We start from the raw sequence: 65048 nt of genomic DNA on the forward strand, positions 1-65048 counted from the left end.
GATTGTAAATTTTTTGAGTGTAAGACTCAAGGTAATTCTTGAGTAGAGCCATCCAGATTTTAACCAAACACCAGTTGTTCCGAACATAATCAAGTCTGGTGTGGAAAGAGACTTTACGTATTCTCTGCCCGTTTATATATGCCCAAGTAACCCCATCAAAATCACCTTGATGCCTCTCCATGATTTGGTACTCAAGATACACCCCGGCACGTGTCAAGCCTATGAACTTGGTGGTTAGGATGATATAAGCTAAGCTATGAGGCAGATTTTCTAGCCACTAGTTCTTACTCTTTAGAAAGGCTACAAACGCCTTTAAGAACCCAATTAAAGGTACACTTGGGTGGCTCGGTGGTTGAGCATCTGCCTTTGGCTCAGGGCATGATCCCGGGGTCCTGGGATCAAGTCTCACATTGGGCTCCCTTCAGAGAGCCTGGTTCTCCCTCTGCCTGTGTCTCTGCCTCTGTGTGTGTCTCTTATGAACAAATAAATAAATTTTAAAAAAAGAACCCAATTAAAGCTGCAGATATTGCTAAGAGTTGAATTGTGTCTCCTCTAAAAGAGATATACTGGAGGCCAAACCACCAGTACCTGTTAGTGATCTTATTTGGAAATAGGGCCTTTGTAGATGATCAAGTTTAAGATGAGGCCATTAGGTTGGGCCCTAATCTAACATAACCAATGTCCCTATATTAAGGGAAAATCTGGACCCAGAAACACATACAGAGGGAAACCGTGTGGACACAGCAAGAGCACCATCTACATATAAATCAAGAAATACCTAAGGACACCAGAATCTGGGAGAGAGGCTCGGAACAGGTTCTCCCTCATTGGCCTTAGCAGGAATCACTGCTGACACCTTGATTTTGGATTTCTATCCCCCAGAACTGCGAGGCAATAAACGTCTATTATTTACGTCACCAAGTTGGTGGTACTCAGGAAACTGGTGCAGGTCCCCTGTATTACGCAACTCTGCATGTAGTTTCAGGGTGTTCCCAGACCCACTAATGATTAGCCCAGGCGAATCATTCCTGCACAGACGCCCTAACATTCCAGCACCCAACACCCCCTACCCCAAGGATAAGGACAAAGAAAGAAGACAGAGTGGAACATTGGCTTCGGTGACTGTTTGCTACATGTTTGGCCTTAGCCGGACACTTGGCCTTTGTTTCTCCATCGAATCCTCATAACCCCTTGGTGAAGTAGGTGTTAGTATCCTCATTTCAGACAGAGGAAATCGAGACCCAGAAAGACTGAACATCTGCACAAATTCACACATCTAGAGAGTGGCTGTGCTGGGAATACAGCCTGAGTTTGTTTTACCCTGAAATCGATGCTTTTTCCATTCTTACCCAGCCTCTGAGCATGAGTGATATGTGAGATCCGAAGCACATGATGTGTGGTTTCCGGGGTTATGAGGTTACAGAGAGACCAGGGTTATACATGTGTCAGTGGCTTCGAGGGAAACAGGAGAACAGCTTTTTAAAAAAGAAGTTAAAGAGAGGCCGTTCCTTTTGACTGCTTTCCTTTCATTGTTTGCCATTATAACTCCTTTAGAACTAAGGATTTGGGTATTGAAGGATTTTTTGCTCTTGCTAGGCAAAGATAGAGATAATAAAGCTTTAATTAAGTCATACTGATGATAATTATCAATAGGGATTTTAGGATTTTTAGGGATTGGACAGTAGCATGGATGAGGACAGCAAATCAAGTCAATCTCATTCAAAGAGCTTACTGATCACCTACTTCATATCTGGCTTCATGTTCCATGAACAAAGTCTGGCCACATGGAGCCTTAAATCTAGAGGGGGAAACCAAGGCACATCAGTCCATACAATAAAGTAAAATGTTGTGTTATAGGCAAAAAAGAGTGTACTACACAGCAAATGGGGGGAGGTAAAATACCCACTTCTAGTCAAGCAGAAAACTAGATCTAAGTTTACCCCAAATTCTGAGCAGCGATTACCCTGGTACCAGTGCCTGAGAGAAACAGGTGGCTCCAGGCAGCAGAAACATGTGCAAATGTCCTGAGGCAACAGAATATAATACATTTGAAGACCTGAACACAATTTATCACATCCTGAGTATGGAATGGGAAGGGCAAGGAGGTAGACACTGGAGGGGTGTGCAGGAGCTAGACCCTGAAGGTCCCCAACTAGCTGTGTGATGGAGCTACCAGGAGCTGTGGGAGGCCATGACAGATTGGCAACAGGGGAGCCATACCGGAGAGAGGGCTACTGGCTGTGGAAATCCAGCAAGGCTGTTAATCGGGGTCTCATTTGCTTAATCATAAGAGATAATAAGGCCCATTGTGGAGACGAAATGACCACTTCCATGCACTTCTCTGGGAATAGTGCCCCACGCAGCACCAGCTCCTAGGACAGGAATACAGGCACAACCGGCAGAGGCCTGTGTTACTGGCAGATGCCCTATTCCAAACCCGTGGTGCAGAGCCCACAGCCCCCCTGGATCATACACAAGTTTCCAATGGATGTGTCCTATTGGTCAGAGAGCGAGGCCTTTCCTTGTACCATCCTCACAGATAAGGTCTGGAGCTGTCGAAGGCAGGCCCTCCACAGGCAGTGCGTGGTGGAGGGGCAGCAGGAAGAGTGCAGGGGTGTGGGGGCGGGGAGGCATTCGATGGTGAGCTGCAGGCCGGTGGCCCAGGGAGGCCCACACCCTGCGTGGGCTTGGAACTCCCCTAGGCTAATCTCATTCCGGGTTGTGGGGTGGTGGAGACTCGACGTCTGAAGGCTTCTGGATCTTTATGCCTTAATTCTGCTTCGTTTTGCAGCTTTTTACAAAGCTGAAAAGGTCTTTGATTTTGCTTCATTGAGGCCTGAGGGAGGTAAAACTTAAAATTATCACCCTGCCTCACCTGCCGTAGAAAAATTCCAGAAAATTCAGTTCGGTTGAGGACTTGCCTCTTGACTCCCTTCAGATGCAATTTTAGAGTCATAATATGTGTGGGTGTGAGTGACAGCTCTTCCAAACGTGCAGTGCCGTGGGCCCTGGGAGTTAAGGCCACCTGTATACTGCTCTCATCTCCAGCACCAGGCTTCTGACAATGGGAAGAGAACCTAGAGATGTCCGGGAACCAGAGAAAGCAGATTCTCCTTATTCTCAGGAGTTCTTTTCCTTAAAGACAGAATCTCACATATGCTGAGCACCCGCTGTGCTCGTGGAACTATTACAGGTGTTTCCCCATACAACACCTTTTAGTCTGCCAAATCAGTCAAGTGATTATTAGGATTCTCATTTTTACAGCTATGGAAAATGTGGCCCAGAGAGGTCTATAGATTGGACCAGAATTTCAAATGGGTGGTTTGACTTAAAAGCCTACTGCTTCCCCATCCCTCGTTGTAGTTCGTCTCATTGCTTAAGGCCCAAAGTTCTACACGGTGATGGGGGTGAGAGCCTGACTTCTATGAATCCCAACTGTATCGCTCCCTGGCTCCATGGCCCTGAACTAGCCACTTACTCTTGCGGTGCTTCCAGTTCCCTAACTATAAAATAGATAATAAAAAATATCCATCTAATAGGACTAAGCACTAAATCCTAAAGTGAGTTAAGTAAGTTAGTACTTGTAAAAGACTTAGGACCGGGATGCCCGGGTGGCTCAGTTGTTGAGCCTCTGCCTTTGGCTCAGGTCCCCAGGGTCCGGGGATCAAGTCCCACGTAGGGCTCCCTGCAGGGAGCCTGCTTCTCCTTCTGCCTGTGTCTCTGCCTCTCTCTGTGTCTCTCATGAATAAATAAATAAAATCTCAAAAAAAGAAAAAAAGAACTTAGGACAGTGCCTAGTGATCAGTAAGTGTTATAAACAAGTTAGCCATTACTATTATTATAACTAGAAAGAGTAGCAAAGTCTCAGCTTCATCAGGGCAAAATAGGATATTGTCTAAGGTCTCTGGGATAAAAGTAAATACATCAGTATAAATAAATAAATATATATTTTTTAAAAGACAAAGAACATTCAATACCCAACCAACCACAAAATCTCATTCCAAGAAATCATCTTCCCTTAAAAAAAAAAAAAAGGGTGAAAAAAGAACCCTCCAAGGCAGATACATGAGAACTGTTGGTTTTTAAAAATTGTTTTCCAGTAAAAGCTAATTCCATTATTTACATCTCTCACACCCCCCTCCCATTTCACCACAGCTTCATTAAGAACCGGGATGAACTGAATTATACCATCTCAGTCCCATGATTATCTACCATTATTATTGGCATCCTGAGGTAGAGTACATCCAGAGAATTTTAAAGGAGCTTTACAGTCATTAAAATCTTCAACCTCAAAGTTTATTCAGCTTATCCTCAGTTACAACTGGAATAATGGAAAGATGGAGATTCAGCGACATTCCTTGATGGGGCTAAGCACTAAATCCTAAATTGTAGCTGTGGTTATGGCCTAGAACTTTCTACAGTCTCTTTCTTCTCAGAATCTGTTGTTTTATGAATTTAGTTCAATTAGCAAATCTATATTGATCTTTTACTCGTGTGAATAGCTAAGAGAATTTAAGAAAAATTTAAAACAGGGATTACACTTGAGGAAAATGAAGTCTGGCACCCCTTTCCATTCTGTTTTCTTTTTTTTTTTTTAAGATGTTATTTATTTATCGTATGAGAGACACAGAGAGAGAGGGAGAGACACCGGCAGAGGGAGAAGCAGGCTCCATTCAGGGAGCCCAATGTGGGCCTCGATCCCAGGACGCCAGGATCACATCCTGAGCCGAAGGCAGACACTAAACCACTGAACCTCCCAGGGATCCCTTCCATTCTGTTTTCTGTAGTGACTATACCAATTTACATTCCCCCCAACAGTGCAAAAGTGTTCCCCTTTCTCCACATCTTCATCAACACTTTATTTTTTGCATGTTTAATAACAGTTATTCTGACAGGTATGAAGTGATATCAATGTGGTTTTCATTTACATTTCTCTGGTGATTAATGAGTACTTTTTCATGGGCTGGTTGGCCATCTGTATCTATTTCTTGTCTACTCTGATCCTCTACCTATTTTTCAGTTAGACTATTTGTTTCTATTATTGAATTGGAGGAGCTCTTTATATGTTCAGATATTAACCTCTTATCAGATAAGTGTTTTGCAAATATTTTCCCCCATTCAGTAGGTTTCCTTTTTATTTTGCTTGTGGTTCCTTTTGGTGTGCAGAAGCTTTGTAGCTTGATATAGTTCCACCTCATTGTTTTGTTTTTGTTTTTGTTCTTTTGCTTTTTTGCCTTTGCTTTTGGTGTCATATCCAAAAGAAAAAAAAAATCATCGCTAAGGCAATAACAAGGGGCTTACCACCTATATTTTCCTCTAGGAGTTTTATGGTTTCAGGTCTTATGTTCAGGTCCTTAGTCCTTTTTGAGTTAACTTTTGTGCATAGTATAAGAAAGTGGTCCAGTTTCATTCTCTTGGATGTGGCTGTCCACTTTGCCCAACACTTTTTATTGAAGAGACTGTCCTTTCTGCATTGTATATACTCAGCTCTTTTGTCATGTTAATTAATCAAATATGCATGGGTGTATTTCTGGGCTATCCTGTTCCATCAATCAATGTGTCTGTTTTTTGCAAATACCATACTGTTTTGATCACTATAGCTTTGTAATATAGCTTGAAATCAGGAAGCGTGATGCCTCCAGCTTTGGTCTTCTTTCTCTGAATTGTTTTGGCTATTGGGATCTTCTATGATTTTTTCCTATTTCTATAAAAGCGCTATTGAAATTTTGATAGAAATTGCATTGTATCTATAGATTGCTTTGTGTAGTATGGACACTTAAACGATATTAATTCCTCCAGTCCATGAGCATGGAATATCTTTCCATTTATTTGTCTTCAATTTCTATCATCAGTGTCTTATAGTTTTCAGTGTATGAATCTTTCACCATGATCTTACTTCTTTTAACTGAAAACTCCTTTTTTTGCTCACCTTAGAAATAATTCCTTGAGACCAGTAATTTTCCAGCAGCATCAGTATCACCTGGGAGCTTCGAAATGCAAATTGTCAGGCCTGACTCCAGATCTATTCAAATCAGAAATATGGGGCAGGAACCAGCAATCTGTTCTATCAACTCTTTCCAGCGATTTCAGTTCATGCTGCAATTTGAGAACCACTGCTCTAGGATTTCTACTTTATTCTCCCACCTCAATTTGGCCAAAGGAAGGTCTGTGGAGGACATGGGGTGTTTTTGCCTGAACATATACACTTTGAAGAAAAGAGGGTCTAAAGAAAGATCTCATGGCCAGGAAAGAGAAGACTCCAAGATTTTAATAGCCCATCAGGCTGAAATAATACCCTTTAATAACAGATAGAAAACTGATGTATAGAAGATTGCCCCAACTGTCAAAAGTAAATCAAAGGAGTGCTAAGATTTTCTTTAAAAAAATAATAATAATAATGTGGAGTCTTCTCCAAGAAATGGCCACGTGATTCATTAAAACCTGAAACTGGGAGTTGGGGGATGGCAGCATAAGACATCTTTTAGGACTGTTGATTTCATATCACCAAGATTCTTTCCAGAAACGCACGAAAGTACAGGTCAGCAGCTGCATACCAGAGTACTTATCTCATCATTAATCCTCTATATCGCTGAAGAGTATAGACTTTTTAATATTTGTAAATCAAAGAAGGTGAAAATGTTATGATATTATTGTTTAACTTGCCTGTCTTTGATTACTACTGAAGCTAGTCACTACAAAATGCTTATTAGTCATTTTTCTTTCTTTGCTAATTGTGTATCTGTGTTCTTCACTTATTTTCCTAATAAACCATAAATATTTTAATTGATCTGTAAAATCTATTATATAGGAAGTACATTGTAAAATATTTTTCTCCATCAGTTACCTTTCATCTTCTTTATATTATATACATTATGTATGTGATATTATATATCTATTACATATATTATGTATATATCACATATGTGATTTTTGTATTTTTTTATACACACAACTTTCAGTTCTATTTCTCCTATGTGCTTTCTTTCAATACATTTTTCAATCCAAGATATGTTTTCCTACATTTTATCTTAGTAGCCTTAAAAAACTTCTGAAGTGGTTTCACACAGTTTTCACATCCATTTTTTTTAAGCACTACAATTTATTTCAGTGTATGGTATGGACAAAGCTACAAGTAGATTTTGTTTCTAAAAGAAATGCATGATTTTCCAATAGTTTTTTGGCAAGAAAACCCACCCCCTCTATGGTCTTATGTTGCTTCATTATGAAATCTTAAATTTGTGTGTCTATTTCTTTGTGTGTGTGTGTGTGTGCCTATTCAAGACTATTGTACTCAATTATTTATCTGTGAATTCTAGAGTCTGTACAACTTTTTATTTAACATCATTTTATAACATCTCATTTCCCTATGAGATGTTTTCTTCCCTTCTCTAGTCCCAATAGTTTATTTTACCAGATAAACTTTAAGATTATTTTGTCAAAATGCAAAGGAAACCTTATTGGGATTGGGATTGAATTAGAATCTCTATATTAAGTGGAACAACTTGCCTCTGTAGACTAGTAGGTAAATTCCTCCTTACCTTCCACATCTAATCCATCAACCCGTCGCACTGACTCTATCTACTTCCAAATGCATCCTGATTGTTCTCCCATCTCCCCGGCCCCCTGCAGCCACCCTCATGCAAGCTGCCACCATCTCTCCACTGAGGCCACTGCAATAGCTTCCACTGTGCTTTCCTTCCCACTCTCCTACAATCCATTTCCACACAGCAGACAGAGGGATCTTTTTAAAATACAGGTCAAGTTTTGTGAGTTCTCTGCTGAAAACCTCCTGTCAGCTGTCCATTGTCCTTGAAATGAAGTCTGCACTCCTTACTCTGCCCCGCCCCCAGCATCTGGGATCTGGCCCTTGTCTGTCTCTTCAGCCTCATCTAGAATCATTCTGTTGGAAGGTCTTGCTCCCAAAGCCCCATCCACTTGGGCCTGTACATTTCCTCAAACAAGATGAACTCATTGCATACAGATGCTGGATATTTGCATGACCAGCTGCTTCTTGATGTTGAGATGTCTAGTTGAAGGGCACCTTGTCGGAGAGGACTGCCCTGACCATCTCCACCTGAAGTAACTATTAATTTGCACTCTGCTCCATCACTCTCTTTTCATTCTCTGTGTAGTTCTTGTAACTCTCTGGCTTTCTGAATGATCCATCTGTTGCCTGCCCACCCACCACCACCAGAATGAAGCTCTCTGAGGTAGGACAGTGCCTATCTTGGCCTTCACTGTATCCCAGTGCCTAGAAGGGAGAGTCTTATACACAGGACGGTCTCAGTAATGCTTAACGAATGAAGGTCTCAGAAATGCTTAATTAATGCCTAATTAATGAAGGGTCTCAGAAATGTTTAATTAATAAATGCTTAATTAATTTGGACAAGTGATAGAGCTCAAGAAATAGTTCCTTCCCAGGAGGGGAGACACCTGCTGCTTTCTGACTGATCAGGCCAGACTTTTAGCAGAAGTGGTAATCATGAGTGGGAACATTCTTCTACCTTATTCATGCTTGCACTATTGCTCTTCAAAGCCTAAGAAATGAAATACCCATAATCCTCACTCAGCCAACCCCTCTGATGCCTAGTTAGTGATAACACTTGCACACCTTGGCAAACTCCTGTTGGATTACTTCTTGTTTCCAGTACTATTATAACTTTATATCTTTTTGTTTGTTTAAATGGACACCTGACCATAAAATTGGGGGAAAGATAAGAAGATGTCACCACAACCCAGAAGTCTACAGGCCCTGCTGGCAAAACAAAGGTGATATTGACATAGTTTTATATTCAGCCTATGTTCAGACTTGGCTGTAGAGAATTGTGTTATAATGTATTCATACTTGCCTTCTCTTCATTTAGTAAGTGTGACTCTTAAGTACCATGCTAATAGCACACACCTCGTAGATAAAATAATAGTTGAAAATAGTCATCAATTATCCTTGCAAGTCAAAGGCATTGAAAGTGAACCTCAATCTTTTCATTTATAAGATGGGAATAATAATATTAATAGTATCTAGCTTAAAGGTTGTTGCAGAGATTAAATGGGATAATCAAAGATAATCAGCATAAAACTCTGAGTAGAGACCTTGACAAAAAGTAAGTACTGGTTAGTGTTCTCTAAGATTGAGGTTGATATTATTTTTATTTTCTATATCCTTAACACATTGTATGCAAAATGGCAAGAACCTTGGGAACCATATTTATTAAGAGAAAGTCACTGTTATTTTACAAACTAAGGTTATCTTATCCCTAATGGTACCTGAGTGTGACTAGGGGTAGGCACACAATGCTGTCTGTAGGCATGAAAAAATGGAGAGCAGACACTATCTCAGAGAGCAGGCTAGTTAATGGGCCAATGTGAGCCCATAGAGGGCACCATCTTTATGGGTCACCATAACCCAGGTCTAATCCTTAGCAGATTTTCAGGGTCACAAAAGTTTAATTCTGTTGGTCCACAGAGGATTGGTCAGACTCAGGCGAAAGACACCAAAGGTAGGAAATATCTAGTATTTTGTGTGCCTATTACTTGCAAAGCTATCTGCCACACGCTTTATAAATGGGATTTCTTTTAATCCTAACAAAATCCTTTAAAGAAGTTAAGTAGAGAAAACTTAGGCTAATGGATAGGTTCTAATAATTTATCCAAGGTAATGAATGGCCTAACCGGCATTTGAACTCAATTCTGTACAATTTCAAACTCTTGCCCTTCCCATTCCACCACACAGCCTTTCCCTGAAGCTGACCTATACAAAGCAACTTGACTTTGATAAGAGACGGGTGTATAAACCAGAGCAACAATGCATTATTTTCTACAATGGTGTTTTTAGCCTTTCCAGTGAGTGGAATACTGAAATCTGACCCTTATAAGGTCACCTGTGATGACAAATTCCTTAAGAAGTAAATTTCCAATCAGGAAGGAGTCCACCAAATCCTTAAGAATATGCCAGGCCACCAAGTTTATCAAATTCTTCCTGAACCATAGCCCTGGCCAATGGCCAAATCATTCCCCTGGTTGTGGATGTTTCCTTCAGACAGGTTGACAATGGCTCTGCCCTGCCAAGGTCTAGGGAAGGTAGCATTAGGCACTGAGGCCAACACTTTCCGCCTGGGTCCTTGCTCCTTTCCTCTGCTGCCAGTGGGTCTGCTCTGAGTGCCCTTTTGCTCAGCTGGAAATAATAAGATTTACCTGGGCTGGGATTTGTAGTAGAGTAGTCAGACCTCATAATTTTGTTTGCTCTGGGCTGCAGCTTCTTTGGCTTCTAAGTCCTCCAGTTAGTCCAGCCTAGTTCATTGGAGTTCTACAGAAGTACCTGGAGGCCAAAGTCCCCCGCTCAGTAATGGTGATGGTTTGGTTGGCTCTGTCTTCTGAGCTCGCTCCCCCATGGACCCTTGACGGGAAGAGGGAAGTAAAAGGGGGGTATTTCTGGATCTTGGCCAAAGTAGCAACACATGACTTTAATCTCATATTTGTCCCCAGCATTCTCCACATATCTGTTAGATCCTGTTATTTTCTTTCCTGGACGCAGTTAGATAAACACTGCCAGATTTCTTGACTAAACTCCATGTAAACCAACTTCTTTCTGCTAAGACACTTAGTCTTTAGACAAAAATGATGACATTCCAGTGTATCAACCCCTTTCTAACAGCACCTCTTTGGGGCTGCATTCCAGGGGCAATCTTGCTTTAATTGAACTTTATGATTTCTCCAGTTTTTCAGCACTGAACATGGAGATCTTCTCTTTCCATGGCGTGAATCTCTGAAGAGCTCATTTATCCATTCATTATGAGTTTGTTCTATTCTTTGAGTCACAGAGCTTAACCTCACTTCCAAGTTGGGAGTCAACTAAGTTTAACCCATTTATGTCATAGCCTCTTCCAGAGATATATGGGATTCGACTAAATGGAAAATTCATTAACAAACTTATTCTTTAACATACAGGTTATACTGAATATTATATATAGCAAGAATCTGAGAAAATCTTTATCTCCATTCCAGAAGCATCCACTGTAAATACCATAATAAACTCTATCATTCTTGTATTATCCAAGCTGTGAATTATCTGAATTGTTTCTCGCTCTGCCTAACCCTTGACGTAGGAAGTACAAAGTTCTCATGACTGAACCGGGAAGATAAGGGGTTTAAGGAAGAGAAAGATAGACAAGCGAGTTGTCAAAATCATGTGGAAACCCACTGTTATCCAAAAACTATCTGCATAATAATAAAGTTCCATAAAAGTTAAACTGAAAAGTGTCCCACTAGGTTCAATAATACACATTTGAACACACCAGAATACTAAACTTTAGTTGTTCTTAGTAGACCAAATAAAAATCACTTTATATTTATTGAATTGAAAAGCAGTATTCCCCCAATGAGTAGGTTTCCTCCTTCAGGCTATTTTTCCTTCTTCATTAAATGGTAACATCTACTATGAGGTGCATAGATCCATAAGCATAGGAACCATTCTGAATCTCTGATAGAAAGGTCCAATGGTTCATGGTTTAAGGAAGAACAGTCACTTTGGAAATGCTCCATATTAGGGTAACTTAGAGGGGAAATGTCTGATCTGAAAATCACTCAGGTGTTACTCCAGTAATGGCTCGAGCTGTTCCCATGTTTATTCAATACACATCAATAACTTTGGATTGAGAATTTATCATGATGAACCAAATGACATCTCCTCCTCTTCCTTCTCTTCTCCTCTTTCTCGTCTTCCCTCCCCCCTTCTCCTCCTCAATCTATGCTTATTCTTCAGTTCTCATTGCTGTTTGAGACATACATAGTGTGAGCTAGAATGCATAGGATTTCTGTAATCATAATATCTGATGATATTATGTAGGACATACAGAGATCTAAGCAATGTCTTTCATGCCAAACTTTCAGGAATATTGGGGTCCACCTGAAGTCTTTGCAGTGCTATCGGTTGCTTTCTACGTAGTTTGAGTTGTGGCGATTTGAAACTGTGTGTGGTTGCTGATTTGAGAGGAAATGATGAAAGACTGTAAGTGAAAGTCTGGAAGCTTAACCAGAAAGAAAGTTCTTAAAAGCATGCAGCTTTATTGGGCTTGAGAGATCACTTTTGGTTATTTCATGATGCTAATGTACACCATAGGTCATTAAAGTTTCCCAAGATTGTGTAAGACAGATCAATCCATCGTGTTCACTTTATTATTATCCCCAAGCCCTCAGGGGCTGGAGCTAGTAAGGAAAGATCACTTAACACTTTGGTATCAAAAGGTTCTGCCAAAACAAAGAGCCTTGCTAAAAAAAAAAAAAAAAAAAAAAAAAGGACAAAATTGCAACTGTTGATTACACATACCCATTAACCAGTGTGATCACAGAATGTTTCAAAAATAACTTTTATCTTAGTCTTTTTCTCATCAAAAGTTTTCAATTTCGTTTTTACACAACTTGGTTTTTCCTGAAATTCTGAATATTAAAACAGAAATTGATGAGATACTTGGCTTTGCTGAGATGTACTTTATACCATAAGGTAGGACAAATATGCCATGACTCCACAGCAAAGCGATCATTTCTACCACAAGGAGTGAAACAAAACCAAGAGACCCTGCGTTTCTATGATATATACAACTAACCACATGTCTAGCCCACAAATGTACTGTTAATCAAATAAGTTTGTATATTTAGTTAAGTGGAAAATTTTCAAGAGTTTTCTTTTTTTTTTTTTTAAGAGTTTTCAATAGGTTGGTGCATCCTTTTGGTTAGGAAACTAACACCAGTCTTTCCCCAGCCTTTCTCTAGATTGAGAAAACTAATAAATCAGACTGAGAGGTTACTAAATAAAGTACTTCAGATACGAAAAACCATCTCACATGATCGCCCTTTGATTATTTGTTTTTGATCATTTTCTTTATTGAAACTACAGAGCTCACCTGAAAATTATAATGATGGAAGTCATATTTTAGTAAAAAGAATGCTTATCTTGCTATCAAAAATTATCCTAAGAGGGACATCTGGGTGGCTCAGTGAGCATCTGCCTTTGGCTCAGGTCATGATCCCGAGGTCCTGGGATAGAGTCCTGCATTGGGGTCCCTGCATGGAGCCTGCTTCTCCCTCTGCCTGTGTCTCTGCCTATCTGTGTGTGTCTCATGAATAAATAAATAAAATCTTTTTAAAAAATTATCCTGAAGAAGGATAAAAATACTTAGCTATGTGATTTGAACAAATGTATGTCAAAGTAAATATAGTGTGCCATCAGGAATAAGAGAGCCACAGTGCAGCTTGGCCCACATATATATGCTCAGATAACTAAAATACTATGTATGTTATATTCACTGCAAATTATTCCTAAGTTATAGAATAATTATAACCTGGTTTTTGATTGCTGAGGCTATATCACATTTTCCACCTCTAAGTATGAAGTAGATAATGTAAATAATGCATGAATTTTTGCTCTAATAGAAACAATGTAGGGATCCCTGGGTGGCGCAGCGGTTTGGCGCCTGCCTTTGGCCCAGGGCGCGATCCTGGAGACCCAGGATCGAATCCCACATCGGGCTCCCGGTGCATGGAGCCTGCTTCTCCCTCTGCCTGTGTCTCTGCCTCTCTCTCTCTCTGTAACTATCATAAATAAATAAAAATTTAAAAAAAAAAAAAAAAGAAACAATGTAAATTTTTAAATTGGGATATCATAAAAGTAAGCGTCACTTCCCCTGAATAAAATATACAACAAATTATAGGCCCAATATTTTATTCTTCACATGCAGCTGAGCTAATAATTCTGCTTTAAAACAAATAAAAATTTCAATTGTTATTATCCTAGCCTAGTTCTTAGTAGAAAAGATTATTGATGCTAGAATATCCACATATAAAGCTAAGTTTGTCTTTTAAAGAGATGTTGGTCTACAGGGCTGAGGAAGCTCCTCAGCCTTTATTCATAAGACTTTGGCTGAGGAAGCTCCTTGCCTCGTCCAGCTGAAGTCCTCTTAACTCAAGAAGAACAAGAAGGACACCATTCCTACCTTTAAGGTACTTTCAACAGATGGAGGAAGACAAGATCTACATACTTTGAAAAAGAAAACCACCCTCTGTGCTACAGGTGAATATACAGGCAAAGTGGCTGAAATCACAGAGGGAACATTGGGGGAATTCGTAAAGGATATCCAGCAAGAGGTGAGTAACGAGCTTTCAAACGGCGTGGAATTTAGCCTCAGTGGGAAATTAAGAGACATGTCCTCAGAGATCTAAACCCTTTGGTCTTTTAAAAACATTTAAATAGCTTTAAAATGTGTTCCAATGTTAGGAAGCATGGCATTATCTCAAATAGCAAAACTTCCTGCAAGAAAGTCACCCTGATAAGGGGGCAACTAGGGGCGGAAAGACCAGGCCCCTTTGACCCTACATGGGCCCAGGGAGTGCGAGACATGGCTCTGACTAGGCCTGGGCCTTCAGAGTTGAGGACAAAGGGGAGAGAAGACCCCAGCACTTGTGTGGGTCCTGGTACTTTGTCTTGGGGGAGGTAGAAGTGGCTCCAGTGTGGCCTACAGGTCCAAGACGCCTGAGGAGGGGTATGCACAAAGCGGTGTTCCACCCCAGCTCGGCTCTCGGTCAGGAATGCCATGTCTGCCGATGAGTGAGACACGGGGAGCTCCTCTTTGTTCACAGAGGCAAGTCCCTGCCTAACATGAGCCGTCTTCTTTTTGACCATGATGTCCACTAGAGAATTTTTATCTAAGATTGGTGACTAAGGAAGGCCTCCTGCCAATCCAGCGGTAACCCAGGCCTTACTTCTCAGGCTCCTGCGGCAGTTGGCAAAGAGAGAGCAGTATGAGCGTGGACACTGGAAAGGATGTGGGGGGTGGGGGGGTTCTGACCTGAAGGGCCATGGGCACGGTGCTGGGGAGCCCCCCCTTCACTTTGACACAGTGAGGACCCACAGGAGCAGGACACCAGCGGAGGTGATTGAAATCCCACAAGATATAAAATCTTTCTGCAAGAGGGTCATATTTATTGTTCACATCTGCTAAATGGCTCAACTACTAAAATAGGCCAACAAAGAAGTGAAAGGACACCCACCTCCTATGTCCCTGAATGAAGTAAAAGGGGCTCCTTTCCTTTCTCCTGTGAGAAGGGATGGGCACTGGGGTGGGCAAAGACCAAATCCAGGGCTGAGGGGATCTGTGCAGTTTGGAAAGGATGGGGGTGAAGGAGCCATCCTGTGGGGGAGAGAGAGGAAGCTGGCAAACAGCATCACGAAGGCTTGCTCCGGCTGGACCGCCTCGAAGGCAGCTATGAAAGTCCCCACCCATCGGTGCATTCCAGATGCCAGCCTTGCCTGGGCTCCCCTCTGCTCTGAGACTCCAAGAACGGGCATGGGCCCTAGAGGTAATGGGCTCAGTACTGGCCTGGGACTGGCCGCGCAGAGGTTGGCTTTGAGGAGAAAAGACCAGGGCAAGAGAGAAGCTATGAAGTTCTTGCAAAGGCCAGCCATGGGAAGAGCCCAGACCCAGATGGCGGCTGAGGGGACGGACAGGGGCCACTCTGACCAGACTCGGGACATTGATTGTCTATGAGGACTGATGGAGAAAAATGGACCAAGAACACCTCAGAGGCTTCCAGACCCAGGCAACTGGGCTTTGAACAGAAGAGCAAGCCTTCGAGAGAGGGATAATGAATATGGCTTAGATCACCCGAAGCACTTTATTCATCAGAGAGGAGTTTTAACGCCCGAATTACCAAGATAACTCACCTATGGGACAAAAGTGAAAGTATCAAAGAACACTTAGAAATGCAATTAAACTTGTTTATTGAAATAAACCAGGAGTAATACAGACTGTTTTCAGCGTCATAGCCAGATGAAACACAGTAGGAGAAGAACCCAAAATAATACATTTTATTCCCAAGAGGTCAGCAAACCCAACCCTTGAATAGATGAGGAATCCAGTGACCAGACAGGCTGGCATTCTCCACTCTACACATGCTTAGGGCACTGACCATGTGCCAGGCACTTACTTGGTGCTGGGCAGAGAAAAAGTACAGAAGTACAGAACGTGGTGACCCGTATCAAGGAGCTCACAGCCAGGCTGGTGGGCGATGCTGCCCAGGAAGCAGGCGAGAAGCTACAGGGCGCACCCAACCCGGCCAGCAGCAGCTCTCTGAAGGTCAAGCGTGAGCTGACCCGGGAAGGATGAGCAGAAGTGGCGCAAAGAGGCTGCGGAAACAGGGCCCCCGTGAGGAACCCCACGAGGGCAAGCAGAGTGCATGTAGTTACTGGGAGGAGTTCAAGTACAAAGGCATTGCAGGCCCGGATTCTGAAGACATCAGTCCCCTGACCCCCAGTTCAACGCTGTTTTTAGAACACTAGCTGTCTTTCGAGGTCTCCTGACAAATATAGGATGATTCAGCACATCCATCAATACTCTTGCGTAGACAAAAGGAAGCACACGTGGCCCACGCTTACCCAGATACACACGTGAGGATTTTCAAACCCTCTTGTGTAATTGCTTTGTGTCAGAGCCTTTCATCTCCTCCCCAGATTTTTATCAATCGGGTCATGCCACAAAGCTGGAAGGGGTTTTTAAGGAATCGCTTGGTCACGGGTCAAGGGAGCAGGAAGCAGGGCAGGGGAGCGGCCGCCACCCTGATGCAGGCAAGATAGAGGCCACTGTCTGCAGAGAACTCAAAAATTTATCATAAAACGGGAGCAAAATCGTCCTGCATTTTATTATCACTACGTGGCAGCAATGCAGCAATTCTCGGCAACTCAGGTAATGAAACCCTCCACCCTGCCCCCCCCCAGCTCACGTGTGCCCCCGCTCCCAGATCCACCTGCCAGCGCAGACAGCGCATCCCCGGGTCAGCCGTCTCTTCCAGTCGCATTCCCACCGCTGTCCATCCCCTTCGTCAACATCGCTTGAGAAGCCAGGATCATATATACAAAGAACCCCGGATCACGGTTTATCTTCCTCCCATCACGATCCTTCTCTCGAGCCAAGGTGGTCACTTCTCGAAAGCCCGAACCCCGTGGGGGCGCCCACGGGCCTACTGCCAGGAGCAGTTCTCGCTCATCGGCTCCGGCTGGGCCGTCTGGCAGGTGCTGGGTGGGGTGAACACGGAGGGGTCTTTAATGCCCAGCTGGATGTCGAAGAACCGCGTGGACAGCAGCACACTGTAATTTCTGGTGAAGGTTTCCTGGACGGGGTAACAATCCTTGACTGTGTAAATGCCAATCCAGGTTTCGTCTGCAAGAGGAAGGGAAGTTGACTTTTTAACATAGAAGGTGGGCAAAATACCTGTATTTTTATCCTGGGGGTAAAATGTACATAAAATTCACCCTTTTCACTATTTTAAAGTATGTTTCAGGGGCACCTGGGTGGCTCGGTGGTCGAGCGTCTGCCTTCGGACCAGGGCACGATTCCGGAGTGCCGGGATCGAGGCCCGCATCGGGCTCCCTGCATGGAGCCTGCTTCTCCCTCTGCCTGCGTCTCTGCCTCTCTCTGTGTGTCTCTCATGAATAAATAAATAAAATCTTTAAAAATAAAAAATAAAGTAAGGTTCAGTAGCATTAAGTACGTTCACGTTGTTCTGAAACCATCGCCACGATCTGTCTCCAGAACTTGGTCATCTTCCTCAGTGGAAATTCCATGCCCTCTGACACGAACTCCCCATTCCCCTGCCTGCCCCTCCCAAGCCCCCATCCACTTTCTGTCTCTATGAACGGGACTACGCTAGGGACCTCAGATAAGTGGAATTACAGAGTATTTGTCCTTTAGTGACTGGCTTATTTCACTCAGCATAACATCCTCAAGGTTCATCCAATATTATCCATGGCTGAATACTATTCCATTGTTTGTTTACACCACATTTTGGGTATTCATTTACCAGCTGATGAACGCTTGGGTTGTTTCTACCATCTAGCTGTTATTATTAGTGCTGTTATGAACATGGGTGCACAAATATCTTTTTGAATCCTTGCTCTAAATTCTCTTGGATATACACCTGTACGCAGAACTGCTAGGTCCCATATGATAATTCTATGCTAACTTTGGGGTAACAGTTTTTACATGGGTTTGCACTATTTCCCACATTCAAATATGATGCTTAGATCCTGGAGCTAAACAACTAGCCGAGTACACGTGGGGACTTCCAAGTAGGTGCGGGGGATGCCAAACAATCTAATTAAGCTTATGCATTGCCCTAACTACCTTCCTTGATGGACTTAAACTCTTTTCCCATCATGCTTCCTGAGATGTAGCACTTGGCTATCTTATGAAGCCTTACATGATCTAGCTGACTTTCTGTCAGACCATTCTTGGACCGTGATCTGCTCCTGGGGCCCCCCTATGGAGTACTGGTCCTCAAACGTGGAATTCTGAGGAATGTCTAGAGGGTCCCAGGGATCCGTCAGGGTGATCTTGGAGCACTGCTTGGTGGCTTGTTCAATCTGAAACATCACTCCATCCTCATAGAGCAAAATATATTCAAATAATCTGAAAGACAAATATAAAGAGAGTGGATCAGGACTTCAAGTTACAACCATCGTGTCTTTTATCAGCATACAGCCCAAAGGCCTTCGATATAAATTACTCTTAGAATGGAACAAGCTGGAAAAAATAGTTTTGCTTGCTAGGCAATCATTTACTTATTTATGAGCACTAGCCACACTGAGGACCTAAACACGAAATAATTAAAAATTCAGAGTTCAAAATTGAATATTGAATAATTGAGTACCTACTATATGCCAGATCCTGTGCTTTGGCTACAAACATGAGGAAGACACGGCCCTGGGTCAATGGCTGGTGTGTGACCTTTCAGCCACAGGGACCTAAGAGGATTTGCCCCTTGGCTTGGTTGAGCTCTCCTTGCAGCACTAAATCACAAATTATTGGGGTACACTGAATGGAGCACATCGAGAAACTGCTGAGGTCAGACAACACACCTGTGCCCCGCAGCTATATGAGAATGAGGGCCCCCCTCCCATTAACTGGAGGAGGCTGAGATGAGCAAACAAAAGTGAGGGGACCCCAGAGTGACTGGTTTCCCATGTAGTTTGTCCACATGCTCTTGGCCTCGTGTCTCCTGAGTACACCCCATGTGTAGAGCAAGCCAAAGGTATTCCCAGGCTGGGCGGGGAGTCTGCAGACACCCCCCACCCATGATGCTGAACACTGAGTTGTCCCCAGTCCTGTGTGGATCTCAAAGCTAAGCAATCTTGGGTGAACAAGTTGGACTTCTGTGTGTTTGACTGTCAGTCCAAACTTCAGGTCACTGCGGCTGGCCCAGCAGAGTAAGGCTGCGACCCTGACCTCACACAGTGAAATTCGCAAGACCTGGGGTGGGTGCTTTTCTTGAGCAAACTAAGATAGCCAGCAGGTGAGACTCACTGCACCCCACATCCTCCACTTGCCTCCAGGGCAAATGTCTGCCATTCCAGGTTGAAGCTTAAAAGGACTTTTCTTCAGACAAATCTTCAGGGACACCTGGGTGGCTCAGTGGCAGAGCATCTGCTTTGGGCTCAGGGTGTGATCCTGGGGTCTGGGGACGGAGTCCTGCATCAGGCTCCCCACGGGAAGCCTGCTTCTCCCTCTGCAGGTGTCTCTGCCTCTTTCTGTGTGTGTGTCTCTCATGAATAAATAAATAACATCTTTTTTAAAAAAAGAAAAGAAAAACTTATAAATGATCACTGCCTACATGGTCATAATAACACCACCACTAGGGTTACAAGCCAGTGTGGAAACATAAACATGACCTTATTTTATACCTTTAGATAGATCTATCCTGCTTCATTCTAGGAAATAAAAATGGCTTATGAGGGTAAAACTCTCTCCTTTCAGAAGTGGGAGCAATTGCAGGAAGAAAAGGAAGAGTTCGTTTGCTGCGATAGTGCTCACAGGAGAGTGGAGCCACCTCTTCTACTGTGAGCCCTCTGCAGGAGCCGGGGTTGGCCTGTCCCCGCGGCCTTTGCCCAGTGCAGTCCCTGGCACATCACGTAGGAGTACAGACACACTCCTATCGACTTCAGAGGGCTGTCCATTCATCCATCAATACGGGACTCTGTACATTAATCCAGTTCCCTGATCCTTTCAGTGACAGCAGGTCCCACAACATCTGCACTGTGTGCCCTCGGGGGTGGCTCTCTTCTTGACTCTCCTCACCATCAGCACTGGCCGCCTGCAGCCTCCCAAGTCCCAAGTGTCTGGCCTAGATGGGCATTTGTCATTCTTGCAGAACCTCCAGCAGTGTGCTTCTCCAACCGCAGGAGATATGCACCATGGGCGGGGGGGGGGGGGGGGGGGGGGGGGGAGCTTCCTTCCCGAGAACAGCCCTCAGTCCCCCGAATCCATGGGTCACAGCAGTGGGAGCCGGGCAGCCATCCTGGCCATCCAGGAGCGGGCCACCCTCGCAGGCCTTACTGGACCCGAGGTGGACATGCGACCCAGGGCGACACAATCAGATTGATTCTGTCCCACGAGCATGTGGAGTTGCCACCCGGGGACCTCGAGGCAGTCTCCTCACGGGTCTGGACGTGTCCTGTGCACACCCACAGGCTGTGGGAGGCTGTTTGCAACATGCGACCTGAGCACGAGGAAGAACGTGCTGGGAAGCCAACAGCAGGCATTTGCGGGATGCACTTCCTTTCCGAGGCCCGGTGTCCACAGATCCCCCTGCAGAGCCACGAGGTTGCCTTCCTTGTAATGAAGTTTCCTCTCCCGCCTGGAACATTTTGCGTGACTCATCATCACCAGGACTGGTCTCTAACACAGCCGAGGCCGCCGCCGCCCCGCCCGGAGCCCGGAGGCCAGCTGCCAGCACAGCTGTCCTGGCAGAGACACGCAGGCCCAGGGATCCACGGCGGGCGGGGGGGGGGGGGGGGGCGGCCACCAGCGGGGCACAGGGAGGGCCACCTGGCTGCTGCCCTGAGGCCGCCTCTGCCCGCACCCAGAGGGACAGTCTCATCAAGACGAGAATGCTGGCCTTGCAAGCGTCCTCACCAAACGTCACCCTTTACTCCTGCGCAGGTGTTCGCTGCAGCCTTCTCTGTACTTGCCTGTTTTCACGATATTTCACTCTTGAACACGAGGCCATAACCTGAAACTGGGCTTATGGTGACAGGGCCTCGGGTGCAAGAGAAAACAGTAACCTGACGGGAAACCAAAGATGACCGGATGATTGTTTGCTTTCCTCAAACTCCCGAATGGATCTAAAGGCGAGGACGGAGGGCTCGACTCGAAGTTTCGGAAAAGCAGCTTTCGGGCCGCTGCTGCGGCTGCATATACCCCGGGCCTGGCTGCGAGCGTCAGTCACAGCGAGGACGAAGGTCCTCCATGGCCAAGGGGACACAGGCTGGAGCCCGACGGAGCCCCGAGGTGGAAGCGCAGAGCTCAGCCAGGGTTGAAATGAATCATCTGCCTGCGATGCGGCGGGAAGGGCCGCGACGCCTCTGACAGAAACCCGATCCGGCAGCAAGATCAAGGCCTGGCGCTGCAGCCGAGGAAGCTGGGAGGACAGGAGCCACTAATCACACCCCGGGGAGCAAGGTGAGGTGCCGGGCCGGGCCTGGAGGGCAACGCAGCGGGGCAGGCCGCGGTCAGCAGGAGCCTGCGAACCCCCGGCCCCAAGCGGGTCAGCAGGCTGAGCTTCCCGCCGTGCTGCCTGCAGAAGCCCTGTCGGGCCCTCGGGCCCCCTCCCCGTGGGACCAAGGGTCCCGGTTGCTTTTGACAAAATTCTCAGGCTGCCCTGACCATATCCGTGGTTTCCCGAAAATCCAATTTCCTTAAAATTCAGGCTCTACCAAAACACTGAAAACCTGCAGAAGTTTTATATCCTCTGGGCTATGTAAAATCAATTCATGCTCAAAGTAAAAAAAAAAAAAAAAAAAAATCCAAACAGTACAGAAATGGAAAATGAAGTAAAAATTGCCCAGAAACTCAAACATATAGAAATAACAGCTCTGTGCATCTGTGCCTAAACACATTTTGATCTTTTTGTTTAAATTTCTTTCAATTGTGGTAAAGTACACATAACACAAGCTTTATCATCTTAACCATGTTTAAATATATAGTTCAAAAGTGCTAAGTGCATTTGTATTGTTGTGCAACCAATCTCCAGAATTCTTTTCATTTTGCAAAACTGAAACTATAGGCCCATTAACTGACTCCTCATTTCTGCCCCCCCCCTCCCCCCAGCTCCTGGCACGCAGCATTCTACTTTCTATCCCTATGAACTTGACGGCTCCAGGTACCTCATCGAAGTGGAATCATAGAATAGTTGTCCTCTTGGGGTTTTTTGTTTTTTGTTTTTTTAAGATTGTATTTATTTATTCATGAGAGACAGAGAGAGAGAGGCAGAGACACAGGCAGAGGGAGAATCAGGCTCCATGCAGGGAGCCCAAGGCAGGACTCGATCCCGGGACCCTGGGATCATGCCCTGAGCCAAAGGCAGGCGCCCAACCACTGAACCGCCCACGTGTCCCAGTAGTTGTCCTTTCATGACCAGCTTATCTCACTCAGCATGACGTCCTCCAGGTTCTTCCGTACTGCAGCACACGTCAGAATTCCCTGCCTTTGTAAGGCTAATATTCCACTGAATGTATAGAGCACATTCTGCTTATCCGTTCATCTGTGTAGAGACCCTGGGTTGTTTTACCTTCTGGCTATTATGGATAACACTGTTATGCAACATGTTGTGCAAATACCCTACTGATTTGTCATTATGTGTACTGGACACATTCATAAAAATGAGTAAATATGATGTTTTTTACCCTATGTTTTACTTTTTCAAGATTTTGTTTGTTTATTTGAGGGAGAGACAAAACATAGGCATGGGGAAAGGCCAGAGGCAGAGGAAGAAGCAGACTCCCTGCTGAGCAGGGCTTCCCAACTCAGGGCTCAATTCCAGGAGCCTGGGATCATGACCTGAGACAAAGGCAGACACTTAACCAACTAAGCCACCCAGATGCCCTAACCTATGTTTTAAATTCAACAATTTGTCTGTGATTTCCTTCCAGGTCAAAAAATACAGATTTATAAAATCAGTTTTTCCTAATTTACAATGAAATGTTTTTAAAATGCAGAAGAGTTGAATGATCACCTCTGTATCTACCACTTAGATTCAATAATTGTGACATTTTGCTATGTTTGCTTTATCTATATTCTATATTTACTAAAAACAAGGACTTTCTGCCTCCCTCTGCCACTACCATTATCACACCTAGGATATTAAAATTCGCTCCCTAATGCCAGCTAATATCTGGTCCATGTTCAATTGTTCCCCAAAAATGTATTTTAAAGTTTTTTTTTTATATATATAACCAGAATCCAATCAGATTTCAAGCATTACAGTGGGTTGTTACGTCTCTTCTGTTTTAAAAATCTGGAACACTACTCCTACTGTTTTTAATTTTTATCATGGCCTTGACTCCTCGAAGACTCCAGGTCTGCATAAATTCCCCGTTCTAGAGTTTTGTCAGTTTCCTCATTTAAATCTGTTCTTCTAGCTCCTGTCATTCCTCCAAATTAGACCTGAATTCTAAAGGCTTGACATGATTTGATTAAAGACTTTTGGAAAGAAATTCATAAAGGCATGGTGCATCACAGCAGAAGACAGACGATGTCCCGTCCCACTATTAATGCTACTAACTTTGATCACCAGGTTATATGGTTCCTCCACATGTCTCCATCATGAAGGCGTTTCCTTTACAGTTAGCAGGCAATTGGTCAGGAATACTTAGTGATGCTGGGAAGAACCTGTTAGTAACTATCACCTAATGGTTCTGGGTAAAACCATTTCCTGAATCAATTATTTCACTGGAGATTGGGATAATAGTGCCAGTGGTATAACAAATGACATACATCTACTTGTCTATCAGTCATCACCCTCAGCTCAAGAATTTTTATATATTCAGTATATGACAATTAAAGTCATTACTCCATTTATGCACAGATTGTCCCATGTTCCATCAGTGGGAGCTCCGTACTGCTGGTATTTGTGGCTTTGACATGGCCCTGTTAGTGTTTGAGATATGAGATATATATATACATCATATATCATATATATACATACATCATATATGCACCTTGTGTGTGTAAAGATACACACATACATGCATACACACACACCATGTTTTCCTTCAGTGGCTACTTAGATTATTTTCACAATTTGTTAATATTAACAAAGCTGAATATAAATTGAAGATAAACCCTTTTGCCTTTCTGTGTTTACAACGCTATGAAAAGTTTATGAACTGGAATTGTTGGATCAAAGGAAATTCCCCTTTTACATTTTACAAGATACTACTCTTTCCCAAAGGGAACACTAGGATATTATTTTTTAGAGAGAGGAGGAAGGGAGGGGTGAAGGGAGAAGGAGAGAGAATCTCAAGTCGACAGCCCGCTGAGTGCAGAGCCCAACACGGGGCTCAATTCCATGACCCTGAGATCATGACCTGAATCAAAATCAAGAGTCAGATGCCTAACTGACTGAGCCACCCAGGTGCCCCAGAAACAAAAGAATTTTTAACTGGATGTAGAGCTTCATTCATTTCCTTCCTTTAGAATGGTACTAAACGTTTACCCAACTACAGTAAGGCAGGAGAAAATCTTTCTGTCTAGTTTTCCTACTTTAGGATAAAGCTTACAGACAGCATCAACAGCACTGTAAAAAGGCTCAGGTCAAGAAATCGAGGTTCCCAGTCTAGGAGTGGTGAGCTGTGTGACCATAACTTTAATCTCCTATTTCTCATATGTAAAAAGAGACCAAAATTTTGAAGCTCAAAGCATTATTATGAAGATGATTTGAGACAGCAGATACATAATTGTTATACCAATGCAGGGATTGTGGCTTTGTAGGAAGCCTGCCAGTGCTTACGTTTACCATCACCAGTTAACATTTGACGAGGAAGCTGCTGGTTTCACCTGTGCACATAAGACTTGCTCTGCTGTGTGATGAAGAAGGGCTAGTGCATCCAGGCAGGATGGGAGGATGAAGGAGAGAACAGTCTGAGTGCTACGGTGGACCCTTCTCTAGCAGACCCGGAGCATCTCACCCTTTGTCTCTGGCCTGCCTCTCAATACAGTGGCTAAGAAAGTATTCTCATCTACTCACTTCCTCAGTGTCCCTTGGAGCTAGGGGTATAGTTGGTTCTGGCCTTGGAGATCTAAAAGGAAGTCTGTTGGATGAAGAGACACCCCCCACTTCCCGCCAGAGATTTCTCTTCTCTCCAAAAGGCAGAGTCCCTGTCCTGCTCTACGTTCCTTCATTTCCTGTCTTTGGACAAAGGGTGGGAAGTGAGGATAGCCACCTTGGAGCCATGGAGCAACACATCAGCATGCCGTCTTGCAACTGTGAGCCAACTTTCTCTGAGAATGGCAGAGTAGATGGATGGAGAACCAGGAGCCTTGGAGATATTGTTGAGACAGACCTAGGAACATGCATCACCAGAATTTGGAAGCAAACTACACACAGCCTTATAGTTTTAAGCCTCCATTAGTCAGATTTCCTGACACGTACAGTTGAAAGCACCCTAGATAAAATAAGTAAAATCCACTGCTCTATACTTACGATCTATCAAATGCTTTTAAATGGTTCTCTGAGAGCCTTTTGTTCCAGAGTGAGCAGGGCCCACAGATTTGGCTAATGCCTGAACCCACAAGAGAGCCTGGCTAGGCGCAGAGAAACTTGAACAGCTACTGCCTGGATAGCCAAGAGGCAACTGTTTTTCTGTCTTGAATCAGAGTAGTCAAGGGGAGGAAAAAAGAAAAAAGAAAAAAGAAAAAAAACAGTCTAAGGCAGAGGTAACAGACTGGCAAATTCAGTTGGCTGACACTTTATTAGCTTTTTGTTTTGTTTTGTTTTAACAGATGTGAAAATATGAGGCTCGGAGCATACCTAAGTAGCAAATAATGGACTCAAGGTCTGATCTCCTACCAGACTTGTTCTAAGTCACTAACACTGTTGTTCTTCCCCTCCTTCCACAGGGGTAAGATAACTGCTAGGCCATCCAAGATATCTTAAATTGCAGAAAAGGGAGTGGGCAAATATTATATTGTGATTACAAAAGGCCTTTGGCTTTTATGGGAGAAACTGAACAACCTTTGGATTTGTCTAATATGCAATATAATAGATTAGTAATGCATGCCAGCCCTCTGACTCTTAGCAGGAAGAATTGAGCGGCAGCCACTTGCCATTCTGGCGTATACCAAGATTGAGTTACACCCTACAGTAATTATGAGACATAAAAGGAGAACACTATTTCAAAATTGTTGGGTCAGACACAAACTCATTGTGTAGGCTGATACCAACCACATATAACAAAAGGGAAATTAAGCTGCTTGAGAATGCAGCCCTAGGAAAAGTGAAATCGAAGAATAATTATGTGTGCAATTTAAGGAGCTGTAAGGTGATGAGCCTCCAACCACTTGGATTCCAGTTCAAAAGAAGAAAAGGCTGCTCAAGAAACTGAAGAGATTTCTTTTTTTCCAAAAATGTTTCGGGATGACTACTGGCAACGTGTAGCCATATACTCTTTCATCTGATGGAAGATAATAAAACAAATGTCTCATGAGCAATAGTTCAGGCTGTCTCTTTCTCACCATTAGAAGGAAGAGCCTCATTAGTGCCAGGATACCCGCGTTGCCATGGTACACAGTGGTTTCGAGAACTACACATCAGGGGGTATTAAGGAGGTTGGAAGGTTGGGACGCCTGGGTGGCTCAGTAGTTGAGCATCTGCCTTTGGCTCAGGGTGTGATCCTGGAGTCCTGGGATTGAGTCCTGCATCGGGCTCCCTGCATGGAGCCTGCTTCTCCCTCTGCCTGTGTCTCTGCCTCTCTCTGTGTCTCTAATGAATAGATAAATAAAATCTTAAAAAAAAAAAAAAAAAAGGAGGTTGGAAGGTACAAGGGGAGTCAGGTTCACACGGCCAATACTGCACTTCTCAGGAGAAACATCAGTTGCCACCGTGTGTAAATATAAACACAGACACCCTTGCAGCTAACCGTTAACGACTCTACAAGGTAAATCTTATTTTTTACTTTCACTGGGATTCGGCATCATACTGAATTTAAGAAACAAAGAATAATGAGTGACCACAGAGAAAGCTCTCTCGTGAAAAATATGATCATCAAAGTAGAAGATGCAGTGGAGGTGGTACAGGATGCTGTGGCTCTTAGAAACAAACCAACCAACCCAAAACAGAAGAAGTGAATTAAAAGGTATGATTCCAGAACCTGAGGGGGGAAAAAAGTAGAAAGTAACAAAAGGGCTAACGGGAAGATAAGAAATCTGGGGGAGCAGAGGTAAGAGAACCCAGACATGTAAGCAGAGAGATATTCAACAAGGAACAAAGAGAGAAGACAGGGCATCAAGCCTCCAGAAACAGCCAATGACATCTCCGTAAAGCCAGATGTAACCTAGAGATGTTAATAATGTTCCAGGATGCAGAAACAACCTGCAAAAACTAGGGTAGAAAGACATTTATTAAAACTAACCCGAAATTAGTTTGGTCTCAGACTTCTCTTCTAGAGCTCTAAGTGCCATGAGCACCAAACACTAGTATTACCCAGTGACTTGTGTACACCTCAAAATTAGCTTTATGCAAAACAGCAACGGGTGGATGTTCTCCGGCATTCACAATCTCTGGAAGTTTCCTGCTGCACAGTACCCTCTCTGAAGAAAATCGATTGTTCCAGCTGGCTGAAACATAAATCAAAATATTCAGATAGAAAAGCAAATCAGCACTAGAGATCCTGCAGTGAATAATGAAAGGAGTAAAATAATTTATGTATCTTTTTGCGGCAACACTACTTAGAAGTTGGTTGCAAACGCTCACACAATAAAAAATTCCTCTGTGTTGAACAAGTGAAGAAGTTGACCTCAGGGAGGCTCAGCGTGGTGAAAGAAGGAGCACTAGAACCATCCGAACACTTGAAATTCTTTTCAACCTACCAAGTGGGACCTAAATGAATACTTGTCCTTTGCAGAAGAAGTCGTGTTGCGGTGACAGAAAAGTGGATCCCCAAGCTTCATCCCCTTACTCCTTAGGATAATTGACACATCATGAGGGAGGCTCTCATGAGGGGTCCCAAGGGCAAGCCACTCAATACCTGGAGCTGGTGGGGGGCGGGGGGTACTGTCCAAAATAGAGTGTGCGACAAAGGGGACAGTGAGAGCTTTCGATTCAGAGCGAGAGAGGACTCCCACAACCAGAGGAAACACATAAACCACATCAGAACCCAGCACTTGACATGACAATTAGGTATTAGGTACATATTAAATCTGAAATAAATTCTCTTCCCAGCCCCTCTGCTCCCCAGAAGGCAAGCTGGTAAAATTCTCCACTGCCCTGTTCCTTCTGGAATAAGAGCTCCATCCTCTTGTGCTTTCCCTACATTTGCTGCCGCTGCCTCCTCGCTTCTCCCAGGGCCCTCTGCCAAGAGTGGTCCCTGGGATTCCTAAGGAGGTACAGCTCCCTCTTGACTTCAATCAACTCAGATAGCTCCATGGTGGCCCCTGGGCATCTTCCTCAGAGGCATGTCTGCCTTTCCCAACTTGACATCATGGGTCATCAGCTTCTTGATGACACATTCTGGGAAGGAAAACTTATAGTTCTAGAGAACAGAAGATGTACCTCAGTAAGGGACTTGGTGAGTATGTGGGGTGGGGGGGGCACAGGGCAGGGGGTGGTGCTTCAGAAGCTCTGGAATCAGTGCAGATGATCCGGCTCACCACAGTCCTCCTTACAAGTATTTTCAAGCAACCTCAGAAGGCCTTGCATTCATCATGGCTGAAGCTGGATGCCACACCAACTAGTCTGGTGGTTTGTGGTGCCTCATACATTCCTCCTAAGCTATAGCTCAGGATACGATAATATGATAATGCTATGTCAGCCCAAGAACTGATGTGCCCCTTGGCCCTGGGCCACCATCTTCCCATCTGACCGCATCTTCCTTGGTGATTCCTGAGATGTTTCTCCGGGTGCTACGATCTGAGGGTCTGTGTCCCTCCCCCAACCCTATCAAATTCATATGTTGAAAACTTAACGCCCAAGGTGATGGCGTTACAAGTGAGGTCTTTGGGAGGTGATTAGGTCATGAGGGTGGAGCCTTCATGAATCAGATTCGTGCCCTGATACAAGAGGCCCCAGACAGCTAGCTGGCCCCTTCTCCCATGTGAAGATACAAAGAGAAGTCTATGACCAGAAGAGGGCCCTTACACAACCATGCTGGCACCCTGATGTCAGACTTCCAGCTTCCAGAACTGAACAGTGAACTTCTGTCGCTTATCAGCTACCCAGTCTCTGGTATTTGTTACAACAGACTCAAAAGACTAAGACATTGGGGGAGCTCCGAGGGGTTACTTTGGTGTGCCTTTTAGGGCAGGCTGACAGCTCCCACTCGTTGGCACAACTCACACTCTGGAACTTTCCCAGTCAATCTAACTTTAGCCACAAGAAAAGCAGCCTTCCATAAGGAGCATCACAGCCTTTTCATCCAGGGGCAACTGCCTTCTGTTTAGGTGCCATCTGTCCATGAGTTCTCCATTCTTGGGAGGATCTGAGGGCCATGGAGGCACCCTGCTGGGGGTCTGATTCTTTACACAGGCACTGCTTCTCAAGGAAACCATTGGTACTTGGGAAACTTGCAATGCCCATATTGGGAGATAGTCTCTAAAATTGGGACTGAGGATCCAGAGAAACATTGAAGATAGTGTTTGATGAGGAAAGAGCGGGGGAGTAGCATGGGGATGAAAGGAACCTGGGGGATCCATTTCTGGAGGTCGTGGTATGCCTTCTTAGGGGGGGCTCCACTACAAGCCTGCCTAAAAACTTTTCAAAATTCAGGTAGGCAGTGCCATGTGATGTCAGCAATTGTTCTTGACAAAGCAGATACACGGTGTAGAATATAAATGCTTAATAAACCATAAAACCATACCTTAAAGCCACGAGTTGATTGTTAAAAATATAATCATGCAGAAAAAGAAAATTGAGAAGAAAAAAAGGATGTATGTAGATAAAGTGAAGGAGTTTCAGAGTTCAGAGATCACATACAAACTGATGATGATGATAATATAATCTTGATGAAATGGGAGCTTTTCTAGGAAAATATAAATAATCAAAACTAACACAGAATGAAGCAGAAAGTTAAGTTGATCAATAACCAGAGGGAAAAAAAAATTCTTACAATGTTACTTCTTCAAAAGGAGTTAGGTCCAAATAGCTTCAGGAATTAATTTTCTTCCAACCTCAAGGCTGGAGAAAGCTTGCCAATTCTTTTATAATTTCACAAAACTTTTTCTACTTTAAAATATAGAAAGCAGAAAAATAAAAACTAAAGGATAAGCTCCATTGCAGCTATTGATTAAAAACAAATCTTAAAAATAAAATGTCAGTGAGCCAAACCAGACTATCAAAAGATATCATAATAAATTAGAATTTATTTTAAGAGTGCAAAGTGGTTAAACATAAAGCAATCCATTAATATAAATCACTAGGTTGCTGAAGTTTAATATCCATCCTCATTAGAAGAAATTTTTTCCAAAAATATTCACTGAACATGATGGAGTATCTTTGCTAAACCAACAGCCCATAGGGGCCTTCCCTGTGGAGTATTAAAGACAGTGACAACAGAGTGAGAATCACTAGGGGGTGTGAGATCACTGGAGGCGTGTCATTTTGCCCTTCCATTTTCTTTATCATATTAGAAATCACCAAAAATAAATTAAAAAAAAAAGAAATCACCAAAAATAATCAGACTCCATATCGCATGACGGGGGCAGCAGGAACAATCACATTCTGCAGGCTGAAATGTCTGTCAGTTGGAGAAACCTTCCCAAAGGGCAAAGCTGTCACACCTTAAGAATGTGCAAATCCTTTTTCTATCACTTTCTTATCTAGGCATGTATACAAGATATATTTAAAAAGTGGTACACATCTAATAGCACACAAATCCAAGGTGATGTATGTAGGAGTCTAGACTCATGGGAAATAGAAGAGAAAGAAACAGGACTATCCCAGAACAAGGCACCGCTCACAAAAGCTAGGTTCTACCCATTGGCTAGATTACCACACAGTCCCTAGAAATGGTTTTGCTAATGGCTACTTAGTAGCCTGAGAAAGGTGCACAATATTTTGTTCAGAAAAAAAAAAATGCAGAGCAGTTTTCCATTTTAATTTTAAAATTACATACACAGGGGGCACCTGGGTAGTTCAGTGATTGAGTGTCTGCCTTTGGCTCAGGTCGTGATCCTGGGGTCCCGGGATCGAGTCCCGCATCCCCCATCGAGTCCCTGTAGGGAGCCTGCTTCTCCTTCTGTCTATGTCTCTGCCTCCCCCTTTGTGTCTCTCATGAATAAGTAAATAAATAAAATCTTTTTTAAAAATTAAATTAAATTACATACACTAGTACGGGAAAAAGAAATCCAGAAGCACATACTTCAGGATTCTTAGTCCCATACAGCAGGATGATGAGAGATCCTGACCCTAAGTTGCTTTTCTGTGTCATTCAGATTTTCCACCATGAACAGGGACAATGCTAGTAGTCCAAAAGCCATGAAAATGGAATTTATTCACTCAACACGCATTTACTGAGTCATACTATGTACCAAGCTCTTCTAGGTGCTGGGGTTTTGGTGATAAATCAAACTGATAATATTCCTTCCCTCAAGGAGGAGAGACAGACAATCAACACCAGAAAAATTAACCGACCAGACAATGTCACCCAGGGATCATGTCCTAAGGAAAACAGACTGAGGTGTGATGGGGAGTGGCTGGTGGGGAGTCACAGGAGGTCCCTCTAAGGAGACAATGAGCTGAGACATGAATGAGGAGAAGCCATTTGAAGATGGCTTTGACTTTGAAGATGATAGAAGTGGGCTATTGAGTGTGGATGAGCTTGCACAGTGTATTGTTAAGAGGGGAAAAAACCCAACGTGAACCAGTATGAGCTTCAGTATGCATGCTGGGAATCTCAGGACCACCTAGGATGGGGCGCCTGGGTGGTGCAGAGGTTGAATGCCTGACTCTTGGTTTCAGCTCAGGTCGTAATCTCAGGGTTGTGGGATCAAGCCCTGCATCAGACTCTGCACTCAGCAGGGAGTCTGCTTGTCCCTCTCCCTGCCCCTCAGCCCCTCCCCACCTCTCTCTCTCTCTCTCTCTCTTTCTCTCTCAAATAAATAAGTCTTTCAAAAAAATAATCTTGGCTATTCAGAAGACATTAAGAGTAACCAATATGGTTGAGCAATTATGAATAATTTTTACTTTCTTTCTCTTTGCACACCTGTATTTTGGGATCCTTCTACAATGAATAAGATGTCACCATTATTACTCATTTCCTTATTCAATTATTCAAAAAATAAATCTAATTCGTGTTGCTGGAGGTAACAGCAACAACCAGATAAAAATTCCTAATGGTGGAGTCTTGCTTTGGGCAAGGGAAAGCAGAGGAGATGAGGGAACGGGTTTAAAAAGCACTAAATAGTACGTCAGATAGTGGTAAGTATGTTGAACACGTAAGGCGGTGAGGTGGGATGTATGAGAATGTTGGGAGGAGAGACAGCCTAATTTGGGAGGAGGCCATGCAGCTTTTTAGGGAAAAAGTGTTCTGTGCACAGGAAACAAAAACCCAAGTGCCAGCAATGGGGGAAGCTTGCTGAGCCGGAGGCTGGAGGGAGCTGGAAGCAAGGGGCCTCTGCGTGATCGGAGACAAGATATGGAGGGGGTGGGCAGCAGATCCTAAGGGATCCTAGGGTGGCCAGGCCCTTGTAAGGACCCTCCCTCTGACAGACAGAAAGGCACTGGAGGGTTTTAAGCGGATGAGCGATGTGACACAGTATTTCTAGCAAATCATTCAAGCTGCTACGTTGACAACAGACAAAAGTGGGCAGGGATAGAAGGAGGACGACCCATTAGGAGGCCCATGCAAAAAGCCCTGGCAAGAATGATGAGGGATTGAGCCTCCAAGATGACAGTGAACGTGTGGTCGGACTCTGAGTCTCTATCAAAATTGGAGTTGACAGGATTCGCTTAGGGACTACCTGTGGCAAGTGGGAGAACTCAAGGATGACTCTAAGAGCTGATCCTGAGCAACTGGAGCTGCTATTAGCTGAACCTGCGTGATGAATAATATTTGTTGGTTTGCAGGGGAGGCATTAGTTTGGGGTAAGCGGAGTCTGAGAGGACAACCAGAGATCCAAAGGAAGAGCTCAACTCAGCGTTTGGACATAGGAGTGCAGAGTCCTCCATGCACAGATGCCATCTAGAGACATGACTGAGCTGAGGGCACCAGGACAGGGGTGTAGACAGAACAGTAAAGGGGTGGCAAGCCAAGCCCCGGGACATTCTACCATTAGCAGCATGAGGAGGAGGAGGAAGGGCAAAGGGAGCTGAGAAGGAAGGGAAATGAGGTGGAAGGAGGGACACCAGAAGAATGTGGTGTCCCAAAGACCCCATGAAGACACCAAGATGGGGGAAACGAGCCCCACAGAACAAGGAGATAGAGGGTCATTGGGTCAGGAACGTGGAGCGCACTGCTCTTGAGCAGAGTCCGCTCAGCAGAGCTGTGACGCTCAACGTTTGATTGGAGGGGGTTCGAGGGAGCATGAGGGTCAGAAACTGGACTGAGCTTGAGATTTGCTTTAAATAGAAGGGAAGAATGGCATTCCGGCTGGTGGGATCAAGAGAGGAATTTTTTTCTTTGAAGATGGGTAAAATAAAAGAAATTATGAAGGGGAAAATAGAAGATTTTTACTGGAATTGGGGAAATATAACACTATCGCATTTATTCCAGGAAAAACAAACCACTAATTGGTGGAATATTTTCAGATCTTTGGGCTCCCTGCCCCTGACCGCCATCTTCGAGGACAGAATCAGGAAGAAAGAGCTCGAGGTTGACAGAGAGGAGTAAAGATGTTTTCAGAGCAGTTTGGCGACCACCTCTGGCTTTTAGTTATGAGTTAGTCTTACACCCCAGCAGTCCTGATACTCCGTGGCCTTGTCTTCCTTGGCACTGACGCTCCTCACTGCCTGCTTCTCCTCGGCATCCCAGCATCAACGCTCTGAAGTCCAGGGTCAACAGACCCACCGAATTAAGACTCAAAGCAAACTTTACAGGCTTCCAAGAAAATCTCTTTCTTGAAGAAAAACTCAATTTTGCAAATCAGCATGTTCATTTTTGAGGATCAAAAGGCCCCAAGCAGCCAGACTTCCTGAGCTAATAATAAAAGAAAATGCTGGCTCGAGCCATCAGAGAGATCAAGAGGGAGTCAAGGCAAAAAGAGTCATTCTCCTGAAATTCTGAAAGTTGTGATTTCTTAAAATGGAAGCCCAATCCACACAAAACAGGGTTGTGATTTACTTAATTTCTGGAGGGGCACTTGGGTGGCTCAGTCACTTAAGCATCTACCTTTTGCTCAGGTCATGAACTTGGGATCCTGGGATCAAGCCCCACTCCCCCCGACCCCACCCCCAGTGGGCTCCCTGCTCAACAGGGAATCTGCTTCTCCCTCTCCCTCTGCCCTCCCCTGCCCCCGCTCATGCTCTGTCTCTTTCTCTCTCAAATAAGTAAATAAAATCTTTAAAAATCAATCTATGGGTCAATTTGTTGAGCAATTCATACTAATTTACCTCCCCCGGCCACATACATGCAGTCTGAGGATTTACAATGATATAACCCTGAGAAATCCAAAAGAAGACAAATACACACACAGAAAAACAGAAGCTCATCTTCCCTTTCCTCTCGTTCAACAGTGTAATCTAAAATCCCGCAGTAGGGCCAAGCAAGGTAGGCATCTGCATGGCCTGGCCTAGGGTGTGGAGCCGAAGTCGGGTGAGGGGGCCCACTCATGTAGGGAGGGGGCATCACAGCAGTGCACAATTGGTTACCTGCTGCAACTGAATAACGAGAGCTAATTTTCTCAGAGAAGGGAACTACAAAAATGAACCATGAGGTAGAGGAATGGAATTGGAGGTTCTGGTTTAAATATATATATTGATTAGAACTGGAAGCTTAGCAATGTACATACACATAAATTTGTATGTATATGTTATGAGTAAGTGACCATGTGTCTTCAAACCTATATCATACCCTTGCTTTGTCCATTGAAAGGGTCTGGGAGCAACGCCACCTACTAGCTATGAGCACAACTAGAGCAGAGATCTTAGCTTCTAAATATTCTCCAGTAAAAGGAACCAGAGCTTCTAGTTGAGAATGGCTCATTCCAACACTCTAGCAGAGAAAGTACAGATGATTTTGGAACATTTTATTGAGGCAAAAAGCAAAGAAGTGCTCAAAGAATAAGAGATACATGTTTAAAGAACATAAAGCCAACATAAAGAGGTTCCCACTGGCCAGATCTGGGATAATATGAACATCAAAACAATGAGAAAAAATGCAATCCAGTGAGAATCCTTGAGTCCTTGCTGATATAAATAAGTGAATAAGTTCAGTTTTGTGAAAAATGGGATGTGTACGTGGTTTTAAAATATCTCCCTACAGAGGTGCCTGGGTGGCTCCGTCAGTTGAGCATCCGACTCTGTATATTGGCTCAGGTCATGATCTCAGGGTCATGAGATTAAGCCCTGTGTCCAGCTCCGCCCTGGGCGTGGAACCTGCTTAAGATTCTCTCTCCCCCTCTCCCTCTGCTGCTCCTCTCTCTCTCTCCCTCTTTTTTTCTCTAAGGAAAAAAGAAACAAAAAAACAAAAAACAAAACCTCCCTACAAAATACTTATTGATTACAAAGTTAAAAAGTGTCACCTCACACTGGAGAAACTTGCAGCCTGCCATCCCTCGATCAGGGGATCGGCGTGAACATCACAATGCAGTAAGAACAACAGACTATGTCGTGGTATTCCTACCACAGGTGAAAAACTAGAAGCTCATCACAATGAGACATGAAACAAACCCAAATCAAGGAAGATTCCACTAAATAAGTGCATTGTAATCTTCAAAAGTATCAAAATGCAAGAAAGACTGAGGGAATGTTCCAGCCAGGAAAAAAAAACAAAAAACAAAAAACCCTCTGGAAAAGACCGGACACCAAAATGCAATGCTTGAATATAAACTGGGTCCTTTTGCTCTAAAGAACATAAATGAACAAGTGGCAGAACTTGAATGAGACCCACATTTCAGATGGTAGAAATGAATCCTGTTCATTTCCCAATTTTTATGGCCACACTGCAGTCACGCCGGAGCATAGCCCTGTTGCAGGAAATGCACGCAGACGTCTCCGGGGTTGTGGGGCTATCAAGTTGGCAACTCTCTCAAATGATCTGGTGGGGGGGGGGGGTGGCCGTGTACTTAACTGTCTGCAAGGATGAGATAGTCTCAAAGTAAAATAAAATGCTGTGTTTGGAGGGGAAAATGGCCTTATCCTGTTGTTCAAACACAACGATTGTTGAAGTTACCTAATGTGATAACAGCCCTTGGAATTAATCTTCCACAGCAGACACACTGGGAGAGCATGTGTAAGCAGTGCTGTTCATGCCCTGGAACACTCAGAGCCGCCACACGGGGGGGAGCCTTCTGAGCCTGCAGCCAAAGCACGTAAGGGGGGACCCCTCTTTTCTCTCCCCATGAGCACAAGTGTAGGTGAAAAGAAGAAGGAAGAGAAAGCATTTTGATTTCTATCAACACGAAGACACACACTGAGAAAAAAAAATGCAGAAATCCATATTACGTTCATTATATCACAGGAGAAACAGGAATCGGTCTGATATAATAAAAGCACAGTTAGTGCTTCCTTGGCATCATTTCATCTTTAAGGAAGAAGCCCTATCCTAAATGCTAGTTAGTGTCATTAAAATTAAATTCAAAGATGAAAAACTGATATCCTGAGAAGTGAGGATCTTGCCGTGGCGAAGCCAGGACTAGAAGCCATGTCTGACGTCCCATGACTCTCTCAGTGGATGTCCGTGCTCTCTCCACTACACCCGGTGGCCTTCTCTAAAAATACAGAAGAGAAATGATATTCTGTTCTCCAAGAAATAGAATGCCCAAGGAAAACAGAGACAGACATGAACTGATCAGAATTTGAATGAGAATCCACTTGCCACGCCATTGAAGACCTATTTTCTCTTTTTACCTTCTACCTCCCAAAGATCCCCAAGCATGTGGGGTTGGTAGTTGAGCAGTCTTCTAAGATATCATCCCTAACGTCCCCAGGCATATTCTCCTGATGCCTCTCTGCTCACTCTGGGTCATTAGAGCCATTAATTCCAACCCCCGAGCCACCGTTTTGTAAGTGGGAGCAGTGAGCTTACCGGTGGCCTAACCAAGTTCATTCGGCATCGCCTCTCCCACAAAGTTCAACATGTTCGCGGAAACATGAAAATAATCTTCTCGCTTTTCCTCGGTCTTCCAAATGTAATACTTGTGAGTTTGGTCAAAGAGTCAGGAAAGATAGTTGGAACCAGAAAACAAAATAGTATCAATTACTAATATTCCCCATTCTCTGCTAAGGCTGCCTTATCTGAAGCTTGTAAAGTTGTTTAATCTTTTCCATCATCTCAGGGAAAAGAGAGCCTGGAAAGTCCTAGTCATTCCACAGTAACTATCAGTGGGATTTTCCATAACAATCTGGATGCAAAATAAAAATCGTAAGAAGTTGATCCAATTCTAAAACTTACTTCTCAACTTACTAATAAATATGAAGAGACAACCCATCCATATTTTCTTCAAATAACATCTGGTTTCTTGGCCAGACCGTTAATACCTGAAAAAGCTTCTGAGTCTGTGCCAGCAAATCTACATTTAAAGAGCTTAAAAATGCACTTATGCGCTAAACATTCTTTTCTACCTCTGACTTAGGGCCAGAGAGATGGGACTAGAGGCAGAACCTTGCCAGGAAACCGGGAAGGAGGGGAATAAAACTGCCTTCGAAAATCTGAGCTGTGAAATCAACACTTGATGGGTCAGGACAAAGAAATGAGAAATCACCACATGGGGACAAAAAACCGTCTAGGCCAGCAAAATTTGGCCGTGACCCTGCTAAAGACCTAATGCACACATATAAAGACCATAGTAATTGATCATGGATTCCTCGATGAAGAAGGGTTGCTAAGAGCCAGAACAGGACTCACAGCGCCTCCAGGCAGAGTGGAGGGACTCTGGACCAGCAGGGCTGGGGGAGCACAGATGGGGAGCACAGAACCAGTGACAAGGCATCTGTCTGGGGAAAATGAGCGCATCGCTGTCTCTCAGCCCCATTCCCCTGGGCTGGCCTGTCTTACGATGGAAAGCTCAGCACTGAGCATGCAGCCTGGCCTCGAGCAAGCAAGCATTAGAGTCAGTGATTTTGCTCCAACTCTTTGCTCACAACCTCCTGATTATAATTTGGCTCCCCACGTGGTTCTGCCGACAGGGAGAGAATGATCTAGGCTTGTGGACCTGAGAATCCGGGCCTCCGTGCCAGCCACGGCGCCCACTGAAACAGGCTTGCTCGCGGCTGAGCCTGCTGCCCCGCAGGCAGCTCTGGGGGGAAGGGCCCTCGAGTGCCCTGCTGGACCACGTTTCTGGGACCACAGGCTGGCAGCGAGGCTCGGGGCCGTGGGAAATGCGCCAGGATGGTGACCATGGTGGTGGCCACGGTGGCCACGGTGGCCACGGCAGCTGGGTACTGAGCACGTTCTCGGTGTCAGACACGCACCCCGTGCTGTCCGCACTCAGACTCCGCCGGTCCCCACCACAATTCAGTACATGAGATGCTATTATATACTCGTTTTGTAAACAGGGAAACTGAGGCTCAGAAAGCTGTAGCCCTTTTCCCAAAGGCCCACGCTAGGATTCTGCGCTCAGACCCAGATTTGTCCAACTCTAACAGGTGATCTCTTACATTGCGAAGACCTGACCTCTGGGGGGATCGACCCTTACCTTCTGCCTGGCTACGCTCCTCTGCTTCGGCAGGGCACTCTGGGCCATCCCAGCCCATGTGCTGCACGATTGTTCAATATGCCACGACTGCGCCAGCCTTCACGTGACGGCACATAAACGTTAGCAATGTGTCATCGACCGGGAGTGCACGAAGCCAGGACACCCGGGTGGCTCAGTGGGTGAGTGTCTGCCTTTGGCTCAGGGGGTGATCCCGGGGTCCCCACAGGGACCCTGCTTTTCCTTCGGCCTCTCTCTGTGTGTGTCTCTCATGAATAAATAAATAAAATCTTAAAAAAAAAATAAGTGGGGAGGACACCTTGGTGGCTCAGCGATTGAGCATCTGCCTTTGGCTCAGGAGGTGATCCCAGGGTCCTGGGATCGAGTCCTGCATCCGGCTCCCCTCAGGGAGCCTGCTTCTCCCTCTGCCTGCATCTCTGCCTTTCTCTCTGTGTTTCTCATGAATAAATAAATAAAATCTTTAAAAATAAATATATAAAAATAAATAAATACATACCTACATAAAAAAGAAGTACACAAAGCCAACCCTACCTCAGTGAACAGTGTCACCATCTCTATCATGCCATCAGAAGCCAAAAATGAGGGCCTTGACTCCCCTTGACTCTTCCCTCCTCTCACCTCCACTGTCAATAAACCTCTTCAACACGTCCCTTCCAGGTCCGCTTCTCACCATCACCATAGCCACTCCCCACCCTTCCCCTAGACCTTGCACAAGTGTCCCAGATCACGTGTTCCCTTCCCCTCTTGCTCTCCTTTTTTCGCAACCGTGCACCCACTGCCTGTTCCACAGCCCAATCATGACCTTCCAACTGCAGGGAAATCCTTCAACAGATGCCAACCTTTGCACGTACATCCTCTGTGCTGTAGCCCTAACAGTGGCTGGTCTGCAGTGCTTGGAATACACCCCGCCCTGTCTGCTCCAGGATGTCCTGAAACAGACCTGCACCCCCCCCCCCCCCCCCCCGGCAGCCGGCTTCCTCCCCTGGTCACTGGTGTAAGGCTTTGGGTCTCCCCCATGTTTCAGCTCCTCCAGGAAGCCTGGGTTACCTGCCCATCTGAAGTGCTCGTCACACTCAGCACACCCTTCATCTCACTGGGTGAGAATTCTCCTTCCTGTGACTCCACCCACAGACCCCTACCTCCCTGAGGCCCAGGACCCACTCTATTTATACAAAGCTCCTGCAATGAAAAAAATGCGTGATGAATGAATGCATGACAGCATGGTAATAGCACAGGTGTCAAATACCACCTGGCTTCCTCACGTCCAGGCTGTGTGGCCTGGAAAAGAGTGCTGAATCTCCCCGGACCTCAGATTCCCTGTCTCTAACAGAGATCCTAAAATGTCCCCTGTCACACTGTTGTGAGGCTTCCCTGTAATATGCAGAAAGTCCTCAGCACTAGGCCCAGGGTATCCTAAATCCTCAAACACGGGTTGTTGTTTGCTATTGTTACTATGTCCTTTGAGGCCCGGGAGATCCTCCCAGGCCCGGACGATGACTTGGCTGCTCCAGCTCCTGCTCCTCCGCCCTGGAGGTTTACCTTTCCAAACGCATTAGCGTCCATCCTCTAATACACTGCCCTGAAAGGTTCTGTCCCTCCAACACTTTCTTCAAGACGCCTAACACTTCAACAAAAGCTTTAGGTGCCATGACATGGAGATCTGCCCCTGATCTTACACTCACCCGAGCTTAAACCCTGGACATCACGGGGCACCTCCTCATCGCCCAAATGCCACACAGAGAGGCCAGCATAACCCCCAGAGGAGCACACGCAGGACTTTCCGCAGGAAAGCCAGTGGAATTGACAGGTGGTGACCCCAAAATAGAAATCAGGCCTCAGAAAGAGGACTCCCCTGGTCACAGCAGCTGTGGAAAGGTCAATTATGGGACAAGAGCTCGTGAAAACCGGCGGAGCTCCCCGACGCCTAAGGGAGGGCGTATAGAGGAGAGGGTAATTTTTTTGATCACAGTATGTCCAGCTTGCTTGGAAAGTTTTAAGGGAGTAAACCGCAATTTCAACGGTTGTAACGGCGAGAGGGGTTTGTGAGCCGTATTCTCCGTGGCTCCCCACACCTTTTGCGGTGCGGTCCTATTCTTTTAACTCGCACCAGGAATTCTTAAAATATATCGGTTCTGCGTGCCTCGGTCGCGACGGCTCCTGGCCCCAGGGGCCCCGGGGGCGCGCCCGGGCTGCGGGGCTCCAGGAGCGGGGCCCAGGCCGCAGCCCCGAGCCGGCGGACCCGGCGGACCCGGCGGACCCGGGGTGCGATCCCGCCGCCGCCCCGCCCTGCCGCCCCCAGCGCCCCGGCCGCGCCCCGCCCCCACCCCGGCCCCGACCCGGTTCCGACCCCGCGGGCCCCGCCACCCTCCCCGCCACGCCCCGCCTCCCACACGAGGAGGCGCCGCCAGCGGCCCCGCCACCTCCGCCCCCCCCGGACCTCGGGACCCCGCGACCTCGTGCTCCCCCCGTGACCTCGCCCCCCCCCCGCGACCTCGGCCCCCCGCGACCTGGGGCTCCCCCCGTGACCTCGCCCCCCCCCGCCGCGACCCTCGGCCCCCCGCGACCTGGGGCTCCCCCCCGTGACCTCGCCCCCCCCCCCCCCCCGCGACCTCGGCCCCCCGCGGCCCGCGCACCTCTTGCAGGGGATCAGCGCCTTCCGCTCGTCCAGCACCCGCACGCGCCGGTTGAGGCCGTCGTAGGAGAGCAGGGCGCGGCTGTTGCGGCCGCTGCTCTGCCGGAACACAACCTGGCGGCCCTCCCACTGCTGCGGCGCCCGGCACGGCCGCGGGGTCCCCGGGGCGCCGAGGCCGCCCAGCGCGCACACCCAGAGGCCGGCCAGCAGCCAGAGCCGAGCGCGCCCCGCCATCGCCGCGCAGCGCCCGCCGCCCCCCGGGCCCCGCGACCCGGCCGAGCGCGGTGACCCGCGGTGACCCTCCCCCCCCACCCCGGCCGCGGTCGCCACGGCGGTTGGGCCCCGCGCGCGCGAGGTGCGGGAGCCTCGGCCCGGGAGGGCGCGGCCACCGGCGGGAGCTGCCGCGGCAGGGCCTCTGCCCGCTGCGCCTCGGTTTCGCTTGCTCTCTGCTGCCAACAGGAAATGCAGTGGCAGTGGTGCCACTAGCATCCTGAAGGGCACCGCGTCTTCAAGGGGGCGGGGTGGGGAGCAGGGTGGTGAGAAGGAACGGGACTGACCGAGGTGTGCGGCAGGTCACCACCTTCCAGGAGACAGTCGGGTTCAGGTCGGGAAGGCAACGCTCCCGCTTGCTGGGCCCCGCAGAGCTGGCCCCCTTGCCAACACTGACACCTTCTTCCCCCAGAGTAGAACGGAAAGGGTCTTGGTCATCCACCATGGCCATGTCCAAGCCCCTGCTCTTCCAACAGAGCCCGGAGGACCAGAGGATTAGCCCTTTTGTCCTTGGGCGGAGGACCCAGGGACGGAGCCCTGAGGCCACACTTGCAGTGACACTTCCACCCTCATCCATCACCTGACAACACCACAACTCCAGGTGCGTGTGAGTCTGGGAGTTTAGCATCAAGAACAAAGTTTAAAAAAAAATAAATAAATAAATAAAATAAAAATAAAAAAAGAACAAAGTTTATTGGGTTTATGGTTTATGTTTCATAATATTAGGATGTACCATATGGAATATTTCGTAATATTAGGATGTACCATACAGAATCAAAAAAAAAGCAACTTAAAAAAAAAGACTTGCTTTCCAAATTTATGGTATCTTTACAGTTGATCTGTGTTTCAAGAATGAGGACGTGAACCAGATGAAAGCAGGAGGGAACATTCCCACATAAAGGACATGGGGACAAGGGAAAATGGGTGTAGTGCTGGGGTTTAAGGAGAGTAATTTTGAGCCTTAACAAACGGGGTCTTGAAAACCAGGGAGGGGCACCATGAGGCAGAAGCCTTAGGAAGCTCCCTGAGGTGTGAGTGCAGAGATTGGGCAGGGAGCAGGAGGAGGAAGATGCCCTTATAATCCAGGTAACAGACACTGGAATCTTGAACTGAGGTGGTGGCGGCGGGCGACGGTGGATCAGAAACGGCGCTATGGAGGAGAACTTTCTGGTTTGGGCCACTGGGAGTTCCATCCTGAATGAGCAAAGAAGACAAGTCAGTTTAGGATCGGTTGACTTTGGGGCAGTCCAGGTGGCTCAGCGGTTTAGTGCCTCCTTCAGCCCAGGGCGTGGTCCTGGAGACCCAGGATTGAGTCCCACGTCCAGCTCCCTGCATGGAGCCTGCTTCTCCCTCCTCCTGTGTCTCTGCCTCTCTCTCTCTCTCATGGATAAATAAAATCTTTAAAAAAAAAAAAAAAGGATTGGATGACTTTGGGGCTCCTGGTGACTCCTTCAGCCCAGGGCATGATCCTGGAGACCCGGGATCAAGTCCCACGTCGGGCTCCCTGCATGGAGCCTGCTTCTCCCTCTGCCTGTGTCTCTGCCTGTCTCACTCTCTCTCTCTGTGTCTCCCATGAATAAATAAATAAAATCTTTAAAAAAAAAAAAAAAAAGACTGGTTGACTTTGGGGCTCCTGGGTGGCTCAGTCGTTGAGCGTCTGCCTTTGGCTCAGGGAGTGATCCCGGGGTCCTGGGATGGAGTCCTGCATCGGGGTCCCCACAGGCAGTCTGCTTCTCCCTATGTCTCTGCCCCTCTCTGTGTCTCTCATGTAAATAAATCAAATCTTAAAAAAAAAAAAAGGATTGGTTGATTTTGACATACCTGTGGGTTATGCAGGTAGAAATACCCCAGGGACAGTTGGATGAGCATTTCCACAAACCAACAGGGCTAGAGGGCTGGTTTCAGAAGCCATCGACATCTCGGTGGTAATTGAAGCCAAAGAGGAGAACCACAGGGGAGACAGTTACTTGGAGACATTTTTGATTGTCATAACAGGGTAGGGGCAACCTCTACTGGCATCTAGTAGGAGGAGGCCAGAGAGGCTACTAAACTTTCCAGAATGCACAGAACCCAATAAAGAATATTCTGGCCCCAGGGTCAGAAGCACTAAGGTTGAGAAACTTGGAGAGGCAGGGTGCGTGGAGAGTGAGAAGAGGACTGGCCTTGGAACCCAAGCAGAGAAGCAGGCCTCTACACAGGAACCTCCAGAGAGAAGCCACTGACCAGAGTAACTTCCTCAGCTACGTAGGCTATTGGCAAATCAATGTCCAGTACAGGGTAATGGATTAGGGCTGAGACAGGGCCTGAAGGAGGAGGCCGTGGACAGAGTCTCCCACCCCAAGTAGAACCACTACAGACAGGCAGCCAGTGGACCCCCCGAGGGAAGCCAGAGAACTTTATAGAGAAGGCCTCTTACCTTCTCCGCACCTTTTCTTCAAGGAAACACCCTGGAGAACATCGGGGTGATGCCTGCTGTGCTGCGACTTGGCACTAGCTGTGAACAGATGCAGCAGGTTCCAACTGGCTGCGCCAGAGAGAGCCCTTTCCAGGTCTGCCTCTTTGACCAACTCACAGGAGCCGGAGTCCAGCTGTCTCTCAAAACTGCATTTCCTGCCCCTGTAGGAGCTGGGGCTACAAATATTTCCCCCTAAGCCAGGGGGTTTCGACTCACTGGATTTGACAGCTGGAAATGGCTGAAAATGTCCTCTAGGTTATCCCCATTGCTTGAGAGTTCACTGGCCCGGCTTGCCATCCTGGGAGCTTGTGACCTACCTGAAACTGGAACTACCTCTCCAGGTTGGCGCGGCTGTGTTTGGACACTCTGGGCTTCCCCTGAATAGAACCCGACTCCTTGGATGAATCCTGAAATGTATTTGTGTCATTTGTCCTCTCAACTTACCATGTTTAATTCGCGTTCCCTTAAAAAAATAAAAAATAAAAAATAAATTTAAAAAAAAAAAGGTCTTACATTTAAAGAGCTTAACACCACGCCCAGCCCATTGTAAATGCTCAATAAAATGCCAGCTGTATTTTTTTGTTGCTGGGCTATTATAATTCTTAGTCCTGGACAGAGTCAAAACTAAACTAATATTGTGGGTCTAAGCTTTGGAGATAAAAAACAAAAAACAAAAAACAAAAAACAGCTATCTGCCATATGTTCAGATTTTTAATTGAACTATGGTTGTTTAGTTTTTTTAAGATTTTGTTTATTTGAGAGAGACAGCACAAGCAGAGGGAGCAGCAGAGGGAGAAGCAGACTACCTCCTGAGGGGGGAGCCCCACGTGGGGCAGGATCCCAGGACCCTGAGACCCTGACTTGAGCCAAAGGCCGCCACTTCCCTGATTCAGGCACCCAGATGCTCCTGAACTATGTTTTTATTTTTATTTTTTTTCTAAGTTTTCTTTATTTAAATTCAATTCGCCGACGTATAGTATAACACCCAGTGCTGAACCGATGTTTTTAAAGATTAACATTCAGAGACCACATTTTCATATCCTAATGCCCTAAGAGAATATCATATACCAGAAACCTTACTGCCAGAAGATTGATGTACATTTGCAACAACAGTCTCCCTTTTCTGTGAGACCTGAGCCAGCAGTTGGTTTTACTACCTCTTCCTAATAAAAATAAACGAAAAAGAAAAAAAACAAAACATAAAAATAAGCTGGAAGAAGAAACAAAACGTACCATGCTTTCCAGGGTACGCGGCTTCTTACTCAATGTAAGTAGTTTCAAGCACATCAAAACCTCAAGATTTTTAGCCTCGCTGGGCTGGAAATCGCTTGGCAATGAAGTGGGGGGCGGGGAGGGGGGGATCTTTCAGGCTTTGGTGTCCGGTCCTGTTTTCTCCTGGGTTTCCGTTCACGGTGGATTGAGGAACAGAGGGTGAGAAGGAAGGGGAATGTCGGCGGACGGAAAACATTCCTAAACCAGAAGATGCTATTATTGCACCTTGGGGCTGCTGGGCTCCCGGAGCACGTACAGACCAAATGCCTTTCTGGAAAAACCTGAGCCCAAGCTCACGGCTTGGAACAAAACCCAAGTGCGCACAACCGAGGAGGGGGGGTGTGTGTGGAGACGACGTGTCCCTCCGGGTCCCCCCCCCCCCCCGCGACGGGCGAGCTGCAGGCGAGCGAGCCCCGGGAGGAGGGGCCGCGGAAGGTCGCACCCGCTGCAACCCTGCGCCCCGGGCACCTCTAGGGCAGGGGCCGCAGAGCTCAGCTTTGACCCAAACAGCGCCTGCCCCGTCCTGAGATCCTCTCCTTGCACCCGCTTGGATCCGGTGTCCAAAACGACTGCCAGGGACTCTTTCTCCTGGTGCGAAGGACAAGGACTGGCCCGACTAAAAAGGAGGGACTTTGGGGAAACGCAGGCTCGCAGCCCTGGGTCGCGGCCCGGAGGGGATGATGTCAGCGCTCGGGGCGGGCGCGGCGCGGGCGGGGGAGGGGCGCGGGGGGGAGGGGGGGGGAGGGGGAGGGGCGCGCCCGCCGCCGCCGCCGCGGGAGCCTCCGGGGCCCACGTCAGGGGACGCGTCGGGATAAATAGGGTCCCGCAATGGCCGAGGCCGGCTGCGCTCGGAGCTGCCGCGTCGGGGGCCGGAGCTGCCGCGTCGGGGACCGGAGCTGCCCGGGCGGCTGGGCGCCCCGCACGCTGAGCGCCCGCGCCCTCGCGCTCCGAGACGCCCGGCCGGGCCCCGCGGGCGCACGGCGTGTCCGCGGCCCCGGGCGACGGCCGCCCCCGGGGCAGGGAGGACGGACGGACGGCTAGCGGGGCGGGCGGCCGGGCCGGGGCCATGCAGCTCGCGGTGCTGGCGGCGCTGTGCTGCCTCGGGCTGCGCCTGGCGCTCGGCGTGCGCGGCGCGCCCTGCGAGGCGGTGCGCATCCCCATGTGCCGGCACATGCCCTGGAACATCACGCGGATGCCCAACCACCTGCACCACAGCACGCAGGAGAACGCCGTCCTGGCCATCGAGCAGTACGAGGAGCTGGTGGACGTGAACTGCAGCTCGGTGCTGCGCTTCTTCCTCTGCGCCATGTACGCGCCCATCTGCACGCTCGAGTTCCTGCACGACCCCATCAAGCCGTGCAAGTCGGTGTGCCAGCGCGCGCGCGACGACTGCGAGCCGCTCATGAAGATGTACAACCACAGCTGGCCCGAGAGCCTGGCCTGCGACGAGCTGCCGGTCTACGACCGCGGCGTGTGCATCTCGCCCGAGGCCATCGTCACCGACCTCCCCGACGGTGAGGCCGCGCGGGAGCCCGGACGGGCGGGCAGCCCGCACCCTGCTCCCGAGGGCGGGACGGGGGGGGGGGGGGAGCGGCAGGGGACCTGCCTGGGGACGGGTGGAGGGAGGGGGAGGCTGCAGGAACGTCCGGAGCTGGGGAGCCCCGCGTCCCGAGGAGCAGGCGTGCGGGGCGGGAGGCGCCGCTGGAGCCGTCGGGGGCGCGCACCTGGACGGGGGTCGCGAGCAGCCGCAGCAGCAACAGCAGCGGCAGGCGCGACCTGGGTGGGGCCTGAGCGCTGCGCACTTTGATCCCCAAAACAATCCCACCGGGAATCTCCCGTTTAGTGTGAGCCCCTGGAAACTCTTGCCCCCACCCCACCCCACCCCCCCAAAAAAAGCAGTACCTACCCGTAAGTCACCACTCCCCACAGGAGTGCACTTTGTAAATTTAGTCGTTCTGGGAAAGGGAATCTGTGGCATCTTAGTTAACTGGATGTCCACTTTCACTTCCCTTCCTTTTTTTTTTTTTTTTTTTTTTTTGGTCATCTGGCTGCTTTTCTAGGATGAAGGAGCAAGCTTAAAACCATTTCTTGAAACGAAACCTAAGAACATTTTGCATGCTTTTATCCTGCACATTTAGAGAGATTATGGTGTTGCCTTAGTGTAGTTTCTGAGGTTATAGGTCAGAGCGTTGCCCAACACAGGAAGGAGGAGAAGTAAGGTGAAGGGAAAGTCGGAATTCCTCTCTAATTCAAAGCTTTAGGGGGAAAAAAACGTATTTATTGCTCAGATTATATAAAAGAGGGTTATGCTCTTGGGGGGTTATAGATAGCAGTGGGCTGCTTCTGCCTTGCAAAAAGAGAGGCGGCGATTTGGAAATATTCTGGATGTTTTGATTAGTGTCAACTGTCAAGCTGCGAAAAAGCAACATTTTAAAATGGATTTGGAAGGGAAGTTAGTGTGCGTCAGCCAATTGAAATGGATGTGCATTCGTATCAATTTGTGCTCGTTGGGCAAAATTTCACTCAAAAATCTTCTTTCCTAAGCCCAGGAATGTCTGTATGAAAAAAGTAGACGACAATCACATGCCACTTTTACAATGTAGTGTCATTCTTTTGTGACACTGTGTTAGTGTCTGTCTCCAGATGGTTCCTTATTCCAGCTGGGTGAGCAGGCTAAGTCACTGACCACACCTACGTGGCTCTCTGTGTGTTTCAGACGTTAAGTGGATAGACATCACGCCAGACATGATGGTACAGGAAAGGCCCCTTGATGTTGACTGTAAACGCCTAAGCCCCGGTGAGTTCTTTCTCCCTTGAGGTTCCCCCTTTGTCGCCTCCCCAGTGTGGTTTCTGAACACTTTTCCAACTTATTGTCTCTCTTTTGTCTTCTTCAGACCGTTGCAAGTGCAAAAAGGTGAAGCCGACTCTGGCGACGTATCTGAGCAAAAACTACAGCTACGGTAAGTCATCTGATGAAACCATTTACTGGAGGACTTGGCACATGGCAAAGCCAGCCGCAAAGCTGATCACAAAGTGGTAACTTACGTGGGTTCCAGATGGCACGGCGACAGCTGGAAAATGTCTTGCTTTTCTGGGGAAATTAAGCAAATACAAAATAGGTTACCCGGGGGGAAGAGTGGTGCGGATCAGAGCAGAGTTGCCATCGAGGTCCTACTTGTCTTAGGCAGACGGGCCACTCAGCCAGGATGGCCCACCTGACTTGTTCTCTTCCTGGGATCTCAGTGCTATCGGAAGAGTGGGTGACTGATCCATGGGTTGGATTATCTGAGGCCCAGGAATTAAGACCTCCCCCTGTTTTCCTTTTACTTATAAACTCCTACAGATATTTAACATCTTAAAGGAATTGTGGGGAAAGAGGTACAGGCATTGGCATAGTTTAAATGCCCTCCTGTCTTACTGGAAAGAGCAGTCCGCACATTCTGTAGGGGGTCAGCTATTTTTAATCTTTTAAGTAAACCGAATTCTATTATCATTTGAAAATAGATTTAATTTAAAAATGTGTCCTTTTAAAATATCCGTTTGGGTTATTTTATGTTCCTTTGCATTTCCTACGTTACTTCTGCTGAAATGACAGGAACTCTTTAGGCAAAATGGTCATTTTATTTGTTAACTTTGTTTTCCATGATTCAAACTGAAATTTTAAATCATCAACTTTATGTGGTATGTCACATGGGAAAGTAGGAAGACTGTGGCAATACAAAAGTCTGAAAACATAACCTTTTATTTGAGTTGTAAGATTTGAGATTATATCTAGCCAACGTGGGTAACTCAACCAAAAAAAAAAAAAAAAGCAAATGGTCTTTTCCAGTAGCTTCCATTGTTGTCGTTTTAAAAACATTTCTTGTAGATAGTGTCTTAGTCTAATCTCCTTTGTCCCTCATCTGACACTCCCCAGCCCTCCTTACTAACTGGGGCTTCACTGTCTTGCTGTTCTCCATAACTACTTTAATGGTGAAACCATTTTCTATTTAAGTCCTTTGGCTTCTTCATAAACCAGCTTTCTAGGACGGAATCCAAGACAGATCTGTGCTAGGCTGATTACAATTCCATGGAAGGCAGTAATAGTAAGGGACCAAAGGGGCCAGAATTTAGAGCGTAATCAGACGCAGTGATGTTAACAGCCATCTGTAATAACACTTACACTGCTGCTCACCGCAGACCTTGCCCTGACAGCGTGTGAGTAAAGGATTGAGAACAGTGATCTTCAGAGCCTCCTTCCAGTTCAGAAATGTCATGGCTTTCATAACTTCCTTTGGAAGAGAAAAAACGTTCAAGCGTCAGACGGGTGGTTGGACCATCCAAACTTTAAAGTGGCTTCTGAGGGGCGCCTGGGTGGCTCAGCGGGTTGAGCGTCAGACTCTTGATTTCGGCTCAGGTCATGATCTCATGATCGAGCCCTCCCCTCCGCCCCTTTGGGCCTCTGGCTCACCGGCTCATTCTGAAATCTGCCTGAGATTCTCTCTCTCCTCTCCCTCTGTCCCTTCCCCTTTGGACGCACTCTCAATCTTTCTCTCTAAAATAATGTCTTTTTAGAAAAGTGGCTTCTGAACCCAAAAACATATGATTCTCACTTCAAATAATCACAAGGCAGGGGATAAACAAATACTCATTTCTGTGAAATATTTACTGACATTCCTGACTTGAATCTTCTGGTTTGTTCTTTTGGCAAACAGACCTACAAACAAACGAACCAAATTTTAGCATTTTCAGCCTGAGAACAATCTCTGAGATTCTCTATTCACATGCTAGCTGCAGCCCATGAGGAGCCCTCACCGATCCAGAAGCAGAGCCCAGACGAAGCCTGCCTGTCATTTTGCTCATACATCTTGTGGCATGAGCCAGGACTTTAAAGACAATGCTGACAATACGATTGTGTGGGCTTCTTGCTGGCATCTGGGCAGCTCGGACATGACCATAATTACAGGAGGCATTCTTTAAGAGAGGGCTCAGGAGTTGGCGTGATTACACCAAGTCTTTGTCTCCAAAGGCTTCATCCACACTTCTATCACTTTTTACATTGCAGTCATTCATGCCAAAATCAAAGCTGTGCAGAGGAGTGGCTGTAACGAAGTAACCACTGTGGTGGACGTGAAAGAGATCTTCAAGTCCTTGTCACCCATCCCTCGAACGCAGGTGCCGCTCATTACAAATTCTTCCTGCCAGTGTCCTCACATCCTGCCGCATCAAGACGTTCTCATCATGTGTTACGAGTGGCGCTCCAGGTAGGCACCAAGGGACAGAAGAAACTGCACACTGCTTCTAAAAACATGAATCTCATTTAGCAGTCATGGTTTATTAAAAAAAATATGGCACCAGGAGTTCTTTTTAAACAAGACAATTTAATAAAGAAAGAAATAAACAAACAAGACAGTTTTAATAGATGCCTCTGTTGTGATCTCACGTATCCTCAATATTGTTTAATTCCACGTGGCATTAAGGAAAAATAGAAATAGGAGGATTTGAATGGAATCTTTAAAAATCTACTTCAAAATGTCAAAATGGAATCTTTAAAAAGCAATTTTCAAAATTTATTTCAAAATTTTGACTTCCAAAATTGTAGGCCAATAAGTTACTATGAGTTAAGACATTCAGACTATTCAGATCAATCTTAGGGGGACGCCTGGGTGGCTCAGTGGTTGAACATCTGCCTTCGGCTCAGGGCGTGATCCCAGGGTCCTGGGATCGAGTCCCACATCAGTCTCCCTGCATGGACCCTGCTTCTCCCTCTGCCTATCTCTCTCTGTGTGTGTGTGTGTGTGTGTGTGTGTGTGTGTGTGTGTGTGTCTCATGAATAAATAAATAAAATCTTTTAAAAAAATCAATCTTAGGGTGGCAAGTACTGAATTTTTTCAAAGAGCTCTTCAATAACCTAAAGATCAAGTTAACGACAATTCCACACTTTCCTTATATACAATCTAAATGTATACAATGTTTGTTTGATAGACCATTACATACAGACACAGTCATATTCACACTCACATGCATGTATATACATGTGTCTATATATCACTAGCTGGGAGCGTGGCTTCCCCCACATCTCTTTCCTTGGCCTCTTTTTATATATTGGTACCTTATAATGTAATAATCGAACTCTTCAGACCAGGTTACTGGATGGGCCCCATAACCCACGGCAGGATACATCTCCCACAATATAAGTCCTTTTTTATATAACAAGTCTTCCCTTTGATTCTCTGCCATTACTGTTCATGTATTTCTTTTGGATACAACTATGGGCTATTTCTCCAAAACACCTTTTGAAACTAGCCTCACTTGAATACTTTCTCGATCTGTATTCTATCAGCACTTGGGTACCCTCCTCATACCACGTATACTATCTGGTGCTCTTGACTTTAAAGCTGTTCTTCTACTTGCAGCTTGTCTCTCTGTGGAAGCAGACTGCATGAATGTTGACTGTTTCTAGGCTCATCTCTTGCATAGTGTTTGTATCTGCTGCAGGACTAGATGTGGTTCTGGGAACATACCGGAACATAGTCATTGAATCCTATTGGGACAGATGAATGGATTATAAATGAATTAAATAACAGCTTCCCCATCATCCTTTCTGTTCACTTATAGACTTCATGTAATTCTGATGAAAATGCCAGTAAAAATATTGTTGAATAACTGGGAGTTATGTCTTCACAAATGATGCTAATGATCAGTTGGAGGAACAAACGGAGAAGAGTGTATAAAGGAGATTTTGAAAATACCATTTGAAAGGAAATCTGCCTTAAGAGAGACAGAAAACTGGTACAAAGCTGTACTTGCTAAAACCATGTGGTGCAAGAGTACACATGTAGATAAATAAAACAGAGAAAGCAAGTCTTGAAACAGATTCTAATGCATAAAATAACTTATTATGAAGGAGATATGGCAAATCAATTGGACATGAATATATTGTTTAGTAAATGTTTCAAATATTTTTATTTGGAAAATTAGCACATATGTTCACTTTTTACTATACTATAAAATAAATTTCAAATGGAGTAAAGAAATATTTTTAAAACTTCATCATAGAGGGTAAAATTAGGTGAATAGGTAGGTATGTGAAATCTGAATGACAAAATACTTTGCAAACATGAAATTAATTTAAGAAATCACAATGGAAAAATGTCAATATGCATTTTTGATGATATAATATCATGGACATAAAAATCACCCCAAAAGGACAATAAATATTGAAAAAAATACTTGAAATAGTTATGACAAAGGAATAGTAACCTTATTCTATAAAGAGTTCATGTAAGTTCATATTTGACATGTAAAGACTACAATATATAAATAATATGTACATAAATCTATACAAGTTCCAGAAGAAATACAAAGAGTAAATAAATTTACCTCTTTAATTCTCCAATCCAAATTAAAAAATAATTTGAACCAAAGTTCAACCATTCTGAAAAGAGTTTGGCACTGTGCATTGAAAACTTTGAAAAAATATATACTCTTTGACTCAATAATTCTACTTCCAGAAATCTATCTGGAGGCATAATAAGTCAGTGCACACTAGTCTGTATGTACAAGGGCATTCAACACAATGCTGGTGACAGGAGCTAAGCAAAAGAAGGGGGTTCAACAGTAGAGAAAGGCCTAAGTGTGTAATGGATATTATTGTTGAAATATTATATAGTTATTATAGCTATATTTTTGAATTCTAATTAAATGAGAAAATGTGTATAATAGAATGACAAAAAGAAATATATTATATGACCTAAATACTCAGTGTAATTTAAATATATATATAGGTATGAGGAAGAATAAAAGGAAATGCTAGTAAAATATGAATAGTGGATATGTGGATTGTAGGGTTAAGGGTTTTAAAGAATTTGGGTGTTTTTCCAATTTTTTTGTATTTTTAAGCTTTTTCCTTACATAATCAGAATTGCTCAAGATAAATTATTTTTTCTTTTTTTCAGGATGATGCTTCTTGAAAACTGTTTAGTTGAAAAATGGAGAGATCAACTTAGTAAAAGATCCATAGTAAGTATAGTTAGCAATACTCCAAATACAGAGTTAAGTGTGAGTGAAGAAATTCTATAGCACTAGGGGTTCAGCACATACTCCCATCTCCAGGCTCTCACTATTTATCTTTTGAATAAGCAGTTAGGAGCTCTGACTTGGAAATTGTAGTTCAGTATCTCTGCAATATCAAGGTGATTTGGTTGCATTCAATCCTGATCGATTGGTTATTTTAATATAAAAATATAACCTTAATTAAATTAAGGTTTAAAATTTTTTTTTCTGTGGTATTTCATTTAACTATTTTAGCAAAATCAGTCACGTACTTGAGCAGAATTTACCTCCAGAGGGTTTAAAACAAACATAGACACAGGGTGTGGGAATGTGCAATCCTAAAATTCATGCTGTCTCTGTACAAAGCATAATCTTTCCCTGTGCTTAAAACAATTTTGAGACTTGTCAAAATCAATAATCTACGAACTATAATCATTTTGGGGCCAAATCTATTACTTTAATGGTAACATCAGAGAAAGATTGGTAATTCAATTAAAGGAGTTAGAATAATTTTTTGCCCAGAGATATGAGTTCACACCAGAACCAGAGAAATCAGATCGTTGGTTTGAAATGTTTAAAGCATCCCCGCTCTCCTCTAAATCCGCTTAGGTATCTGTAGGAGGACTTGTGTTTTCAGGTTCACAAAGGGTCTTACTACTACTGCCCGTGCCCTCTTAGTGTGTGAGGGAAAAGTCTATATTAATACTGACTTATAGAGAAGGTAGTTTGAACAAAGCCTCTCCTACTGGATGCATTTGGGAATAACACGACCTTTACATCTGAGCTAAAAACTCAGGAGCTACTCAGGAACCCACTTCGCCTTCCTGAACAGAAAATTCTAGTAGGATTGGTTATGCAATTTCCAAGACCGCAGCAGATTAGAAGCATCAATATAGAAAGCAAGTTCACCCTAAGAACCTGAGTGAAAGCAAGCTTTCAGGAATCATGGCCATTTAGGCAGTTTACTTCTGCAGCAAATATTCCAGTAATGCTTCCGTAAGAATTTGAAGCTAGCACCATATAATAGCAGGCCTAATGAGTTTATTATTTCACGACAGACTACACTTGTGCCCTGGGAGGGTGGGGACAGTGTTTCTCATTTCATTGTATTTCTGGTGCCTCAGACAATGCCCAGCCTGTGCTCATGCTCAGACTCTCCAATGAATGAAATAAACTCCAACAAAACAGTGTATATACTGTGATAAAAAGCAACATCTATTCAAGTGGACTCAGTTTTTTCTTACATGCTGCTATTTAAATGAGTAGTATTTCTTTATAGTAGAAGTAGTAAATCCTTTTCTATCAAGGAAACAACTATCCAGAAAGTCTCGTTTCTCATCAGTTCTGGGTAGCTAATACTTGAGTGGATTACTAGAGGTGGGAGGGGCTATCTTCCTTTGGAAGTAAGAGAATTAGGTGAGCCCACCTACAAATGCCATAAGAAGGACCCTGGACTTCCTAGTGAGGCTTCGCCTCTTAGCCGTGTCAGAACCCCTGCTTTGTAGGAAACTTGCTGTGTAGGAAACTGGCATCGCAGGGCCTATGGGCAAAAGTGCATGGGTTGGGGCCTTGGGCCCTGGAGTCAGACTGGTGAATTTGCATCTCAGCTTTGACATTTGTCAGCCACATGACTGTGCAAATAAGCTCTGTGTGCTCGTTTCCTGGCCCCTACCATGGTGCCCACCTAGCAGGGCTGTTGGGAGTTTCAGTGAAATGAATAAATAGACAGATTGCATCCCACCTTGAGCACTTTTCAAATCATCCGGTGTATGAGAAATGCCATAGTACAGCATAGCTATTTTATTCGTTGTTATCATGACTTATATGTGACAGTGGGGGAAAAAAGGGGCATCAATCCTGACATTAGTTTAATGGCATTACTCGGTGAAATGTACTTGATGGTCATGGTTACAAATTGCCTCCCAGCAGTGGGAAGAGAGGCTGCGGGAACAGCGGAGGACCGTTCAGGACAAGAAGCGAACTGCCGGGCGCACCAGTCGTAGCAACACCCCGAAACCAAAGGGAAAGCCTCCTGCTCCCAAACCAGCCAGCCCCAAGAAGACCATTAAAGCTAGGAGTGCCCAAAAGAGAACAAACCCAAAAAAAGTGTGAGCCAGCTGCTTTCCAGAACGGAGACTGCCTCCAAGGATGAGGCCAGCCACTGCCCAGCCAGCCTGGGGAAGGCCCTGCTCCCCTCGCCTTCACAACTGCAGTACTCCTCAGACACATCTTGCAGATTTTTCTTAATGATATGCTTCAATTTTTCTTTTTAAGCCGCCACAAACTGTAGTGGTAGGTATGTCCTTTGGTATGGAAGGTATATGAAAGCTCAAATCTTGTGGACAAATCTCCTTGCGGCAGTCAGGGTAGCCTTCAAAGGCGCCCACTCTGTGCGATCTCCAAGGGGGGGGGAAGATGCTTTGGTTCTTACCATTTGACCTAATATGTGCATTGTAAAATAAATGCCATATTACAAAGAAAACACTTTTTTTTTTTTACAATCTGTTATATTTCAGTTTGACTTGTCATATTAGAATGTTCGTAATATTTTAAATGCGATCGGAAATACGATGATTTGAAGGAAGAAAGCAAGAGGAACGAATGTCTAAAAGATCTTTATGTGTTTACTGTTTGCGGAAGAATTTCTGTGATGAAAGGGAATTTTTGAACTATCTAGAAAAGTAGGATATGGAAAACTGTAATGATTTTTTTTTTTCACAAAGAACCCTTTCAGCTCGTTTTTAGCTAGAAACTTTAGAAACTAAAACAATAATGATGATAACTAACTAAATAAATAAAAGGGAAAGGCAAACACACCATATCTGGATCCTTATTTCCTGGCTACCATGCTGTGGGTGGAAAGGCTCTGAATTCATGTTCATGATGCTTCTCATTAGTAATCACTACGTAGCACCAGAAACAAGGTTGGTTTCTCCTATGATCATTTATACACCAGTGACGCAGCCCCCAAGACTTTTACACCCGTGGATGTGCTCATCTCATTTCCCAGGACATCCTAGATATCTTGATGCCAATCCTGAGAGAATGTTCTCTCTGCAGATAGCTGGCACTGACAAAGGTGCCATGGGCCCAGTGCGAGAAGGCCAGGACTGGTCCAAAGTCCACGGTTCTCAGCCTGCAATGACACCCCTGCCACACACCAGCTCTGGGCTCGGAAAACCAACTACTGTCACTTCTCCATTCAAGGATGGAATGGAGGAACAATCTGAAAGCTTAAGTATAAAATCTCCTTTAGATTTACCAGTGTCCCTGCTTCTCAGAGAAAGGGTTACGTGACCTGTCGCACTCACACAGGGCCGTCAGACACATCATCTCATTTCATCTCAGTGGCCATCAGGACATGGAAGTGAGGTGCGTGGGTCAGCCAAGGTCAAGCGGAGAATTGGCGTTAATAAGAATGCAGGCATGGGCTCCTCTGTCCTGTGTCACCACTGCAGTGCAGTAGTGGTAAAGGCGTCCAATAGAGACTCACACAGAGGTACCAACAACCCACTCGCGTGTGTTTCTGCTCTATTACAGACCCAACTTCTCTGGCCCTGAAGGAAAGCCAAAGAGGTGTTTAGCATAGCACCCACACTAAAGAAACCTACGCAAGGCCATTAAAGGCATTGGCAGCCTAGCCTACCTCCTTAGCATTGTGGGGACTCTTTGGGGAGGGGAATCAGAAATGGAACTCTCCATGGAAATGGAGAAAAAACACATATGTAAAAAACGTAAACACTTTTTTTAAGTACAATACTGAATGTAATAAGAGTCTGGAGAAGACTAGGTATTTAAAAACCATTGAAATATTTAACTGAAATCACATACTCAATATGACATGAAATGTAATACTTCCTGAGGAATGTTAACACGGGGATCCCCGGGTGGCTCAGCGGTTGAGCGCCTGCCACCAGCCCAGGTCGTGATCCTGGAGTCCCAGGATCGAGTCCCGCCTCGGGCTCCCTGCATGGAGTCTCCTTCTCCCTCTGCCTGTGTCTCTGCCTCTCTCTGTGTTTTTCATAAATAAATAAAATCTTAAAAAAAAAAAAAAAAGGAACGTTAGCATATGGCAAACCAAGTAGCAGGTTTAGACTTTATACAATATGTAATTGGGCACATGTACAGTTTGATTAACTGATACAAGTTTAACCAGGCCATTGGTTTATTATTCTGAAAAAGCCAAAAACAAACATCAGCCCACATGGCGAGTAATGTAATAAGTAACAAGTAACAACACTACCAACAAGGTAGTGGCCTTTGTAAGAGCCAAGAATTTATTTCTCTCTCTTCAATAGTTTCTCCTTCAAAATACATGTGAGAAGAGGTAAAGAAAAATATACGGAAGGGAAAGGTGAGGTATTGAAATGAGAATTGAGAGTTGGATTACCTTAGTGAGAAAAAAAATCATTTATTTTGCAATATTTGGATCAGCAAATCTCATAATTAAGGACAGCTGCAGGGATTTTTTTTCAATAATTTTTTGGTCTTTCAATAATATGATAAACATGTATTTTCTATAAAGTAATAAATGCATAAAATAAAAATGGTAGAAGTAAAATCCTACCTAATCCTACTCATCACTATGCAGAGGTAATCACTGTTCATATTTTGGCATACAGTTTTCCAGGTGTTTACTATGCATTTATATAATGATTTGAGGGAAAAAAACATAGAAGCTTATTTTTCATACTGTTCAATAACCTTCCTTCTTCACTCAGTCTCTTATTCAGACTAGTTCTCATGTCACTTCATTTATAATGGCTCTGTTGTGTTGCATGGTATGTGTTACCTACAAACCCTTATATAAGTAGAGATTTAGGTTGTTTCTTAACGTACTGAATAACTGAATCAACATCTTGATAACTAATATCTGTGCACCTCCTTAACTAGTTCCTTGGGATAAGTCTGTTTAAGTGGCCTTGGTGGGCCAAGGAGTATGACCACCAAGGAAAATTCTTTTTTTTTATTTTTTTTTTTAAGATTTAATTTATTTATCCATGAGAGACCAGAGAGAGAGAGAGAGAGAGGCACAGGCACAGGCACAGGCAGAGGGAGAAGCAGGCTCCCTGCAGGGAACCCAATGTGGAATTCAATCCCAGGGCCCTGGGATCACGCACTGAGCCGAAGGCAGATGCTCAACCGCTGAGCCACCCAGGCATCCCATAAATTTCTTGATTATAGTGTCAGTTATCCATCAGGATGCTGGGCCATAAATAGGTAAGAATGCTGACTTTCCAAATCCTCACTAAGATTGTTTCAACCTGTCAATATTTCTTTGTAAATTTTAGCTGGGAACTGGATGTCACCTGGGGCAAAGCTCCGCTCTTCCTCTGTGAGCCATCACTGACAACACTCTGAACACTTCAAATACTTGGAAGCTGGGGGATGAGTAATGAAGCACCTCAAAGGGGGTATAGTTGATAGAGAGATGGTAGACTAATAAGATAGATGATAGCTATATAGATAGATAGATGATAGGTAGATAGATTAGATAGATAGATAAATAGATAGATAATTAAGTTCTTGACTTCTGGGGAAAGCCTATGCAATCTCTTCAATTTTTTTTAATGAATCAAATTTCATAATATAACTGGTCAGCTAGAGAAACCAAAGAATTAGGGTGTAGCAGACATGCCAATAGATTTCCTCTCAGCCCAGCCTTCTTATTTAGAAACAGAATTTAGATAAATAACCTTAGTTTCGGGATCCCTGGGTGGCGCAGCGGTTTGGCGCCTGCCTTTGGCCCAGGGCGCGATCCTGGAGACCCGGGATCGAATCCCACATCGGGATCCTGGTGCATGGAGCCTGCTTCTCCCTCTGCCTGTGTCTCTGCCTCTCTCTCTCTCTCTCACTGTGTGCCTATCATAAAAAATTTTAAAAAAATAATAATAACCTTAGTTTCTACATTCCAGTGTGAAACTAATGCAGTGTAGGGCAACTGGGTGACTCAACTGGTTAAGCATCTGCCCTTTGGCTAGATCATAATCCCAGGGTTCTGGGATCGAGCCCCGCATTGGGGAGTCTGCTTCTCCCTCTCTCCCACTCCTCCCCACTCCTGCTCACTCTCTCACACTCTCTCAAATAAATAAATAAATCTTTAAAAAGAAAGAATGAATGAAAGAAACCAATGCACTATGAACACTTTTGGTTTCTGTCCTTGGATGCTCATAGGATTGTCTAGTGCAAACTTACAATAAAACTTATTTTCCTGAGCTAGTTCTAGGTGCTTGTTTGGTGGAAAAAGTCCCTAAATAAAAAGAGAAGGGCATTTTTTTTACTTTTTTTTTTTTTTTTTTTTTTTTACCAAAAGTCTCTACCTGCTGTTATCATTATTCAAAAAGCAAAAGTGGTTACTTGAAATTGTGGAATGCAAAAGTTAAATGAGACCTTAGAAGTCATACTCCAGCCTACAGGGAAAAGGCTACACCGGGCTTGTCAGATGCTTCACATGCAGTCAGAGAAAGATTGGGGCTCCCAAAGTTACTCAATTTTACCTTAACAGACCAAAGGGCTCTGGTTTGTCAGTCACATAAAGCCAGGATGTTAGAGGGAAGCCTCATGTTATCACCACAGAAAGAGCAACAGGAGGGATCCCTGGGTGGCGCAGCGGTTGGGCGCCTGCCTTTGGCCCAGGGCGCGATCCTGGAGACCCGGGATCGAATCCCACGTCGGGCTCCCAGTGCATGGAGCCTGCTTCTCCCTCTGCCTGTGTCTCTGCCTCTCTCTCTCTCTCTCTCTCTCTCTCTCTCTCTCTGTGACTATCCTAAATAAATAAATAAAAATATTTAAAAAAAAAAAAAAAAAAGAGCAACAGGAGAACAAATCATTGCTTCTGGTGATAGAATGATATATGCCAATACTAATCATGGTGCCTAATGGGAAAATATTTTTTTGAAGAGCATTTTACCCTGAAAGAGATAATATGTCACGGTGGCAACCAAAAATTTTAGTTAATTGTCAACTTTGTGGCTTAAGTGATAAGCAAGCAATGATGTGCTCTCCAGATCTTTGGAGTATGTGGGATAGGATATTTACCTTAACATTAAAACCCCAAAGGAGACGCTGGACCCTAGGATGGTAACAAAATAACCCCCCCCTTTTTTTATTATTCAAGCAACAGAGATAAGCAAAGAGAAAAAACGAAAACAAAAGTACTCCAAATGCCAAAATTAGCATTTTGCTGCTAATCCTTCCAGACTTTCTCTCTGTTTGGGCGTACGAATGTAATAATAATGCAGCACAAACATCTTTTCATATAAAGAAATAAAATCCTATTTTATTTTCTATTTTATTTTATCTTCCACAACTGCATCGTGTAGATGTATCCGAGTTTATTTTGCCAGTTACTTGTGAGAATGGACTTTTAAATGTGGTTCCTGAGGCCTACCAGATTTTTGTGACACAAATAATTTTCTACTCTGCTTGAATTTCCAGGACCAGGAAAAAAAAAAATGAGCACGAGGGTACAAAGCATAAATGCTTTTGTGTATTTTGTCTAGTGAACACGTGTTACCTTCAGGAGATACTACAGAAATATCATGAGACAGAAAGAGGGGGAGAGAACGGAATGGAATGTGGTATGGTTTTAAGCCATGTAGACACGCAAACAGGAAAACTGAGTTGCATTGATTACATGCACATTTGTCTGAGTCCTCAGGGAAGCCAACACAAAAGGGAGTTAAACGTGGAAGGATTCCATTGGAGGAAATGCCTGTGAGAGAGAATGGAGGGGAGATGAGCAGGAATGGCAGGGGGGACAATGTGAGGGAAGGAAGGCAGGGTGGATGCACTTGGGACTCCCTCCATGTCTTTTTTTGTTTGTTTGTTTGTTTTTGATTGGTGTTCATCCCACCATGTCTTAAGGAGAATTTGGCAAGGCTGTGGGGGAAGCGTGGAGACAACCCAGACATCACCGAGTCCTTCATCTCCTAGGAAACAGCTCTGCCTTCGTGTCCTGCTGTTACTCAGTCACGGATGGGGAGCAGCCCATGGCAGACTGGCCCTGGGGCAATGCCTGTCAGACCATGGTGTCTGGACACCTGTTAGTTATGGTCTCTGTGGTTGGTGTCAAGCAACAAATATCTCTGTCGACTCCTGTAGTTGTCATCTCTAAACCATTTGAATCAGTAAAACCCCAAAACTTTTATGTCTTCATGTCTTTTTTTCTGTCTTTTTTGTTTGATTTCAAACTTATTGAAGAGAAAATGAGTCAATCACAGCTAGAGTCTTATGGTATTTGCCCTCCTACCCCAGAGAGGTCTCTTTGTACTAGAATGTAAGGAATGGCAATGATGAGGTAATTAATGAGTCCGTTCAGGGCAGGAAGAAAGTCCATGGTGTGTAATTTGGCCTTTACAGGTCCACACAGTGAAAGCACGAGCATAGAAGCAAAGGCATATCTTGCTCAATATTTGTAGGAGATCAATTTTAAGACTGGATAATCCTAAAATATGTAGCTGCAATATCTAGATGAGAACCACTTTAGAACGGTGAATTTGGATCACATTAGTGATGCACTTTGAAAGGGAGAAAAAAGTACCCTTTATTAGCAATTCAACTTGGCTAACGGGGAAGACTCAGAACCGGAGGGCTGATTCCAAGTGTCACACAGTTGGAATAACACGAATAACACGATGAGGCCTGGGATTAAGGAAAAAGTGGTATTATGAATAAAATTCCATCATGGTATCAAGGGATATCTAAAATGCTGTTATTAAATCAAACAGATGCATTTTTAACGTTCATTAACATTTGTCGTCTTCTAATCACGTCAACTATTCATTATGTCATTGGAATATTTCAGCAGCTGGAAATCAGAGGGACCATTGCTTTTAGTCAACTTTCTCCCTTTATTAAAAGCATTTTAAAAACTGACTTTCGAGGTCATCCAAAGTAGTTCCAAGGGATGAGCAAGTTCAAACACAGTTCAGGCAAGAATCAGCACCAGGGCGTCCAGTCCAGTGAGCAGAAAGGGCACCAAGAGAGCGCAGGAAGAGGGTCATAGAAGAGGGCACAGCATATTTTAGGAAATCTGTCTGCTTTCTGCAGGGCATCTATTTACCAAGAACAGGATCCAGGGAGGGGATGCTGGAAGGCATTAGGCTCCAACCAAGAATGCTTCAGGTCTCCTGTCTCGGAAGCTGGCTACAGGGATTGGTGGGGCCATTAAAAAAAACCTGTGGCTTCTGGGTCCAAGTGCACGAGGGTGCCACCCTAAAGGAAAGAAGTTGTTTCCTATAGTGGAATTCATAATCCAATTTTGTAGTTCTCAATTGCTTCAGCCACAGTGGCTCAAGATGGGTATTTTCTGCCTCAAGTCCAGCTGAGATTCAAAATCAGCCCACTTCACTGGGGCCCTGACCGCTTTCTAGCCAATTCCTTGACCTTTCTTCCCCAGGAGCAAGAGGATATTCACAGGCCTTGCCAATCCGGGCTCCCATGTGCCTGCCTTGTACTTCTGCATTCCACTCACTAACTTCAATCTCAAGAGCAACGCCAACAGAAATAAAGGTTTAATTGAATATATCTCTTTGGACATTATTAGATTTCTAACTATTTAGTTCAAAATTAATTCTATAATCCCAAAGAAGTAGCCTTTCCCTAAGTCTTGCTTGTAAAATCTTTATACAGATAGGTACAAATATATAGACAACTGAGCAAAACATGCCATCTGCTGGTGAAATATATTATTAATTTTAAGGGAGTTTGTTGTTTTAATGCTTTTGAAGTTCTGCGCCATTCCTGAGTGGTCCTGTGTGCCACCTGACATAACAGTATGCCATTTAACACAATCATATTTCAAACACCCAAATGCTATCAGGCATACAGAGTGGCAGATAATAGTATTTGATCTAAAAGAGTGGGGAATGTGAAGAAAGTAAGGTGAAGATTTCTATTATACTTATTCTTCTACACAATCCAAAAGAAAAAAGAAGAAAAAAAAAGCCAGTAATCACAGTAATTGATTTACCCTAGTTTTTTTTCTTTTAATGCATTCTGAAGAAAAATTGAGAACTATCCCTGCTGATAATTCACATGTGCTTCTCAAATGTTGGAACACTATAGAGTTTTGAAGTGAGCAGTGTATTACTAATAATAAGTAGTCAAGAGGTAATGTCAGCAAGGTGGTGAGTAGGAAGCCCTGGACCATCTCTCCTTCTGCAAACTCATCAACTCAACAAGAGTTCATGGACAAATCTCCTCTGCACAAAATCCAGAAGCTAAGTGAAAAGCTCCTACACTCTAGGTGACCACGAAGCCAGACTCAGCAAAGCCAGTAGGGAGATTTGGGACACCCTGTGACCCAAGTCCCTGCCTCCAGCGCAGCAGCACACAATCAGAAAGAAACCCCCTAATGCTTGGCTTCTCCCAGGAGTTAGTTTGCATGTCCAATGCCCCAACTTTCCTGAAAGGGATCCCAGAGGACAAACCTAGGTCTCAGAGCTAGGATGCATCAACCAGAGCCTAGCAACCAGGCAAGTACAGAGATGGCAGCTGGAGATGGAAGATACCATAGCTTCCCCTTCTTCCCAGTGCAGAAAGAGCTGATGAGAAAGTCCTAGTCTGGAGAGAGGCACCTGGTAGAAGCAGCAGGGCTACATGGGTCTTGGCTCTAGCAATCTACTCAGCCTCTATATCAAGGGTATGGCGGGGTGGGGATCACTTGCCCCAGGCAGATGGCCAGGTGGGGGGGGGTGGAAGGGCATGCATGGACACCTGAGAACAGGTGTAGGGAAGCAAACTGCACAGCACACACCATGTGAGTCTCAGCATCCAGAGAGACCAGGTCCCTGTCCCATGTCCGCACTATGGAGACAAAAAGCGGGGCACCAGCGAGGGTGCCTGCAGGCCACACTCTGCCCAGGTCCAGCCTGCCCTAAAACAAAGTCTTGAACATAAGACCCAAACATGTAAAACTCTCAGAAAAAAAGAAAAAAAAAAAAAGGAAAGGCTTCATGACGTTAGTCTTGGCGATGATTTCATAAATAGGATGCTAAAGACACGGGCAACAGAAACAAAAATAAACCAGCAGAACCAAATCAAAATAAGCAATCTAACAAGCAATCAACAGAGTGTAAAGCCAAGCAGTAGGGGCACCTGGGCGGTGCAGTCGGTGAAGCGACGGATTCTTGGTGTCAGCTCAGGTTATGATCTCAGGTCCTACAATCAAGCCCCGCGTCAGGCTCTGCACTTAGTGGGGCGTTTGCTTGAGGACTCTCTCTCCCTCTCTCTCCCTCAGTCCCTTCCCAAGCTCCTGTGCTCACTCACTTGATCACTCCACTCTCTCTCTAAAATAATAAATAAATCTTTTTTAAAAATTTTAATAAAGTCAAGCTGTACAATAGGAGAAAATATTTGCCATACATCTCATGGTGAGCTAATCTCCAAATTACATAAGGAGCTTGTACAACTCAATAACAAAGAAAACCCAGTAACTCCCTTAAAAAATAGGCTAAGGACTTGAATTATTAACTCTTCTCCAAAGAAGACGGAGAAGACTCTTTGGAAGACTCTTCTCCAAACGGCCAATGGGAGTATGAGG

The 65048-nt window shown here is 45.1% G+C and overlaps 2 protein-coding genes and 2 long non-coding RNA genes across 6 annotated transcripts; 1 reads left to right on the plus strand and 3 right to left on the minus strand.

Annotated features, from left to right (window-relative positions):
- Nucleotides 1–15752: 15752 nt before the first annotated feature.
- On the minus strand, nt 15753–41987 carry EPDR1 (ependymin related 1). The gene is made up of 3 exons (XM_025449407.3): nt 41474–41987; nt 18244–18452; nt 15753–17204 (listed from the first exon to the last, which is right to left on the minus strand). The coding sequence occupies exons 1-3, from the start codon at nt 41959–41961 to the stop codon at nt 17005–17007; spliced, it is 897 nt and encodes a 298-aa protein (XP_025305192.3). The 5' UTR covers nt 41962–41987; the 3' UTR covers nt 15753–17004.
- LOC118351293 (uncharacterized) lies at nt 34782–40512 on the minus strand. Its single transcript, XR_004806540.2, has 3 exons — nt 38823–40512; nt 37214–37322; nt 34782–36896 (listed from the first exon to the last, which is right to left on the minus strand). It is a non-coding gene; the product is annotated as an uncharacterized LOC118351293 (long non-coding RNA).
- Nucleotides 41988–42410: 423 nt separating the features above from the next.
- On the minus strand, nt 42411–46118 carry LOC112661382 (uncharacterized). 3 transcript variants are annotated; one of them, XR_003137633.3, is made up of 4 exons: nt 45431–46111; nt 44159–44660; nt 43564–43660; nt 42411–42936 (listed from the first exon to the last, which is right to left on the minus strand). It is a non-coding gene; the product is annotated as an uncharacterized LOC112661382 (long non-coding RNA). The 3 variants fall into 3 exon arrangements; XR_003137634.3 differs by having other exon boundaries at nt 43564–44604; nt 45431–46118; XR_003137632.3 differs by having other exon boundaries at nt 43564–44660; nt 45431–46117.
- Nucleotides 46119–46520: 402 nt separating this feature from the next.
- Nucleotides 46521–56319, plus strand: SFRP4 (secreted frizzled related protein 4). The gene is made up of 6 exons (XM_025449465.3): nt 46521–46983; nt 48186–48266; nt 48364–48429; nt 50514–50712; nt 53407–53470; nt 55430–56319. The coding sequence occupies exons 1-6, from the start codon at nt 46536–46538 to the stop codon at nt 55613–55615; spliced, it is 1044 nt and encodes a 347-aa protein (XP_025305250.1). The 5' UTR covers nt 46521–46535; the 3' UTR covers nt 55616–56319.
- Nucleotides 56320–65048: the final 8729 nt, after the last annotated feature.

Source organism: Canis lupus, chromosome 18 (genome assembly GCF_003254725.2).
Source record: "Canis lupus dingo isolate Sandy chromosome 18, ASM325472v2, whole genome shotgun sequence".
Classification (NCBI taxonomy): domain Eukaryota; kingdom Metazoa; phylum Chordata; class Mammalia; order Carnivora; family Canidae; genus Canis; species Canis lupus.

Excerpts from the sequence above, each read along its gene's own strand:
- EPDR1 (XM_025449407.3), bottom strand. The coding sequence starts at position 41,961 with ATGCTAGTGGCACCACTGCCACTGCATTTCCTGTTGGCAGCAGAGAGC. Across the intron at positions 18,453-41,473 it reads GCGCTGATCCCCTGCAAGAG|ATTATTTGAATATATTTTGC; the intron begins GTGCGCGGGCCG and ends TTTGTCTTTCAG. Across the intron at positions 17,205-18,243 it reads CAGAAAGTCAGCTAGATCAT|ACGAAACCTGGATTGGCATT; the intron begins GTAAGGCTTCAT and ends TTCCTCTTGCAG.
- SFRP4 (XM_025449465.3), top strand. The coding sequence starts at position 46,536 with ATGCAGCTCGCGGTGCTGGCGGCGCTGTGCTGCCTCGGGCTGCGCCTG. Across the intron at positions 46,984-48,185 it reads CGTCACCGACCTCCCCGACG|ACGTTAAGTGGATAGACATC; the intron begins GTGAGGCCGCGC and ends TGTGTGTTTCAG. Across the intron at positions 50,713-53,406 it reads TGTTACGAGTGGCGCTCCAG|GATGATGCTTCTTGAAAACT; the intron begins GTAGGCACCAAG and ends TCTTTTTTTCAG.